At 46.7% G+C, this 72,089-nt stretch overlaps 1 protein-coding gene across 1 annotated transcript; it reads left to right on the top strand.

Annotated features, from left to right (window-relative positions):
* Positions 1-17,829: 17,829 nt before the first annotated feature.
* On the top strand, positions 17,830-50,688 carry LOC137563853 (uncharacterized). Its single transcript, XM_068276907.1, has 4 exons — positions 17,830-17,863; positions 47,518-47,904; positions 49,057-49,516; positions 50,598-50,688. Exons 1-4 carry the CDS (start codon positions 17,830-17,832, stop codon positions 50,686-50,688), a joined length of 972 nt encoding a protein of 323 aa, XP_068133008.1.
* The last annotated feature ends 21,401 nt before the right edge of the window (positions 50,689-72,089 follow it).

Genomic DNA, 72,089 nt, shown 5'->3' with positions numbered 1-72,089 from the left:
CTTGCAAATCTGCAGAAGCACTAGGGCTAGTATGTAGCAGCATAAATGGAAACAAAAGTCCATGCAGCAGGGGCTTGATGGCCACAAGCAGGTTAACAGATGTAGGCAGTATTGATGTTAGCAGATCCTTGCAAGAAAGCACATCATTGCTGAAAGCAGGTCAAACAGCCAGTAGATGAAAAATCAGCAGCAGCAATGGCCATGAAGCATAATAGCACTGTATGTCAGCCGAGCATATAAATAAATGGTGTGTGATTGCCCAGTGGGCTCTTACTCATCCGGGCAGGTTCCGGCAACTAGCAGCGGTGTAGGCTGGGAGGAGGTGATGTCCTAGAGGAGCATGGGGACTCAGGTGCCAGGGGGATCCACCGCCATAGAGGACGGCGTCCTCGATCGATTTCGCCGGCTACTACCGGCTTCTTCAGGAGGCGTGTCCGAAAAAGCCGTGACACGCTTCCTATGTAGTCGCCGCCGCCCAATCCGGCCATACCACACTGCCACCCGCGCCCCCGCCCCCCGGCCAATGCGAGCAGGGGGGCGGGGCGGGCAGACGCGACGGGCGAGCCAACCAATGGTGCGCCCGGCGCGTCCGCCAAGCCCCGCCCCCCCGCACGCACGCAGGCCCGGGGACAGGGGCGAGGGAGACCAGGAAGCCGGATCGGGCGGCGGGGACGCACAGGAAGCGCGCACAGAACGTCAATAATCAAATAATTACAAAATTCAAATATTCTATCATTGCATTATAACTAGCCTTTTATCTAAAACAGATTCATATTCATATAGGGCAGCAGCCAATACAATATCATGACATAAGATAATGTGTCCCATGGATGAAATAGGCACTCTAGAAAATATCCATGTGGTGCCAATCATATGGGACAAGTATATCACCAAATGGGTGAAGTTACCAAACATAAAGACTAATTGAAAACTAATTGTAAAGGCCACGAGAGTACCCCAATGGGACAGATGGTCCCCCCCCCTTTTTTTTTTTTTTTAAAAAGCAGCAGACAGCAGAACAGGAATGCAACAGCAGCACCCCCGAGACCCACAAGCAAACGAGACTAGATGGGCAAAAATGGGGCATAACTGATGTTCTCATTTAGGCCGGGATACCTGGTTGCATCTAACTCAAATATCCATCTGGCTTCTTTTTGTAACAAGAGACGGTCCATATTCCCTCCTCTAGGTGAACCGTGGATCCTATCCAGTCCAATAAACCGCAGAGATGAATATCTGCCGTTATGGGTTTCTTTGAAGTGCCTTGCCACCGGGGTGAGACCGGCCGCTCCCGAACTCTTAATACTAGTAATGTGCTGCGACATCCTAGAACGAAATTCGTTCCTAGTTTTTCCCACATAAAATGCCCCACAGGGGCAGATCAGTAGATAAACAACAAGAACAGTGCCACAATTGACATAGTGTGAGAGCGACCAATCCCTACCATCCGGCAGCAACACACTCCTTCCAACCTGAATAAAACGGCACATGGTGCAACCACCACAAGTGTACGTGCCTGTAAGTTTGCAATGCTTGGTGCTGGATTGGGGATCCACAAAGTGGCTCTTCACCACTAGATCACGAAGAGAGGGTGCTCTACGGAAGGACAGAAGGGGAGTATCCGATACAATGGTGCTCAATTTGGCATCGTTCGTCAGGATATGCCAATGTTTCTTCAGAATGTGGGAAATCTCTCTATGTTGGGCTGAAAATTTAGTACAGAATCTCGGTCTCTGTTTCTCGCTCCCGGCGGGGCACCGTCTCCCAGCCAGGAGCGATGACCTCGAACTAGCATCTGCCCGTTTGTATGCTTTAATCAGATTTTTATCACTGTACCCCCTTTCTCGAAATCTCGACCTCAGGCGAGATGCCTCCTCATGAAAAGTTTCCTCATCGGAACAGTTCCGGCGAATACGTAAGTATTGGCCAGTGGGAATACCCTTAATGGTATGTGCAGGGTGAAAACTTTCAGCCCTTAATAAAGAATTTGTCGCTGTCTCTTTTCTATATAGACATGTTGAGATATGGCCATCGCCGGAGATCGAGATCAAGAGATCTAGGAAAGGGACATGTGTTGGACTCATCTGCATGGTGAATTTAAGATTCCGAGTATTGTTGTTAATAATGTTAACAAATCGAGTGAGGAGATCGGGGTCCCCTGTCCAGAAGACGAGGATGTCGTCAATGTACCTGTGCCACGCCACAATGTGGCACAGGTACATCGAGAGACCCTCATCCGCGAACAGCTCCCTTTCCCACGCCCCCAGGTACAGGTTAGCATACGACGGAGCGCATGTCGTGCCCATCGCTGCCCCCTGCACCTGGAGGTAGTGGGATCCCTCAAAAAGAAAAATGTTGTTCGTTAAGATGAACTCGAGTAAAGTCAACAAAAACATGTTGTGAGCTGTGTGTTGAATACCCAGCTCTCCCAGAAACATACTCACTGCATCTACCCCTAATTGATGGGGGATGCTGGAATAGAGGGCCTCCACATCCAGAGCCACCAGTAAAGTGCCAGGGGGCAGCTGCAGGCCCTCAAGGGCTCGCAATAAAAACGATGAATCGCGTACATAAGATGGTAAAGATTGTACGTGTGACTGAAGATGTCTGTCAACGTACATGCTGGCACGTTCCGTCAGGGAGCCCCTGCCCGACACTATCGGTCGGCCTGGGGGTTTGCTCAAGTTCTTGTGAACTTTTGGTAATGCGTAAAAAGTTGGCAGAATGGGATCCAAAACCTTCAGAAAAATGGCCGTTTCATGATCAATAACTGTCCGAGTCAAGGCATCCTCAATGATGTCAAACAATGCCCCCTGACACTTCGTGGCTCTGGACGGGGAGACCCTCAAATAACATTCCCGTTTGTTCAAAATCTGTAGACACATATCCCTATAGGATCCCGCCTTCATCAGCACCACGTTACCCCCCTTATCGGATGGTTTGATCACCCACTCTTTATTCATAGTTAATTTAGAAAGTGTGTCCCGTTCAATAACACTTAGGTTGTCAACATCCGACTTATGCCCCCCCAGTCTCGAAATCTCCCTCTCCACCACTTCAATGAAGGTCTTCAAATTTGGACATAAAGTAAAGGGTGGAAATTTCTTAGATTTATTCCTGAGACCAACCTGGTCCAGGTGCGGGACATGGTAGGATGCATAACATCCCATCCGGTCTGTCGCCGCATCCTGGGTCAATGGACCTTGCAAGTCCATCAGATCCTGGAGAGCAGCTAAGTCCTCATCTGACCACGGCTTCTCCACATCGCATGTGGGTATTCGTTGTGGTTTATCCCCATATAAAGCCTGCAACAGAATCCTTCTACCAAAGAGGTGTAAATCTACAATGGTCTCAAAAATGTCCATATTGTATGTAGGGCAAAATCCTAGACCCTTAGACAGTAGCATATAATACTCATCAGGAATACTTTCTCCTGTAAGATTAATAATTTCAAACTTTCTGTTAACTAAAGCCCTATCGTTCTCACTAGGGCTCTTCATTTCCCCACCCCCTGTCCATTGGCTAAAAAAGCCGAGGCAGCTGATGAGGAGGGCAAGGCTGCATCGGAGTCTTCCTGACATGATGAACTGGAATCCTGTTGGACCAATTCCTTATTTTTTGTAACTTTCTTGCTTCCTGTCTTTGATACACCGTTTTTGATTTGTTTGTGTCTAAGATTATATTGACGGGGATTATCGTTACCGGATATGGAGCTGCCTGAAGCCGCTCCACTACCGCCCCTAGTGGAGTCTGACTCCTCTGTACCAGAGGGTTGTTGTATAGGATCTTCTTTGGGAGGTTTGGGCTTAATGGGAAACCTTTTCCTGGGATTGCTCCACCTGTAGGCGGAACCTGTTTTGTATGCTGTTCTGTCCTGCAATACTTTTTTATCTCTATATATCACTAGATTTTTGTTAAACTGAGTGATGTGCCTATCTAGTTCCTCACTGCGTATCTTGTAGAGAGGATCCTCAGAGAATGAACTGATGGATTCAGTCACCCTCTGGATTTCCTCTTCCAACGTACTTAGATCCTCCGTATCCAATTCATTCATTAGAGTCAGGCAAATTTTTGCACAGCATTCGAAATTCTTTTCCCACCGTTTTTTGAAATCTTCACTAAGGTTTCTGCGATGAGGAAAGATCTGAAACCGTAGCCAGAGAGGAGAGAACTGCTCATCCAGGTAAATTTTGTTATACTTGATGTTCCACCAAATCCTGGATTTTCTTTCATATAGTCTGTTCAATCTCCTGAATCCACCATTAATTAATTGTTGTGCGTCTCTAGTTCCCTGCGTCTGCGTACATTCCCGCTCCACCCGCGCTAAAAGGTTGTCCCACCGGAGCATCTCGTGGCCTACCTGCTGCAAAAAACACCTTTCGTATCACCCCGGGCCCTGAGGGTCCACTTAACCTCTGTAAAATAGGTATTAATCTCCAAGGGTGTACTCAGGTGTAAACAATTTTGTGGTCACTCAGGACATCCCCCTCCTAATACACATAGGAAGCATACTTGTGAGATATAATGCGGAAGGGGTATGGCCTGATTGAATACAAACACCTCAAATATTTGTAAAAATACAAAACTTTATTATTCATTTACAAAAAACTATGCAGAAATAACATAAAACCATGTATAGCGGAAGGAAAACCCCCAGCTCCCAAAGCACCCACACCCCAAAACCCGCTATACCCAGAGCCCTCTACTCTGATGAAATCCAGCCAATGGACTTAGTGCACATATATAATAATTCAAAGCTGCGCAGCTTAATGACAAAAAATCAAAAAATCAAAAAATCTCCAGAGCATAAGCACAAAACTCAAAAATCAAGAATCAAAAATTAGGATGCAATAAAGGAGTTCAGACTGGTCACCTAATGGATATCAACATTCCGGTGTAGAGAGAGGTCAAAGCAAGGAGCAGGTATCCTCAACTCCCAGCACACCATGCCGACAAGTCAATTCTGACAGCTTGTTAGTTGTTGCACACACACCAAGAGCAAATATATTGCAGCATTAGTTGAAAGCAAAAAGTCCATATAGCAATGGCTCATTAGCAGACAGCAGATAAATGAAAACAGCGTTATTGCCAGCAGTTCCTTGCAAATCTGCAGAAGCACTAGGGCTAGTATGTAGCAGCATAAATGGAAACAAAAGTCCATGCAGCAGGGGCTTGATGGCCACAAGCAGGTTAACAGATGTAGGCAGTATTGATGTTAGCAGATCCTTGCAAGAAAGCACATCATTGCTGAAAGCAGGTCAAACAGCCAGTAGATGAAAAATCAGCAGCAGCAATGGCCATGAAGCATAATAGCACTGTATGTCAGCCGAGCATATAAATAAATGGTGTGTGATTGCCCAGTGGGCTCTTACTCATCCGGGCAGGTTCCGGCAACTAGCAGCGGTGTAGGCTGGGAGGAGGTGATGTCCTAGAGGAGCATGGGGACTCAGGTGCCAGGGGGATCCACCGCCATAGAGGACGGCGTCCTCGATCGATTTCGCCGGCTACTACCGGCTTCTTCAGGAGGCGTGTCCGAAAAAGCCGTGACACGCTTCCTATGTAGTCGCCGCCGCCCAATCCGGCCATACCACACTGCCACCCGCGCCCCCGCCCCCCGGCCAATGCGAGCAGGGGGGCGGGGCGGGCAGACGCGACGGGCGAGCCAACCAATGGTGCGCCCGGCGCGTCCGCCAAGCCCCGCCCCCCCGCACGCACGCAGGCCCGGGGACAGGGGCGAGGGAGACCAGGAAGCCGGATCGGGCGGCGGGGACGCACAGGAAGCGCGCACAGAACGTCAATAATCAAATAATTACAAAATTCAAATATTCTATCATTGCATTGTTTTAAACAAACTGAGGCAGAATCGGTTATACGCCAAACTCGAGAAATGTATTTTTGAGGTCACGTCGGTGGCTTTTTTGGGGTATATAATCTCCACCTCAGGTCTGTCTATGGACCCTGCCAAGGTTTCCGCAGTCCTGGAATGGCCACAGCCGGTAGGGTTAAAATCATTGCAACGGTTCTTGGGGTTTGCGAATTATTATAGAAGGTTTATAAAGGGGTACTCCACAGTTGTCGCCCCTCTCACTAGCCTTACTAAAAAAGGGGCAGACACCACTCATTGGTCTCCCGCGGCCTTACAGGCTTTTTCTAAGTTAAAGGGGTTGTTCTGCTCAGCCCCCATACTCAGACATGTGGACACTTCGTTTCCGTTTATTGTTGAGGTAGACGCCTCGGAGATCGGGGTGGGGGCTGTGCTGTCCCAGCGTTCTGGTCTTCAGGGTAGACTACACCCGTGTGCCTATTTTTCTCGAAGGTTCTCTCCGGCAGAGAGAAACTACGACATAGGCAACAGGGAGCTCCTAGCCATCAAATTGGCCTTTGAAGAGTGGCGTCATTGGCTAGAGGGAGCTGAGCACACGATCACGGTTTATACCGACCACAAAAACCTAGAATACATCGAGGGGGCTAAAAGGTTAAGCCCGAGACAGGCTCGGTGGTCGCTATTTTTCTCGAGATTTACATTTTTGATCACGTATACGCCAGGTAGTAAGAATACCAAGGCGGACGCACTTTCTAGGTGTTTTGAGCCAGAGACAGCACAGCCCTCTGTTCCCGAGACCATTGTCCCACGAAGTATGGTGTTAGCCGCCACCGAGACTTGGGAGGACTGGAAAGAGACTTTGAGTCCTTTTCAGCAGGATATCCCAGAAGGGAAACCGGACGGGGTATTATTTGTTCCGTTACCACTCCGTTTCCAGATCTTGGAGATGGTTCATTCCCATAAGAACGCGGGGCATCCGGGAGCGTCTAGAACGCAAGATCTCGTGGCCAGATGTGTATGGTGGCCTTCGCTGGCCGCCGACTGTAAGGAGTTTGTCAGGGAATGTGCGGTGTGCGCGAAAAGCAAGCCCTCCCGCCTGGCACCTGTAGGTACTTTACAGCCTTTGCCCACCCCGAGTGAACCATGGACCCATTTGTCCATGGATTTCGTGGGAGAGCTTCCGAGATCTGAGGGCATGTCAGTTATTTGGGTGGTGGTCGACCGTTTTAGTAAGATGGCCCACTTCGTGCCTCTGAAAGGACTTCCCTCGGCCCAGGAACTGGCCGATTTATTTATCATCCATGTCTTCAGACTGCATGGCATTCCAGAAAACATAGTATCCGATCGGGGAGTCCAGTTCGTTTCGAAATTTTGGAAGGCATTTTGTCACCAAATGGGCATGAAATTGTCATTTTCCTCGGGGTACCACCCGCAGACAAACGGCCAGACGGAGAGGGTTAACCAATCCTTAGAGCAATTTTTGAGGTGCTATGTTGCCGAGACACAGAGCGATTGGGTTAAATATATACCTTATGCAGAATTTGCCCACAATAACTTGAAGAGCTCTTCCTCAGGTTTCTGTCCATTTCAGATTGTGACAGGTAAACTGCCTAAATTCTCTCCTTTGCCAGTTGCATCCACTCCGTTCCCAGCTTTGGAGGCCTGGCAAAGATCATTTAAAGACATGTGGCGGACCATCAAGAATAATCTCGTTAAAGCTTTTCAGAGTCAGAAAGGTCAGGCTGATAAGAGACGCTCGGTAGAGTGGAAATTTCAACCAGGAGATTTGGTTTGGGTTTCAACCCGTCACCTGACCCTGAAACAACCCTCTGACAAACTTGGTCCCAGGTTCGTGGGTCCATTCCCAGTTACTAGGAAGATCAACGATGTCACGTATACCGTTGATCTTCCCGCCAGCATGCGTGGAGTGAGGTCTTTCCACGTATCACTTCTCAAACCCGCAGCCCAGGTGGGTCCCACTCCTCCTCCTCCTGTCTTAATCGATGCCCAACCCGAGTATGAGGTGGAGAAGATCATAGACTCACGTACTGTACAGAACTCGGTACAGTATCTCGTGCATTGGAAGGGGTACGGCATTGAGGAGAGGCAATGGGTACCTGGGAACCGCATGCATGCGGATGAGCTAGTAAGGGAATTTCACGCTTTACATCCAGAGAAGCCCAGAAGGAGCTGTCCGGAGTCCACTCCTCGGGGGGGGGGGGTACTGTGAGGAATCGCGGAAGAGCCGCCGCCATGAGCCAGCGGCGGGCGGCTCTTTCCGCAGCACACGGAGAGGCAGCCGCCTCTTCACATCATGAGGCGGCTGCCTCCATGCAGCAGGTGGGGCAACGCGGCGAAACCGCCGCGTTGGACGCGGCGGTTCGCGCACATGTCCCCGCAGCGGAGACACCGCTGAGCGGAGCTGCGGTGGCTGGGACTCGTAGTCCCACAGGGTTTAGAGTGACGCGCGCGCGCGCACTCAAACAGGCCTTATGACACCCGGGAGAGAGTCAGCTGATCAGGCAGGTCAGCTGACTCTTACTCCGCTCCTCATTGGTCCAGCAATCTGGGAGGTGCTGGGGGAGGCATAGGGGCATATATACTGCCGGCTGTTCACTCTTGCTTTGTCTGGCGTTGCGATCACATATGTGGGAGCACCCAGATCCATAGTCAGATCCTTAAGTGTGCCGGGACCGGCTGGAGCCGTAATCCTACACTTAGCTAGATATTGATAGCTAAAGTACTAGTTTGATTGTGATTATCTGTTATGACAATTTGCCTGCTCGACTACTCTCTTGAACTCTGACCTTGTACCTCGATATTTCTGATACTCTGTTGCCGAACCTCGGCTCGTTCCTAGACTCTGTTTCTGCCTCCTGATTTTGTACCCCGATATATCTGATACCCCGTTGCCGAACCCTGCCTGTACCTTGACTCCGCCTTTGCCTACTGTATTGTACTTTATCTGTCCGTGTGTGTACGACCTGGCTTGTCCGACCTCGAGAACCGACCTCACTCTTGGAGGCGGTTCCTTGTTCTGTTAGTGACCCTTCCGCCTGAGGGTTACTTCCAGAAGATCCTTCCTGCTGGCAGCCTGACTCCTCCCGTCTTGGAGAGCTCACGGTTGCGGAGGGAATCTGTACAGTACGTCTTGCTGTACTGAGGCCTAGTCCTCTAAGTGTTACTGTTACACCTAACACTACACTCTACTCAGGTGAACGGAGGTTAGCTAGTATATTGGATTATCGGTGATACTGCAGATCACATATAATCTGGTATACGTCTGTATTCCCCGTGACGCTGCAGGTCACCGGTAATCAGACCTCTCTGTGCTTCACCGATCGTTACAGCTACCTACAGTAAAATATGGTGGTGGTTCCATCATGCTGTGGGGCTGTGTGGCCAGTGCAGGGACTGGGAATTTTGTCAAAGTTGAGACACGTATGGATTCCACTCAGTATCAGCAGATTCTGGAGATCAATGTCCAGGAATCAGTGACAAAGCTGAAGCTGCGCCGGGCTGGATCTTTCAACAAGACAATGACCCTAATAACGGCACAAAACCCACTAAGGCATTCATGCAGAGGAACAAGTACACCATTCTGGAATGGCCATCTCATTCCCCAGACCTGAATATAATTGAAAATCTGTGGTGTGAGTTAAAGAGAGCTGTCCATGCTCAGAAGCTATCAAACCTGAATGAACTAGAGATGTTTTGTAAAGAGGAATAGTCCAAAATACCTTCAACCAGAATCCAGACTGTCATTGGAACCTACAGGAAGCATTTAGAGGCTGTAATTTCTGCAAAAGGAGGATCTTCTAAATATTGATTTCATTTCTTTTTTGTGGTGCCCAAATGTATGCACCTGCCTAATTTTGTTTAGACAATTTTTGCACACTTTATGTAAACCCAATAAACTTCATTTCACTTCTCAAACATCACTGTGTGTGTCTCCTATATAATATATTTAACTGACATTTTTTATCAAAACAACCAACGATTTATATAGGAAAATCATGACGATTAACAAGGTTGCCCAAACTTTCACATCATACTGTATTTCCTGAGCGGGGCTATTCACTTCCAGTAGTATGTACAGCCGTGCGCGTTTTGCAGTCTACAGCAAAATGAGCACAATCGCAGCAAGTTTATTCACATTAATGGAGAAGGTATGTAGCACGTTTCAGCTTTGGCAAAACCGGGCACCATTGTTACAGTAAATAATGAACATCCTGTGTGCTTTATTTCAATCATCATTGCGGGTAACACTGCACCAGTTGGTGCTGGCTGAGCGCCCCACAACACAGATGTAACTTACAGATTGCTGTGAGCACATTCATGGGAACAGTATATAGCACATTTTAACAGTATTTCCCCTGATTGTTTCAGGGAGGATTACGGCCCTTGCCGACTAGCTGCGTTGCAATGTGTATCTGCAGCGCATCCACTGTGTTTGTAATTTGAAAAAACATATTCCCATATTCCCATTTTACTTGAATTAAAATCATGGCAAAGTGCTGCTATATTGAAAAATAGCGGTAAAATTAAGCGCGGCATTTTAGTCAATGGAAAATGCATTTCTCAGAACACTAATGCAGCAGAAACACAGCGCATCTAGTGAGCAAGGGCCATTAGAAGGGCATTTTTAAAGCAATAATCCAATATGTTTATTGCATAGTTAACAAACAGAAACACAAGATGTATTTCTGAAGTCTCAAAATGTAAAGCCGTGTACAGATGCTCAATTTCTCTTACACTAAATGGTAGGAGAATAATTGTTAGGTTTACAGCTTTCTAAAGAAGGGCTGTACAGACAATCAGCTTGGCTACAGACAAGCAGACTGTTCTGTGCTATGGAGGGGAAGGGGGGGGGGGGGAGGGTAGGGATTCGGGAGATACATGAGTTTTTAAAAGGTAGTGAAGCAGGAGGCACCAAACAATAGCGCATTGCTTTTTTTATTTATTTAACTGACACTAGATTTTTGGCAAAGTCAAGTTGAAGTTATATTCTGTAACAACAAAAATCTACTATCTGTAAAGGTGCCCATTAACATTACAATTTTTCCTTCAGATTTGATCTTTTGATGTGATTTTTATGATTGAATTGTATAGAACACTGCACCGTGTGTGACACAAGTCAACGTGAAACGACGATTTGGTCGAAAAAATATCGATCCAAAAGTTGGATTTTATGTTTGAATCAGAATGTAAATCCTTCTTAAAGAGACACTGAAGCGAGAATAATTCTCGCTTCAGAGCTCATAGTTAATCCCGCGGCTAAACGGGGGTCCCTTCACCCCCAACCCCCCCGCAAAATCAACAACCAAATTGGTTGTAGATTTTGCTGCTGCTGGAGGCAGGGCTAACGGCTGCAGCCCTGCCTTACACAGCGGCGCATCGCCGCCTCTGTACCGCCTTTCTCAGTGAAGGAAGACTGAGAGGGGCGGGGGAGAGGCGGAGATACGCGCTGGCAGACGCGCGTTTGGCAGTGTCAGGAACCGGCCCGCGGCACGCCTGCGTATACGGTTTCCGACTGCGGGTTTGACCAGATTAAGCGGGGAACAGCCTTATTTAAGCTACAACCAAGGCTGGAACCCCTCAAACACTTCCCACTGCCACCACTAGCGTTGCTAGACACGTTCACTCAGCTATCGAGTGCTCAATACGCAATCTGCGTTTTCGTATTTGGGTCAGCTTTGCGCTTAGGCCAAATACGGGAACGCCACGCACCCACACACACACACAGTTGCAATCTTACACTGTCGTGAAGCAAAGACCCACTAACAGTCGTTCCGAACGATACTGTTAGCCACTCTGCTGTCGCTACTTGCACTGGCGTTGTTCGTACGTTGGGTCAGCTGCGCGCTTAGGCCAACGTATGACAAACGCCCCCACACACAATGCAATTACAATTTCATACGGTAGTGTTGCTCAAGCGTACAATTAGGCATGAACTTATACACGGTTACACTTCAGTCTCTTCTAGGCTATGAGTGCTAGTTTAGTACGGCAGAAGTCAAACTTATTAAATAATAATTTAATATTCTAGAAAAACATAGAACAATGCAGAACTTAATATATACAAAAAGATTACAAAAAACAAAGTAAAAATAGTTACAAGATAAAAGTTACAAAGATAACACACAAAGCGATTTTGCTTACCAAAATAAACGGGAAATAAACGTACCAGCGTATCGATCTGGTGTTGTTGCGGGGGGTTCGCACTTCTGGTCAGGAACCAGGTTAGTTCTAGCCGTGTGAGCTACCTCCAAGAACTACAAGTTGTGGCTATCCTAGCTGCGGTTTTATACTATGAAATACGCCTGGAGGCTGTAAGCCTGTGTGGACGGGGGGGGGGGGGGGGGGAAGCTAGATTTAATTACATCCTCAGTCATAATTGGATCTCCAGAGATCTAACATCCACCTGCGAAAAATGTACAATAGCCCACATACATGAAAAGATTTCCCTAGTCCACGTTACAGGTGACAACCCCATTGTTGACAGTACTTCCTAGCTGATCAAAGATAAGGAGGTTGCACCTCCACCAATAATTCAATTTCCACAGGTAGCAAATGGTATCAAAAGGACTTCAACACACTTCACTTCTGCCATTGTCTTATTACCCCAAGCATTATTCACTGAAGTCCTCTTTAGATGCAAATGTAGGTCTTTGAAGTTCCCTGACTATGTCCTGATTGGTGTAATGGGACAATAGGGCTTCTAATTAGCTCCCTGCTCTCCCAGGAACTGAGGGTAATTGTATTCCACACTGTCACACAGACAAGTACAGCTTCCCCCAAAGCCAGATGATGACCCATACATACGCATCTGAATTACAGTACATAGCAGTCAGACAGGCAAATTAAAATATTATCCTTACATCATAAGCACCTCAGTATATTCCTGACATGCCCCCTCTTCCAAATGGCGCCGGCAGATGATTCTAACGAATCGTCCTGCCAAAGCCGACACTGACGGCCGGGCCTGGAGGGGTAATTCCTTAGCTCCAAGCTACAGGACTGGAAAGCTAGGTCAGGTTGCTGCAATGTGTCATTGCCCCTGACAACCTGACGTAACCAACCAGGGGAATGTGAGTCAGTGACAACCGTGAATTGGCGACCATAGAGACAGTGCTGCAGCTGGGGAAGGGTTCCAACCGTCGCTACACGCACTTCCTCTACAGTGGCAGGAGCTATCTCTCGGTCCCTTTGGGGAATGATTATCTGCCGGTCTGCCTCCTCCACTTCGGACAGCTCAGAGGGAATAACTTCCCAGGACCCTCTCAGCCCGCCCCTCCCAGCTGGTGACCTGCTGGCTAGCCCCCTGAGCTCTTCCAGGCTGCTGTCAAATCTAACAGCCCCAGAGAGCTCAGTGCTGCCTGTCACACATTCCAGGAAGGCTGCAGACGGAGAGGCTCCTGGGCCCTCCAGGCCAGGTTCCGGATTGGATGTGGCTGACCCAGCGACATTTGCCACTTCGGTGGACAGTCCCTGTGCTGTAGACTCGCTAGCGCTGCGGGTTACCACGGCAGCTGAGGGAGCGCCCACATTACACACATCGTAAATCACATCGCCTTTGGTCTTGAAACCATCTGAAGGGGGAGGATCTGGCCTGGTGCCATCTGCCCCTTCAGTGGACAGTCCACCTGCTGCAGCCCAGCGAGCGCCGCTGGTTACTCCTGCAGCTGACGGAGTGTCCACATGACACACAGCATTATGTAGCACAACACAGGTGACATCAGCATAATCAGCCCTACGTATATGGTCATTTGGGCCCTCACATAAAACATCAACATTATCTGCAACATTATACACAGTGGTACTCAGCACTTCACCAGTAGCATCAACAGTTCCTGCATCGATCGCATCGATAGTCCGGGCGTCATAAATGACATTATCAATTTCTGCATTCTTTGTATCAACATGTCCCACTCCAGGCCTAGGCACTGGAGACTCACTAGGGCTGGCTCCTAGCATACAGTCCGTAGCCCCTGGGGCCTCGCCAGCACTCCCCACTTGCACAGCATTATCCAACAGTGCCTTGCAAGAGTCCTGAACTTCTGCTGGGGATGCAGGCCCCACAGGGTTTGGGGTAGGCTCATACCGGGCCACTAACCGTCCCAGGTCAGTACCCAGCAAAACGTTGGTGGGGATTTTGTCAGTTACTCCAACTTCTTTCAGTCCGCTGCCGGCCCCCCAATCCAGGTGGACCAAGGCGGTGGGTATTGCTGGGGTGACACCCCCAATTCCTCTGACAGCAATCATTTTCCCAGGTATGTACTGCTCCGGGTTCACAAGCTGGGGATGTATGAGAGTCACTTCTGCTCCAGTGTCTCTCAGCCCAGTGGCAACTGTACCCCCAACCGTGACAAGCTGCAGATTCTCTGCATAGCCAGTGGCATTCCTGGTAGCAAACAAAGCCGTTGGGACTTCGCTGGGGTTTGAGGCCTCACTGGATTTTGGGGCCTCCCTCTTCCTCTCTGGGCAAGTCGTGCTGATATGACCCACCCTGTCACATACAAAGCATTTCCGAGTGTCAGTGGTTGGTTGCCTGAATCCAGGAGACAGCGGTGCTTGCCTCCTCTGGGTGCTGGGTGAAACAGGTTTAGCCATCTGTTCTCCTCTCCAGCTGGGCGTAGTAGTCCTCCGGGACTCAGGTGCTCTATGGGCGGTGTAGGCATCGGCCATTTCCGCAGCCTCATCCACTGTCTTTGGTTCTCGATCCAGCACAAACAGCCGGACCTCAACAGGACAGGTGTGTAGGAACTGGTCTTTTATCATCAGCTCCTGCAGGGCATCCAAGGTTTTAACTGACAGTCCTTTTAGCCACTGCAGGAAGGCAGTGCGCAGGTTGCAGGCATGATCCAGGTAGCTGTCATTAGGACCTCGCTGCACTGTCCTGAAACGTTTTCGATACACCTCTGGCGTGAGGTGGTATCGTGCAATGATGGCTTTCTTAATTGCCTCAAAGTCTGTTTCTTCCTCCTGGGGGAGACTCACAAACGCCTCCAGGGCCTTGCCTCTCAGCCCTGGTGTGAGGTATCTTGCCCACTGCTCACGGGGCACCCCATACTGCCGACAAGTCCTTTCAAACCCCTGTAGGAAAGTGTCTATGTCAGAGTCCTTGTCCATAGCGGGGAACTTATCCAGGGGGATTCTGTGGACTCGCTCACCTTCGCGTTCTGCGGGTCCAGCAGACCGGTTCTGCTGCTGAAGTTTAGCCAGCTCCAGCTGGTGTTGCCGTTCAGCTCTTTCCCTCTCGGCCTGGTGTCGCTGTGCAGCTTGTTCCCTCTCGGCCTGGAGTCTGTCCCTCTCGGCCTGGCGTCTTTCACTCTCGGCCTGGCGTCGCCGTTCAGCTCTTCCCTCCTCTGCCTGTCGGTGCAGTAGGATCAGCTTTAGGCGCAGTTCAGGTTCAGCCGAGTTCAGTAGCTGTAGATCAGCTTCCAGAGATGTCATCTCAGTGTTCGGTGGATCATCCAGGACATCGTCTCCACTCGCATCCTGTAGCGGGAGCGATTCCTCCTCTGGCGTGTCGTGAGCTGCATCCACTGACGTTGAAGCACGGGCTTGCTCTGCCTCATCATACTCCTCGAGCGCACGAACTAACTGCTCCTTAGTCTGGCCGCTCACCGTCTTGATGCCTTTGTGCTCACACAGGTTGAGTAGTATCTCTTTGTTTTGCCTTGCATAGCTGGATGCTTTCTGAGCCATCGTGTTGCACAAAATAAAAAGAAAAAAGGGGGGAGGGAAAGCAAACACCAAGTGTGTATCTTTGAACAAAAAAAAACGTATATAGATTCTGCACTGAGTAGACTTCTGTAGGCTAGTTGCTTCTAGCAAGCTTCCAGCCTTTAGTACTCAGAATAGCGAGCTAAACTGCGTACTAATGTACTAAACGATCCCACCACTGCCAGCCAATTATGTCAGGAACCGGCCCGCGGCACGCCTGCGTATACGGTTCCCGACTGCGGGTTTGACCAGATTAAGCGGGGAACAGCCTTATTTAAGCTACAACCAAGGCTGGAACCCCTCAAACACTTCCCACTGCCACCACTAGCGTTGCTAGACACGTTCACTCAGCTATCGAGTGCTCAATACGCAATCTGCGTTTTCGTATTTGGGTCAGCTTTGCGCTTAGGCCAAATACGGGAACGCCACGCACCCACACACACACACACAGTTGCAATCTTACACTGTCGTGAAGCAAAGACCCACTAACAGTCGTTCCGAACGATACTGTTAGCCACTCTGCTGTCGCTACTTGCACTGGCGTTGTTCGTACGTTGGGTCAGCTGCGCGCTTAGGCCAACGTATGACAAACGCCCCCACACACAATGCAATTACAATTTCATACGGTAGTGTTGCTCAAGCGTACAATTAGGCATGAACTTATACACGGTTACACTTCAGTCTCTTCTAGGCTATGAGTGCTAGTTTAGTACGGCAGAAGTCAAACTTATTAAATAATAATTTAATATTCTAGAAAAACATAGAACAATGCAGAACTTAATATATACAAAAAGATTACAAAAAACAAAGTAAAAATAGTTACAAGATAAAAGTTACAAAGATAACACACAAAGCGATTTTGCTTACCAAAATAAACGGGAAATAAACGTACCAGCGTATCGATCTGGTGTTGTTGCGGGGGGTTCGCACTTCTGGTCAGGAACCAGGTTAGTTCTAGCCGTGTGAGCTACCTCCAAGAACTACAAGTTGTGGCTATCCTAGCTGCGGTTTTATACTATGAAATACGCCTGGAGGCTGTAAGCCTGTGTGGACGGGGGGGGGGGGGGGAAGCTAGATTTAATTACATCCTCAGTCATAATTGGATCTCCAGAGATCTAACATCCACCTGCGAAAAATGTACAATAGCCCACATACATGAAAAGATTTCCCTAGTCCACGTTACAGGTGACAACCCCATTGTTGACAGTACTTCCTAGCTGATCAAAGATAAGGAGGTTGCACCTCCACCAATAATTCAATTTCCACAGGTAGCAAATGGTATCAAAAGGACTTCAACACACTTCACTTCTGCCATTGTCTTATTACCCCAAGCATTATTCACTGAAGTCCTCTTTAGATGCAAATGTAGGTCTTTGAAGTTCCCTGACTATGTCCTGATTGGTATAATGGGACAATAGGGCTTCTAATTAGCTCCCTGCTCTCCCAGGAACTGAGGGTAATTGTATTCCACACTGTCACACAGACAAGTACAGCTTCCCCCAAAGCCAGATGATGACCCATACATACGCATCTGAAGTACAGTACATAGCAGTCAGACAGGCAAATTAAAATATTATCCTTACATCATAAGCACCTCAGTATATTCCTGACAGGCAGGGCTGCGGCGGTTAGCCCTGCCCCAATGCGGAAGCGCTCCCCCGCTGCACGGAGGGGGATTTGGGGGTGAAGGGACCCCCGTTAAGCCGCGGGATAGCGGCGTTTTAGCAGGGGCACACATGCCCCTGCTAACTATGAGCTCTGAAGCGAGATTTATTCTCGCTTCAGACTCTCCTTAAAGGATTCTGTTAAAAACAACTGTTCAAAACAATAATTGCCTTCTGATCAGTTTTGATTGTTTTAAACGCGTCAATAAATTAAATCTAAAGGAAAAATTGTACCATTAATGGGCGCCCTTATGCTGGCCAATAATGATTAACTAGCAGAGGGCACTGTAACGAGGAAGTACGTCAGAGGAAGACGTTGTAACTAGGGAGGACGTCGGGGGAGGACGCCGTAACTAGGGAGGACGTCGGGGGAGGACGCCGAAACTAGGAAGGATGGCGGTGGCAGCACGTTTATATCGCAAGGCTGCGGTCTATACGAAGACTGCAGCGAAGAGGTGCGCGGGCAGCTGGGGCTCTGAAAACCTTCACAATGAATGCCAAGATGTCATGGGATGAATAGAGAAGAAGACTGCAGCTGAAGAGGAGCGCAGCTGCTGGGACTCTGAACACCGGCATTCAGAATGACAGGCGCCCTCTGATGAAGAAAGCCAGATGGAGGAGGAGAGGATCGTGGCGACAGGATCAGGTGAGATGTTTCAATAGGGTTTAGCTAGTGTAGTGTATTTGGTGGTGGCAGAAGGGGTTGGTTGGTGTAGTGTAGTCTAGTGTGGTGTAGTAGTTACAGCAGCAGGTGTTAGTTAGTGAAGTGTAGTGTAGTGGGGGCAGCAGGGGTAAGTGAAGTGTAGTGTGGTGTAGATGGGCAGTGTAGCTTAGATAGTGACAGTTTAGGGAGAAAAAGTCCATAAGACACCCCTCCACCATAGACGCACCTAGGATTATTTATTTTTTTCTCAGATTTTTGCCCCCTAAACCTAGGTGCGTCTTACATGCCGGAGCGTCTTATATTCCGAAAAATACGGTAATACCGGTGGACAGCCACAGCACACTGGTCACTTTTGCTTGTCTATAGCACTGACTACACTTGCTCTCGATTGCTCGATAGCTGCTCAATTGTGTTCTTTCTTCTTTGTTGCCTAACATCGGGACAAAAGATCAGGATGTTCCTGATTGTAGGATATTTCCTACTTTTTCTGCATCTCTCATCAGGTATGTCTATTCCATCAGGATTTAGGCCCCGTTCACACTGCACGCGTTTCCAGCTGCGTTTTGGAAACGCGTGCAGGTGGCCGACACGCACGACATCAGACATTGCATAGAGTGCAATGTCTGATGTTCACACTGCATGCGTTCCGGACCTGTGCGGTCCGGGAACGCATGCTGCACGCATTTTTTGTAAAAACGCATGGCTGTCCCATTCACTTTTCAGTGATGGGATCAGCCACGCAACGCATACGAACGCGGATGGCGTGCGTTCGTACGCGTTGCGGTCCGCATGCGTTGCGGTCTGCGTTCTGCAGTCTGAACGGGGCCTAAGGCTGTGCTGCACTGTGTGGTTATTAGTGGTAGCAGGAGCTCATGCAGACATTGGGGGTGACAGCACACATACATGTCCAATCCATCTGATTTCTTATGGGAGCCAAACAAACTGGGAGTAGTGTTGGGCGAACATCTAGATGTTCGGGTTCGGGCCGAACAGGCCGAACATGGCCGCGATGTTCGGGTGTTCGACCCGAACTCCGAACATAATGGAAGTCAATGGGGACCCGAACTTTTGTGGTTTGTAAAGCCTCCTTGCATGCTACATACCCCAAATTTACAGGGTATGTGCACCTTGGGAGTGGGTACAAGAGGAAAAAAAAATTAGCAAAAAGAGCTTATAGTTTTTGAGAAAATCGATTTTAAAGTTTCAAAGGGAAAACTGTCTTTTAAATGCGGGAAATGTCTGTTTTCTTTGCACAGGTAACATGTTTTTTGTCGGCATGCAGTCATAAATGTAATACATATAAGAGGTTCCAGGAAAAGGGACCGGTAACGCTAACCCAGCAGCAGCACACGTGATGGAACAGGAGGAGGGTGGCGCAGGAGGAGAAGAAGGCCACGCTTTGTGAGACACAACAACCCCGGCCTTGCATGAGGGCAAGAAGCGTGCGGATAGCAGGCTTTGTACCGCCATGCAGTCATAAATGTAATAAAGATAAGTGGTTCAATAAACAGGGACCACGCGGCAACGCTAACCCAGCAGCAGCAGACGTGATGGAACAGGAGCAGGCGCAGGAGGAGAAGGCCACGCTTTGTGAGACACAACAACCCAGGCCTTGCATGAGGGCAAGAAGCGTGCGGATAGCATGCTTTGTACCGCCATGCAGTCATAAATGTAATAAAGATAAGTGGTTCAATAAACAGGGACCACGCGGCAACGCTAACCCAGCAGCAGCAGACGTGATGGAACAGGAGGAGGCGCAGGAGGAGAAGGCCACGCTTTGTGAGACACAACAACCCAGGCCTTGCATGAGGGCAAGAAGCGTGCGGATAGCATGCTTTGTACCGCCATGCAGTCATAAATGTAATAAAGATAAGTGGTTCAATAAACAGGGACCACGCGGCAACGCTAACCCAGCAGCAGCAGACGTGATGGAACAGGAGCAGGCGCAGGAGGAGAAGGCCACGCTTTGTGAGACACAACAACCCAGGCCTTGCATGAGGGCAAGAAGCGTGCGGATAGCATGCTTTGTACCGCCATGCAGTCATAAATGTAATAAAGATAAGTGGTTCAATAAACAGGGACCACGCGGCAACGCTAACCCAGCAGCAGCAGACGTGATGGAACAGGAGGAGGCGCAGGAGGAGAAGGCCACGCTTTGTGAGACACAACAACCCAGGCCTTGCATGAGGGCAAGAAGCGTGCGGATAGCATGCTTTGTACCGCCATGCAGTCATAAATGTAATAAAGATAAGTGGTTCAATAAACAGGGACCACGCGGCAACGCTAACCCAGCAGCAGCAGACGTGATGGAACAGGAGCAGGCGCAGGAGGAGAAGGCCACGCTTTGTGAGACACAACAACCCAGGCCTTGCATGAGGGCAAGAAGCGTGCGGATAGCATGCTTTGTACCGCCATGCAGTCATAAATGTAATAAAGATAAGTGGTTCAATAAACAGGGACCACGCGGCAACGCTAACCCAGCAGCAGCAGACGTGATGGAACAGGAGCAGGCGCAGGAGGAGAAGGCCACGCTTTGTGAGACACAACAACCCAGGCCTTGCATGTGGACAAAAAGCGTGCGGATATAGCAGCAATGCTTTTTGCCGCCATGCAGTCATAAATGTAATACAGATGAGAGGTTCAATAAACAGGGCCCGGAAACGCAACACCATCCCAGATGTTCATTGGTCATGTTACTTGGTTGGGGTCCTGGAGTGTTGCGTAGTCATTTCCAATCCAGGATTGATTCATTTTAATTTGAGTCAGACGGTCTGCATTTTCTGTAGAGAGGCGGATACGCCGATCTGTGACGATGCCTCCGGCAGCACTGAAACAGCGTTCCGACATAACGCTGGCTGCCGGGCAAGCCAGCACCTCTATTGCGTACATTGCCAGTTCGTGCCAGGTGTCTAGCTTCGATACCCAATAGTTGAAGGGTGCAGATGGATGGTTCGACACAGCTACGCCATCTGACATGTAGTCCTTGACCATCTTCTCCAGGCGATCGGTGTTGGAGGTGGATCTGCACGCTTGCTGTTCAGTGGGCTGCGGCTGCATGGGTGTCAGAAAATTTTCCCACTCCAAGGACACTGCCGATACCATTCCCTTTTGGGTACTAGCTGCGGCTTGCGTTGTTTGCTGCCCTCCTGGTCGTCCTGGGTTTGCGGAAGTCAGTCTGTCTGCGTACAACTGGCTAGAGGAGGGGGAGGATGTCAATCTCCTCTCTAAAGTCTCCACAAGGGCCTGCTGGTATTCTTCCATTTTGACCTGTCTGACTCTTTCTTCAAGCAGTTTTGGAACATTGTGTTTGTACCGTGGATCCAGAAGGGTATAAACCCAGTAATTGGTGTTGTCCAGAATGCGCACAATGCGTGGGTCACGTTCAATGCAGTCTAGCATGAATTGAGCCATGTGTGCCAGAGTCCTACCAGAATCCTCATCATCCTCTTGTGAGCGTTGTGATAGTTGTTGTGATGCATCATAGTCGTCACCTTCCTCCTGGTCTGCTTCTGCTGACCATTCGCGTTGAATTGTGGAAGTCCAACGTGCACCGCTCTGGCCCTCGTCAGTGGTGGCATGAAATTCCTGCTCCAACTCCAGCTGTTCCTCCTCCTCTTCTTCGTCATAGCTGCTGGGGCCAGCGTTCCCTGAGGCGGATGGCCTGATGTTGGTACCATCACGCTGATCGTTTTCTCCTTCAGATTCCCCCAGTTGCATCATGACAGCTGTTTCCTTGATTTTTAACATCGACCTCTTCAGTAAACACAGCAGTGGTATGGTAATGCTGACTGAAGAGTTGTCACTGCTCACAAGCAACGTGGATTGCTCAAAATTTTGGAGGACTTGGCAGAGGTCCAACATGTTGGCCCAATCGGATCCACAGAAGCTTGGCAGCTGGCCGGATGCGCCTCGGTACTGCGCCGTCATGTACTGGACCACTGCACTCTTCTGCTCGCAAAAGCGGGCTAGCATGTGCAGCGTAGAATTCCAGCGCGTAGCGACATCACACAGCAAGCGATGGTGGGGGAGATTGAAGCGCTCCTGCATCTTGGCGAGTGCCCCCGAAGCAGTACTGGAATTTCTACAATGTTTGGACACTCGACGCACCTTCAACAGCAGATCGGGCACGCCTGGGTATGTCCTCAGGAACCGCTGAACTACTAGGTTCATCACGTGCGCCAGGCAAGGGATGTGTGTCAGCTTAGCCAACCTTAAAGCGCGAATGAGATTACTCCCATTATCACACACAACCATGCCCGGTTTCAGGTCCAGCGGTGCCAGCCACAAATCCGTCTGTTCCTTTATTCCCCTCCAAATTTCCTCCCCTGTGTGCTGCTTATCCCCAAGGCAGATTAGCTTCAGCAACGCTTGCTGACGCATGCCAACAGCTGTGCTGCACTGCTTCCACGATCCTACTGCTGCTGGGTTAGCGTTTCCGGATGAGGTACAGCTTTGAGATGCGTTGGAGGAGAAGGAGTCAGAGAGGTAGGTGCTGCTGTTATCCAGTGGGAGGGACGGCGGTGCAGCTGTTTGTGGCGTGGGCAACACCCGTGCCGTAGCAGGTGAGGAATCGCTGCCAGGCTCCACAAGGTTCACCCAGTGCGCGGTAAGGGAGATGTATCGACCCTGGCCGAACGCACTCGTCCAGGTGTCAGTGGTGAGGTGAACCTTGCAGGCAACGGCATTCTTCAAGCTTCGGGTTATTTTGCTGACCACGTGCTCATGCAACTCAGGCACTGCAGAGCGCGCAAAGTGGTAGCGGCTGGGAACCACGTAACGTGGGATGGCCACTGACATCATGCCCTTGAAGCTGTTTGTCTCCACCAATCGATATGGCAGCATTTCGCAGGCCAGAAGCTTGGCTATGCTGGCTGTTACTGCCACGGCCCGGGGGTCATTTGCTGGCAATTTCCTCTTGCGCTCAAACATCTCCGACACAGACAACTGAACCGTAGCGCTGCACACGGAAGGGCTGTTGGTTGTTGTGTTTGATGAACACTGGGAGACCTCAAGAGCACTACTCCGGAAAGTGACAGTGTCAGCGTCGTCTGATGTTTGTGAATGTTGTGAACCACGCAATGGCTGGGCTACTGCTGCTGCTGAGGCGGGTCTGGTGGTGAGTCTGGTGAACCCAAGGGAGGCAGTGTTGTTTCTGGTACCCTGTCCTGACGCGTTTGCCCAAAGAGTGGGATGTTTGGATAGCATGTGACGGCTCATGCTGGTGGTGGAGAGGTTGTTAATATTTTTCCCCCTGCTCAGGCGGGTCTTGCACACCTTGCAAATCGCCATGGTAACATCCTCAGTGCAGTCTTCAAAGAAAGCCCAGACTTTGGAGCACCTGCCTCCTTGCTGGCGATTTCTGTTTGCTCCTCTTTTGCCTCTCACTTGAACTTCCACGCTTGTGGTGCCTGAAATTGCGCGCCGCCTACCTTGTGGCACAAGGCGAACTCGTGCAGCAGTGTGTTCTTCAACAGACTCATCTGTGCTGCTGCTACGACGGCGATGTTCTCGTTCACAAACAAAATCTGGGTCTCTGTCCACATTGTCCATACCCTCCTCTTCCATCTCCTCAAACTCGTCATATGTCATTGTGGGCCACCGCCGTGGAGTAGAGCTCCCCACAACAACCTCTGCGCAGCACACTCCAACGTCGTCTTCCAGATCTTGTCGGCCGACCTCCTGCAATTGCAACCCCTCCTGCCCAAATTGCTCTGGGATTTGGGTTTCCGAGTCCTCTTCGGACTCGCCTTGTATTTCAGTGCGCGGTGCATTTCCCACAGTTAACGGTTGTGAATCCAGGCACAACATTTCTGGCTGTTCCTCCATTGACCTTTGAAAGGTGGAAGTTTGTTGGGCTGGGAATAGCTCCTGCGAATACCCCATTGTGTCCTGAGGTAATTCATCGGACTGGTTATCTGGCAGTTGTGTGCGTGGTGTCGCTGCCGGTTGTGTCAGCTTTGTGCCCACTGGCTCCTTGTAACTGGCTGAGGACTCGGACCTCGTGCGTGATGTGCTGGTGCTGCTTAACCCACTGCTGGACGCTTGAGAGGTCATCCAAGTAATTATCTGGTCCTGTTCTTTTGGATTTGTGAGGGTTGTTGTCCTGGACAACATGGGCGGTATTGAGTGGGTTTTCTTGGGTGCTCCCCTGTGGCCTGTACGTGAACCGTCAGGGGAAACACCTCTTCCCTTGCCCCTCCCTCTTTCACCGGATTTCTTCCTCATTTCACTTATCCTTACAGTACACGCTGACTGGCAGCAGTACAGTGGCAGTACAGAAATGCTATACAGTACCACTATTCCCAGCAGCGACACAGAGCACAATGCTATACAGTGACGGGTGAGCGGTGTACCACTATTCCCAGCAGCGACACAGAGCACAATGCTATACAGTGACGGGTGAGCGGTGTACCACTATTCCCAGCAGCGACACAGAGCACAATGCTATACAGTGGCGAACGAGCGGTGTACCACTATTCCCAGCAGACACAGAACAGTACACAGAATGCTATATAGTGTGGCTGAACGAGCGGTGTACCACTATTCCCAGCAGACACAGAACAGTACACAGAATGCTATATAGTGTGGCTGAACGAGCGGTGTACTACTGTTCCCAGCAGACACAGAACAGTACACAGAATGCTATATAGTGTGGCTGAACGAGCGGTGTACTACTGTTCCCAGCAGACACAGAACAGTACACAGAATGCTATATAGTGTGGCTGAACGAGCGGTGTACCACTATTCCCAGCAGACACAGAACAGTACACAGAATGCTATATAGTGTGGCTGAACGAGCGGTGTACTACTGTTCCCAGCAGACACAGAACAGTACACAGAATGCTATATAGTGTGGCTGAACGAGCGGTGTACTACTGTTCCCAGCAGACACAGAACAGTACACAGAATGCTATATAGTGTGGCTGAACGAGCGGTGTACTACTGTTCCCAGCAGACACAGAACAGTACACAGAATGCTATATAGTGTGGCTGAACGAGCGGTGTACTACTGTTCCCAGCAGACACAGAACAGTACACAGAATGCTATATAGTGTGGCTGAACGAGCGGTGTACCACTATTCCCAGCAGACACAGAACAGTACACAGAATGCTATATAGTGTGGCTGAACGAGCGGTGTACTACTGTTCCCAGCAGACACAGAACAGTACACAGAATGCTATATAGTGTGGCTGAACGAGCGGTGTACTACTGTTCCCAGCAGACACAGAACAGTACACAGAATGCTATATAGTGTGGCTGAACGAGCGGTGTACTACTGTTCCCAGCAGACACAGAACAGTACACAGAATGCTATATAGTGTGGCTGAACGAGCGGTGTACCACTGTTCCCAGCAGACACAGAACAGTACACAGAATGCTATATAGTGTGGCTGAACGAGCGGTGTACCACTGTTCCCAGCAGACACAGAACAGTACACAGAATGCTATATAGTGTGGCTGAACGAGCGGTGTACTACTGTTCCCAGCAGTGACACACAATGACTGGGGGGGACCCTGGCTAGCGTGGCTGGAGCGCGAACTACCCTGCCTGCCTACCCAAAGCTAAACCCACAGACAAATGGCGGAGATATGACGTGGTTCGGGTATTTATTTACCCGAACCACGTGACAGTTCGGCCAATCAGAGCGCGTTCGGGTCCGAACCACGTGACCCGTTCGGCCAATCACAGCGCTAGCCGAACGTTCGGGGAACGTTCGGCCATGCGCTCTTAGTTCGGCCATATGGCCGAACGGTTTGGCCGAGCACCGTCAGGTGTTCGGCCGAACTCGAACATCACCCGAACAGGGTGATGTTCTGCAGAACCCGAACAGTGGCGAACACTGTTCGCCCAACACTAACTGGGAGCTAAGTTTATGTTTACTGGCTGGCTGAGGGTGGATACATTCTTGTGCTTAAAAGTGGATGGAACTGCAAATTTAATATCTTTTTACTTATTGCTAGGTACAAGAGTAAGTAGTGTAACATTGTTCTCCCAACACTTGAAAAAAATAGATCCATTTGTACATTACCTGTGTGTATGTCTAGCGCCTGTATAACGGAAGTTACCGAGTTACAGGAAACTTTATTCCTTGTTATCGCTGAAATTGCTTTGACTGACAGCAGCAATAGGCCAGTAAAAATCTGCGCAGTATGGGTTAGTTTCCAAATGATGCGTCAGCTGTTGCCATGGCATCATGTCTCTATGAGGTAGGAAGCAGGGAGGAGTAAGCTATATACAGGGCCTCTCCATTTACACAGGCAATAAACAAATGTGTCTATTTAAAAAAAAAATGTTGGGAGAACAATGTATACTAACTAGTCTACATTGCCGCAATTGCCTGCCTAGCATGCCCGTGCACGCTCCCACACATGTTCCCACACGCGTTCTCGTTGCTGCCCGTTAGTACACTGATCGGTCAATCAGAGGCTGGTGGTCATTGATAAATTGAAAGTGGAAACTCACACGCTACACTTCTTGTGTACGTTCACAGTACACAGGAATAAAATGGGAGGGACATCTAGTGGCCAAATTGTAAAATTGTTACCTACATACATAGTGCATAAAATTAAATAAAAAAAATATTAAATAAAAATACATAAAGTCCCCCATTAATTAACTCCTTACCTCCCCTCACAAAAGTTACCAAAATAAACACTTATAAAAAGTGACATTTAAAAAAATAATAATACAAAAATAGTTACCTAAGGGACACAACTGTTTTAATATGTATATCACAAGGGTATGTTACAGTTACTTTAGCAAACAAGGGCTTGTAATTAGTGGCGGACCCAAAACTGCAAAATACACCTTTATTTCTAAATAAAATATTGTCGCCATACATTGTACTAGGAACATTTTTTAAATGTAATAATAACCAGAACAAATGGGCAAATAAAATGGAAAAGGTGCCAGGTGGTAAGGGAGAGCTGAGTGGGGACAGGAAGTCTGTAGGCATCGGTGGGCTCTGCGGCAGAGCAGGTAAGATAAACAGCACGCCTTCCAGCTGCACTATACTCTGCACGCGGCACCTATACTGGGGGGAACTATTCCAGGCTATCTATACTGGAGGGAACTATTCCAGGCTACCTATACTGGGGGGAACTATTCCAGGCTATCTATACTGGGGGGAACTATTCCAGGCTGCCTATACTGGGGGGAACTATTCCAGGCTACCTATACTGCGGAAAACTATTTCAGGCTACCTATACTGCGGAAAATTATTCCAGGCTACCTATCGTTTTGTACCCTTCCTGCATCAACCTTCAGCTTTCCGGCGTCCATGCACCAGCCTCTAGCATGTCACCTGACCTGATGTGGGTTCAGGTGACATGCCGGAGCTCCACACAGAGGAAACCACAAAGCCGCTAGGAGCTACAAGACACTTAGCACAATGCACTTACTCCTTTCCTTTATTTTGGGTCCGGGGGTGTCGTTTAATATCCAGCACAGGGTGTCAAATGCCCTAGGTGCACCAATGATATTGCTTTGAAGGGTTTGCAGGGCATTGTAGGATGGAAAATACTTACCGAGCTTCCAGGCATTGTCTTGTACCCTTCCTGCATCAACCTTCAGCTTTTTGGCGTCCATGCACCGTCTCCTAGCATGTCACCTGACCCGATGCGGGTCAGGTGACATGCCGGAGCTCCACACAAAGGACACCACAAATCCGCTAAGAGCTACAAGAAGGGTATAAGATGGCGCCTGAAGGCTAGATAAGCATTTTCTGCTTTACGGGGGAATGTTTGTGCTTTTTCAGCAGGTTTCTTAAGCAAGCGGCACCCACACATACCCAGCATCAGCATCTATCTAAGTCAATGGAAATGCATTTTTTGGAAATCTAACGCAGCAAAAAGACAGTGCATCTAGTGAGCAAGGGCCCTTAGAAGGGCATTTTTAAAGCAAGAATCCAATATGTTTATTGCATAGTTAAAAAACAGAAACACGAGATGCATTTCTGAAGTCTCAAAATGTAAAGCCATGTACAGATGCTAAATTTCTCTTACACTAAAAGGTAGAAGAATAATTGTTAGGTTTACAGCTTTCTAAAGAAGGGCTGTACAGACATGCAGCTTGGCTACAGACAAGCAGACTGTTCAGACTGTTCTGTGCTATGGAGGGGAAGGGGGGTGATTCGGGAGATGCATGACTTTTAAGTGGTAGTGAACAGGGTCGCCGCCAGCATACAGGCGAGCAATGCCCCCCCTCGTGGCCTGACACAAAGGGGTCCTCGCTCTGCTGCTGGCGTGCGCAGCGGCGGGTGGGGGGGGGAGCAGGCGGAGCAAAGTTTCAACTTACCTGCCTCAATCCTGCACGCAGCCTCTATCTTCCTCCTGTCCCGCCGCACGGCATATGTCGCTATGGTAACAGCGCCCCATGTGATGACGTAACCGCATGTCATCACAGTGGGAGCTCTTACCGATGCGACATACGCTGGGAGAGGAAGAAGATAGAGGCTGTGTGCAGGATCAAGTAAGCCAGGTGAGTTGAAACATCGCTCTGCCCGCTCCTCTCGCCCTATACTGGAGACACCTAACCTATGCTGGGGGCATGCATCTACCTAACCTATACTGAGGGGTACCTACCTATCTAACCTATACTGTGTGAACCTACCTATCTAACCTATACTGGAGGCACCTATCTAACCTATACTGCGTGCACCTACCTATCTAACCTATAAGGAGGAGTACCTACCTATCTAACCTATACTGGGGCATCTACCTATCTAACCTATACTGCATGCACCTACCTATCTAACCTATACGGAGGAGTACCTACCTATCTAAACTATACTGCGTTCACCTACTTATCTAATCTACACTGGGGCATCTACCTATCTATCTAACCTATACTATCTATACCCATTTTTTCACATGCCGCTTCTTTCATTGATGGAGGCCTAAAGTTATGGACTGCTTGGGGCCACCAAAACCTTAGCTGCGCCCCTGGTAGTGAAGCAGGAGGAACCAAACAATAGCACTTGTAGCTCATTGTTTTTTTAATTATCTAACTAACACTAGATATTTGGCAAGGACAATTAGGGCCCGTTTCCACTATCGCGAATCTGCATGCGTTTTCTGCACGCAGATTCGCACAGCCAATACAACTTAAGTAGCCTGTTTCCACTTGTCAGGAAAGCAGTGTTTTTCTATGTATGAAAAATCTGCACAGCAGAGCCATCAGTATTCGCACACGGTGTGCGATTCGCATACAATGTAATTTATAGGAAATTCGCACGCATTTTTGCTATGCAAATTTTGCATGCAAATTTGCGTACGCTTTCGCCTAAAATCAATGTAAAAGCACACAGGCACTGACATGGTTAAATTCACATACTTACAAAAAACGCCAAAACGTATGCAAATTGACGTTAAAATTTGCATCCCCATGCAAATTCGTTTTCGCATTTCCCGCAACGAATTTGCACCGCACAAGTGGAAACGGGCCCTTAGAAGTTATATTCTGTAACAACAAAAATCTAGTATCTGTAAAGGTGCCCATTAACGGTACAATTTTTCCTTCAGATTCAATTTTTTGACATGATTTTTAAGATCAAATTGTATAGAAAACTGTGCAGTGCGTAGTGAAAGTCGATGTAAAATGATTCTTTGGTCGATTGGAAGCTAAAAATGATCGATATGGTGGCCTCTAATGATCCAATCTTTTTTATCCAATGTTACCACATCTATGTAGTAGGAAGGTAAATTGAGTGTATACATTGAATGGATCATTTAAGCAGTCATTTATATTACATAGAAATGGTAAGATTGGATGAAAAAGATTGCATCTTAAGTGGCCACCATTAGTGTCTTTAGGACGCCAATTTGTATATTTAGGATTAAACTGCAAAGGAAGTGATATTAGAGGGGTGTGTACCCATATCAACCAATCAGCTTTTAGCACTGGGCCATACTATGATGTCATAGTGAGCTGGTACTATAATACCAGTGGACAGCCACAGCACACTGGTCACTTTTGCTTGTCTATAGCACTGACTACACTTGCTCTCGATTGCTCGATAGCTGCTCGATTGTGTTCTTTTTTCTTTGTTGCCTAACATCGCGACAAAGGATCAGGATGTTCCTGATTGTAGGATACTTCCTACTTTTTCTGCATCTCTCATCAGGTATGTCTATTCCATCAGGATTAAGGCTGTGCTGTACTGTGTGGTTATGAGGGGTAGCAGGAAGACATGCAGACATTGGGGGTCACAGCACACATACATATGTCCAGTGTAGCTTATTTCTTATTAGGGATGATCACAGATATGCAAATTCTTCCAAGTTGATGCAAATTTGTATGTAATTGTATGCAGATTAAAAATGGACCAATAACTTTAAACCCAGGTTTAAATTGATTGGTCCTTTTTCAAGCTGCATATATTTGCATAAAAATGTTCATAATTTCAGAAGTATTCGCATCTCATTCAACATCCCTATTTCTTATGGGAGCCACACAAACTGGGATCTCAGTTTATGTTCACTGGCTGGCTGAGAGTGGACACATTCTGGTGCTTAAAAGTGGATGGAACTGCAAATTGAATACTCTTTTACCTATAGGTACAAGAGTAGGTAGTGTAACATTGTTCTCCCAACATTTGAAAAAAATAGATACATTTGTACATTACATGTGTCTATGTCTAGCGCCTGTATAACGTAAGGTACCGAGTTACAGGAGGCTTTATTCTCCGATATTGCTGAAATCGCGTTGACTGACAGCGGCAACAGGCCAGTGGAAAGCTGCGCAGTTTGGGTCAGTTTCCAAATGATGCGTCAGCCGTTGCCATGGCAACGTGTCTCTATAAAGTAGGCAGTGGGGAGGAGTAAGCTGTAAGGCAGGGGTGACCACACTTTTTTGGCTTGCGAGCTACTTTAAAATTCGCCAAGGCCAGGAGATCTACCGATGTTTCAAATACTAAGCTTACCCCCACCCCCTCCCCATATACGTAGTTAGGTATAGGTGCCTTCAGTATAGGTTAGCTAGGTGTATGTGCCTTCAATATAGGTTAGCTAGGTACAGTATATGTGCCTTCAGTATAGGTTAGCTAGGTATATGTGCCTTCAGTATAGGTTAGCTAGGTATATGTACCTTCAGTATAGGTTAGCTAGGTATATGTGCCTTCAGTATAGGTTAGCTAGGTATATGTGGCTTCAGTATAGGTTAGCTGGGTATATGTGCCTTCAGTATAGGTTAGCTAGGTATATGTGCCTTCAGTATAGGTTAGTTAGGTATATGTGCTTTCAGTGTAGGTTAGCTAGGTATATGTACCTTCAGTATACGTTCACTTTCCTAGTTATCGCCTACCTCCCTCCAGCTCCAGCGGTGGCGTCTGTGGCTTGTCCTGGTCTCCACTCCCTCAGCCGCGGCTGCCTTGAGGGTAGATGTGCAATCCGGCGGCTGAGGGAGCCTCTGGCGGGCAAAGGGGCGGTGGGCAGCGTGCGTAAATGTGTTGTGCCCGGCGCCGCCCCCAGCCATGACGTTGCGGCTGCACCGCCTCTCCCCCCCCTGCTTCTCTATTGGTCAACGGCCGGCAACAAAATTTGATGGAATGAGGCCGCGATCTACCGAGCAGGCAGTCGCGATCTACCGGTAGATGGCAATCAAACTATTGGGCAGCCCTGCTGTAAGGAGAAGATAGCTGCCTGTTAGGATCTGTACCTACTGCTGCATCTTTAAAATCGCATGCGACCAACTATTCCAGGCTACCTATACTGGGGGCACCTATACCTGGCATGACCCACGTGGCACACTTAGCACGATGCACTTACTCCTTTCCTTTATTTTGGGTGCGGGGGTGTCATTTAATATCCAGCACAGGGTGTCAAATGCCCTAGGTGCACCACTGATATTGCTTTGAAGGGTTTGCAGGGCATTGTAGGATGGAAAATACTTACCGAGCTTCCAGGCATTGTCTTGTACCCTTCCTGCATCAACCTTCAGCTTTTTGGCGTCCATGCACCGTCTCCTAGCATGTCACCTGACCCGATGCGGGTCAGGTGACATGCCGGAGCTCCACACAAAGGACACCACAAATCCGCTAAGAGCTATAAGAGGGGTATAAGATGGAGCCTGAAGGCTTGATAAGCATTTTCTGCTTTACGAGGGAAGGTTTGTGCTTTTTCAGCAGGTTTCTGAGGGCTCGTTTCCACTGTAGCGGTGCGGAATCGCCTGGATTCCACCGCTGAATAAATCGCATGCGGCTGCGTTTCCCCATGCGGGTTTACCCGCGATTTCGCATGCGATTTCGCATGGCAAGGAGCCAGGCGAATTTAACCGTGTCACTGCCTGTGTAAAATTCCATTGCCTTTCATGCGAAATCGCATGCGAAATCGCGGGGAAATCCGCATGACAAAGCCGCATGCGATTTCCCTATTGAATGCATTAAAAACAACAGGAGTGGAGGAGCACCCATGCAAAAGGATATGGGGTGTGCCGTAGCTTTAAGACCACTGTACCAATGATCCAAAGATGCAGATCCAGACGAAGCAGGCACCACCTTCAGTAAATAATTAGCTCTTTATTGAAAAAGTCATAAAAAATGACAAGTCATCGATAAAAAATGGCTTTAGCGGCTGACAGCCCGCTGTTTCAAGCTCAGTAGCTCTTTTTCAAAGCCAGAAGCCATACAAACAAGTAGAGGAACAACTCCTCCTTAAATAGGAACTATACAAGTAATTAGCCAATCAATTTAAAATCTGGCTGGCCAATGAGAGCACTCAGAAGGGCTGTGGACCTGATGGGGAACTGAAAAGAATGACATCACCAAAAACACACCTCCCAGTCTTGCCAACGCCTAGCGCATGCGTATACAACCGTCCGCATGCGGAAAAACGTATGCGTTATACGCGGAAAATCATCCAGACGGCAAAATCATACGTACGTATAAGAAAAACCGCATGCGTAAAATTGTACGCGTCTGACGCGTAAAAAACGTACGCGTTTAACGCTGAAAATTTCACTAACATGCGTCAATATAGCCGCAAAGAAGATAGTAAGTGAAATTTAAAGATATAGCAGCGGTATACAAAAGTGCCTGGGGACCACCAAAAACGTCATCACAAACATCAAAACGGTCACCACAACCAAGTGTGACAATATGCAATGACAACAACAGCATGTCCCCAGAGCAAACAACAACCGCCTATACTTACAAAGAGGCAAGATACCACACATCGCTATGCGTTCAGCAAGACACATGGGAGTTTTCCTTAAAAAGAAAAAATTAGAAACAACACTAGAAAAAATGAGAGGAACACAGCCGTCCCAAGATTATCACACAGGCCAACCAGTAGGAAAAACAGTAAGCAGAGAAAGACAATCACAAAGGATAACTCATATACAAAAACTGAGATCATATTCTCGATTTAGCCCACCCAACCCCATAACATTAAGTTTTCGAATCCACCATGCTTCCCTACGTGCCAATTCAGCCTTTCTATTCAATCTACCCCGCCAATCATAAGGTACACTATCTATAACCTGCACCTTCATCTGTGCCACACCATGTCGAGCTGTTGAAAAATGAGACGACACAGCCTGTGTCGTATCATGATTCCGGATTGCTGATTTATGCGATGCCATTCTGTCTCGTAAGGGTTGAGTGGTCATTCCGACATATCCAAGGCCGCACGGACATTTAATTAGATAAACTACATAAGTGGAGTCGCAAGAATAGCGACCTCTAACAGTATATTGTGTGCCCTTGCATGGATGAGTGAATGTACCACCTTTTGCTATGTGGCTGCACAAATGGCAGCTTAAACAGGGAAAAGTACCAATTCTTGAACCAGTGGATAATGGATTAGCAATCATGGAAGAACTCAATGAATTACAGCTACGTTGTCTAAATACTTTATCACGAATGGTGGGGGCCTTTTTGAACGAAAGCAAAGGAGGATAGCGGAACTCCGGTATCCGGGGGAAGGCTCCTTGCAAAAGGTGCCAATGTTTTCTAACAATACTGCCCATTTGTTGACTACAGGCTGAATAAGTTGACACAAAGGGCATACGAAATTGTTTCTGAGTTTTTTTAGAACGACATGAGTTAGGGGACAGAGTATGTTCTGGGTAACCTCTTGCTCTAAATTTGGTTTTAATTAGCTCTTTATGGGTTTCTAAAGAATCTTGATCAGAAACTATTCTCTCTACTCGTGTAATTTGTCCCTGAGGGATTGCATTCTTTACCGAAGGTGGGTGGAAACTTTGATGGTGAAGAAGGGAATTTCTGTCAGTGGGTTTAGTATAAAGGGTGGTAGTCAGTCTACCCGACTGCATAATCACCCTTGTGTCCAGAAATATTGCCTCGTCTAAACTGCCATTTACAGTCAATCTAAAACTCCCATGTGTCTTGCTGAACGCATAGCGATGTGTGGTATCTTGCCTCTTTGTAAGTATAGGCGGTTGTTGTTTGCTCTGGGGACACCCTTTTGTTGTCATTGCATATTGTCACACTTGGTTGTGGTGACCGTTTTGATGTTTGTGATGACGTTTTTGGTGGTCCCCAGGCACTTTTGTATACCGCTGCTATATCTTTAAATTTCACTTACTATCTTCTTTGCGGCTATATTGACGCATGTTAGTGAAATTTTCAGCGTTAAACGCGTACGGTTTTTACGCGTCAGACGCGTACAATTTTACGCATGCGGTTTTTCTTATACGTACGTATGATTTTGCCGTCTGGATGATTTTCCGCGTATAACGCGTACGTTTTTCCGCATGCGGACGGTTGTATACGCATGCGCTAGGCGTTGGCAAGACTGGGAGGTGTGTTTTTGGTGATGTCATTCTTTTCAGTTCCCCATCAGGTCCACGGCCCTCCTGAGTGCTCTCATTGGCCAGCCAGATTTTAAATTGATTGGCTAATTACTTGTATAGTTCCTATTTAAGGAGGAGTTGTTCCTCTACTTGTTTGTATGGCTTCTGGCTTTGAAAAAGAGCTACTGAGCTTGAAACAGCGGGCTGTCAGCCGCTAAAGCCATTTTTTATCGATGACTTGTCATTTTTTATGACTTTTTCAATAAAGAGCTAATTATTTACTGAAGGTGGTGCCTGCTTCGTCTGGATCTGCCTATTGAATGCATTAGCGGCGATTCGCCTGCATTCCTGCCGCACACGAAATCTGACGACCCTGTCGTGCAGATTTTTCCTGCACCGAAAAACGCCGCCACCGCCGCACAAGTGGAAACAGCCCCATCCACTAACATTGAGTATGCGAATCCGCATGCAGTGCCCGCATGCGGATTCGCTATAGTGGAAACGAGCCCTGAAGCAAGCCGCACGCACACATACCCAGCATCAGCATCCATCTAAGTCAATGGAAATGCATTTTTTGGGAAATCTAACGCAACAAAAAGACAGTGCATCTAGTGAGCAAGGGCCCTTAGAAGGGCATTTTTAAAGCAAGAATCCAATATGTTTATTGCATAGTTAAAAAACAGAAACACGAGATGCATTTCTGAAGTCTCAAAATGTAAAGCCATGTACAGATGCTCAATTTCTCTTACACTAAATGGTAGGAGAATAATTGTTAGGTTTACAGCTTTCTAAAGAAGGGCTGTACAGACATGCAGCTTGGCTACAGACAAGCAGACTGTTCAGACTGTTCTGTGCTATGGAGGGGAAGGGGGGTGATTCGGGAGATGCATAACTTTTAAGTGGTAGTGAACAGGGTCACCGCCAGCATACAGGCGAGCAATGCCCCCGTTTGGGGCCTCACACAAAGGGGTCCTCGCTCTGCTGCTGGCGTGCGCAGCGGTGGGGGGGAGCGAACAGAGCAAAGTTTTAACTCACCTGCCTCGACCCTGCAAGCAGCCTCTTTCTTTCTCCTGTCCCAGCGCACGGTATCTGTTGCTATGGTAACAGCGCCCCCTGTGATGATGTAACCGCATGTCATCACAGGGTGAGCTGTTACCAATGCTGGGACAGGAAGAAGATAGAGGATGTGTGCAGGATCGAGGAAGCCAGGTGAGTTGAAACTTCGCTCTGCCCACTCCCCCTGCCCTATACTGGAGACACCTAACCTATGCTGGGGGCATGCATCTACCTAACCTATACTGAGGGGTACCTACCTATCTAACCTATACTGCGTGCACCTACCTATCTAACCTATACTGTGTGCACCTACTTATCTAACCTACACGGAGGAGTACCTACCTATCTAACCTATACTGCGTGCACCTACCTATCTAATCTATACTGGGGCATCTATCTATCTAACCAATACTGAGGGGTGCCTACCTACCTATCTAACCTATACTGGGGGCACCTACCTATCTAGCCTATACTGCCGGCACCTACCTATCTAACCGATACTGCGGGCGCCTACATATCTAACCTATATTGGGGGCAACTATACGGGCTACCTATACTAGGGGCACCTATACCTGTGTCCACGGGGGGGGGGGGGGGGCGTTTTACGCCCTGGCTCTGGGTGCAATTTAGCCTAGAAACTGCTAGTATTGGCTCCTCCCACATCATGTTTTGGCCATGCCATTTTTTTCGCATACCGCTTCTTTCATTGATGGAGGCCTAAAGTTATGGACTGCTTGGGGCCACCAAAACCTTAGCTGCGCCCCTGGAAGTGAAGCAGGAGGCACCAAACAACAGCACTTGAAGCTCATTGTTTTTTTAAATTATCTAACACTAGATTTTTGGCAAGGACGATTAGGGCCCGTTTCCACTATCGCGAATCTGCATGCGTTTTCTGCACGCAGATTTGCACAGCCAATACAACTTAATTAGCCTGTTTCCACTTGTCAGGAAAACAGAGAATTTTTCTGTGTAGGAAAAATCTGCACAGCAGAGCCATCAGAATTTGCACACGGTGTGCGATTCGCATACAATATAATTTATAGGAAATTCGCACGCATTTTTGCTATGCGTATTCTCCATGGGAATTTGCGTACGTTTTCGCCTAAAATCAATGTAAAAGCACACAGGCACTAACATGGTTAAATTCGCATACTTACAAAGAAACGCCAAAACGTACGCAAATTCTTGTTGAAATTTGCATCCGCATGCAAATTTGTTTTCACGTTTCCCGCAACGAATTTGCACCGCACAAGTGGAAACGAGCCCTTAGAAGTTATATTCTGTAACAACAAAAATCTAGTATCTGTAAAGGTGCCCATTAACGGTACAATTTTTCCTTCAGATTCAATTTTTCAACGTGATTTTTATGATAAAATTGTATAGAAAACTGTGCAGTGTGTAGTGAAAGTCGATGTAAAATGATTCTTTGGTCGATTGGAAGCTGAAAAATGATCGATATGGTGGCCTCTAATGATCCAATCTTTTTTATCCAATTTTACCACATCTATGTAGTAGGAAGGTAAATTGAGTGTATACATTGAATGGATCATTTAGGCAGTCATTTATATTACATAGAAATGATAAGATTGGATGAAAAAGATTGCGTTTTAAGTGGCCACCATTAAGCTACATACACACGAGGCACGGATGTCTGCAGTTACATGGAGACAAGCAACAGTTGAAAGTCTCCAGCAACGACAGTTGTATACAAGCAATGATTGTATACACGCGGCAACAACCTGTCTGCAACATAGCGGAAACTTTATATTACATAGAAATGGTAAGATTGGATGAAAAAGATTGCATCTTAAATGGCCACTATTAGTGTCTTTAGGACGCCAATTTGTATATTTAGGATTTAACTACAATGGAAGTGATACTAGAGGGGTGTGTACCCATATCAACCAATCAGCTTTTAGCACTCTTACATGGGCCATATTATGATGTCATAGTGATGTCATAGTGAGCTGGTACTATAATACTGGTGGACAGCCACAGCACACTGGTCACTTTTGCTTGTCTATAGCACTGACTACACTTGCTCTCGATTGCTCGATAGCTGCTCGATTGTTTCTCTGGTATTCTTTTTTCTTTGTTGCCTAACATCGCGACAAAGGATCAGGATGTTCCTGATTGTAGGATACTTCCTACTTTTTCTGCATCTCTCATCAGGTATGTCTATTCCATCAGGATTAAGGTTGTGCTGCACTGTGTGGTTATGAGGGGTAGCAGGAGGACATGCAGACATTGGGGCTCACAGCACACATACATATGTCTAGTCTAGCTTATTTATTATTGGGGATGATCACAGATATGCAAATTCTTTCTTTTGCATTTTAAGTGGCCACCATTAAGCTACATACACACGAGGCACAGGTGTCTGCAGTTGCATGGAGACAAGCAACAGTTGAAAGTCTCCAGGAACGACAGTTGTATACAAGCAACGATTGTATACACGCGGCAACAACCTGTCTGCAACATAGCGGAAACTTTATATTACATAGAAACGGTAAGATTGGATGAAAAAGATTGCATTTTAAGTGGCCACCATTAAGCTACATACACCTGAGGCACGGATGTTGTATACACGAGGCAACAACCTGTCTGCAACATAGCGGAAACTGTTGCTCAGCAACTTCTGTCGCAGGTTCAATGAACTGTCGGACTCACAAGAGTTGCTAGAGACTAGCATACACACGACCGCACCGACTTGATGGCCCATACTCACGGGCTGCAAAAGTGGCCTGGCGCCAGCACACGTGAGCGCCAGGTCCCTCCGCGTACACACGCGGAAGAGGGACCAGCGGTGTGACGGAAGCTGTCGCCGACGTTCCTCCTCCCCCCGCCGGAAGCTCCGTATACCTCAATGGAGGTTGCTGTCGCTAGTCCGCGTACTCACGCGGACTAGCTACAGTTGCGGCGGAGTTGCGGCGGCGACTGTCGCCAGGCGATTAAAACTTTCAATCGCCTGGCGACATCAGCGACGGTCGACAGTTCGGGGTGCGCGCCCGTGCGACGGCGCATACTCACGGGCGACCTGTCACCGCAACACGCGCGCGCCGCGTGTTGCAGCGACAATTGTAGCCCGTGAGTATGGGCCATTAGACTAGGGGCGGTTGCTGCAACAGCTGTTGCCGGGGATTGAACAAGTCAATCGCCTGGAGACAGCTCTGATTAGCAACAGTTGCTTGCACGCGCCTCATACACATGGAGGACCTGTTGCTGCAACATGCGCGTGCCACGTGGCTGCGGCGACTTCCATAATTTCGGAAGTATCTGCATCTTATTGATCATCCCTATTTCTTATGGGAGCCACACAAACTGGAATCTAAGGGCTGGGGCACACTGAGCAGCAGTGGCTGAATGGAGTAATGGTTAAGGGCTCTGCCTCTGACACAGGAGACCAGGGTTCGAATCTCGGCTCTGCCTGTTCAGTAAGCCAGCACCTATTCAGTAGGAGACCTTGGGCCAGTCTGCCTAACACTGCTACAGCATATAGAGCACGCCCTAGTGGCTGCAGCTCTGGCGCTTTGAGTCCGCCAGGAGAAAAGCGCGATATAAGTGTTCTGTGTTTGTTTGTTTTTGAGCGTTTCTGCAGCCGCTTGCGGGCTGTGGATACGCTTAGTCAATGTATCTCAATGGGGTGGTTCACACCAGAGCGGGAGGCGTTTTGCAGAAACGCATACTCCCGGGTGAGGCATTTTTTGGATTGCAAAGGCGTTTCTGCCTCCAATGTAAAGTATAGGAAAAACGCAAACCGCTCTGAAAAACGGCAGTTCAGAGAGGTTTTGCAGGTAAATGGTTTACTGACCATGGTATTACTGTGCTCAATTGGCCTGCCAACTCTCTTGACCTGAACCCCATAGAGAATCTGTGGGATATTGTAAAGAGAAAGCTGAGAGACGCAAGACCCAACACTCTATATGAACGCAAGACCCAACACTCTGGATGAGCTTAAGGCCGCTATTGAAGCATCATGGGCCTCCATAACACCTGAGCAGTGCCACAGGCTGATTGCCTCCATGCCACGCCGCATTGAAGCAGTCATTTCTGCAAAAGGATTCCCGACCAAGTATTGAGTGCATAACTGAACATAATTATTTGAAGGTTGACTTCTTCTTTTTTTTAAACACTTTTCTTTTATTGGTCGGATGAAATATGTTAATTTTTTGAGATAGGAATTTGGGGGTTTTATGAGCTGTATGCCAAAATCATCAATATTGAAACAATAAAAGGCTTGAACTACTTCAGTTGTGTGTAATGGATCCAAAATATATGAAAGTCTAATGTTTATCAGTACATTACAGAAAATAATGAATTTTATCACAATATGCTAATTTTTTTAGAAGGACCTGTAGATTAGCTAGGTATATGTGCCTTCAGAATAGGTTAGCTAGGTATATGTGCCTTCAGAATAGGTTAGCTAGGTATATGTGCCTTCAGAATAGGTTAGCTAGGTATATGTGCCTTCAGTATAGGTTAGCTAAGTGTATGTGCTTTCAGTATAGGTTAGCTAGGTGTATGTGCCTTCAGTATAGGTTAGCTAGGTATATGTGCCTTAAAGGGGAACTGAAGAGAGAGGTATATGGAGGCTGTCATGTTTATTTCCTTTTAGACAATACCAGTTGCCTGGCAGCCCTGCTGATCATCTGCCTCTAATACTATTGGCCATAGCCCCTGAACAAGCATGCAGCAGATCAGGTGTTTCAGTGGTTCAGACTTATAAGTCTGATCTGACAAGACTAGCTGCATGCTTGTTTCTGCTTTTAATCAGATACTACTGCAGAGAAATAGACCAGCAGGGCTGCCAGGCAACTGGTATTGATTAAAAGGAAATAAACATGACAGCCTCCATATACCTCTCTCTTCAGTTCCCCTTTAAGTATAGGTTAGCTAGGTATATGTGCCTTCAGTATAGGTTAGCTAGGTGTATGTGCCTTCAGTATAGGTTAGCTAGGTATATGTGCCTTCAGTATAGGTTAGCTAGGTATATGTGCCTTCAGTATAGGTTAGCTAGGTATATGCGCTTTCAGTGTAGGTTAGCTAGGTATATGTGCCTTCAGTGTGTGTTAGCTAGGTATACTGTATGTGCCTTCATTATAGGTTCACTTTCCTAGTTATCGCTTACCTCCCTTCAGTGGTGGCGTCTGTGGTTAGTCCTGGTCTCCACTCCCTCAGCCGCGGCTGCCTTGAGGGTAAATGGCGGCTGAGGGAGCGCGCTGGCGGGCAAAGGGGCGGTGGGCAGCGTGCGTGAATGTGTTGTGCCCGGCGCCGCCCCTAGCCATGACGTTGCGGCTGCACTGCCTATCTCCTCCCCTGCTTCCCTATTGGTCAACGGCCGGCAAGAAAATTTGATGGAATGAGGCCGCGATCTACCGAGCAGGCGGTCACGATCTACCGGTAGATCGCAATCAAACTATTGGGCAGCCCTGCTGTAAGGAGAAGATAGCTGCCTGTTAGGATCTGTACCTACTGCTGCATCTTTAAAATCGCATGCGACCAACTATTCCAGGCTACCTATACTGGGGGCACCTATACCTGGCATGACTCACGTGGCACACTTAGCATGATGCACTTACTCCTTTCCTTTATTTTGGTGCCCTAGGTGCACCACTGATATTGCTTTGAAGGGTTTGCAGGGCATTGTAGGATGGAAAATACTTACCGAGCTTCCAGGCATTGTCTTGTACCCTTCCTGCATCAACCTTCAGCTTTTTGGCGTCCATGCACCGTCTCCTAGCATGTCACCTGATCCGATGCGGGTCAGGTGACATGCCAGAGCTCCACTCAGAGGACACCACAAATCCGCTAGGAGCTACAAGAAGGGTAAAAGATGGCGCCTGAAGGCTTGATAAGCATTTTCTGCTTTACAGGGGAATGTTTGTGCTTTTTGAGCAGGTTTCTTAAGCAAGCGGCACCCACACATACCCAGCATCAGCATCCATCTAAGTCAATGGAAATGCATTTTTTGGAAATCTAACGCAGCAAAAAGACAGTGCATCTAGTGAGCAAGGGCCCTTAGAAGGGCATTTTTAGGCTGCTTTTACAGTGGGACGTTACAGGTGCACGTTAGATCAGCCTGTAACGCAGCCCAACTCACAGTAATGAAAAATCAATGGGCTGTTCACAGTGCCCACGTTGCGTTACAGTTTAACGCTGCATGTTCAATGAAAGTGCAGCATGCTGTGCGTTATACGCGGTTTTAGCCGCGTTAGACTGTTTGCACATGCTCAGTAATGTTTGTTTTTGTGTTTTTTACAGCGCAGGAGAGGAGGAGGGGAGAGTCCGCTATTGTGCCTAGCCACATGGCTAATTAATATGCACTGCACTGTGCTGACGTAACGTGTTTTCTTCCTGGAGCGGCCGTTTTGTGCGTCGGTTGGCTGGCGGGACCAGGTGATGCGGAGTGTTCCGATCACGTGGTCTCCACAGTCTTGACGCATGCGCCATTTTCGTTCTATCAGTATCGAACGAAAACGGCGCACGAAGAGACACATAACTCGTCTTTATGTAGCATCCAACTTTAGCACCACCATGCGTTGCATTAGGGAAACGTTATGCGACCTTAACGTCCCCTGCAACGCAACGTCCCTGTGTGAAAAAGCCCTTAAAGTAAGAATCTAATATGTTTATTGCATAGTTAAATTACAGAAACACGAGATGCATTACTGAAGTCTCAAAATGTAAAGCCATGTACAGATGCTCAATTTCTCTTACACTAAAAGGTAGAAGAATAATTGTTAGGTTTACAGCTTTCTAAAGAAGGGCTGTACAGACATGCAGCTTGGCTACAGACAAGCAGACTGCTCTATGCTATGGAGGGGAAGGGGGGTGATTTGGGAGATGCATAACTTTTAAGTGGTAGTGAACAGGGTCGCTCGCCGCCAGCATACAGGGGGGCCTCGCTCTGCTGCTGGCGTGCGCAGTCGATCCTGCACGCAGCCTCTATCTTCCTCCTGTCCCAATGCGCGGTATCTGTCCCTATGGTAACAGCGCCCCCTGTGATGACGTAACCGCATGTCATCACAGGGTGAGCTCTTAGCAATGTGACAGACGCCGGGACAGGAAGAAGATAGAGGCTGTGTGCAGGATCGAGGAAGCCAGGTGAGTTGAAACTTCGCTCTGCCCGCTCCCCCCGCCCTATACTGGAGACACCTAACCTATGCTGGGGGCATGCATCTACCTAACCTATACTGAGGGGTACCTATCTATCTAACCTATACTGCGTGCACCTACCTATCTAACCTATACTGGAGGCACCTATCTAACCTATACTGCGTGCACCCACTTATCTAACCTATACGGAGGAGTACCTACCTATCTAACCTATACTGGGGCATCTACCTATCTAACCTATACTGTGTCCACCTACCTATCTAACCTATACTGGAGGCACCTATCTAACCTATACGGAGGAGTACCTACCTATCTAACCTATACTGGAGGCACCTATCTAACCTATACTGCGTGCACCCACTTATCTAACCTATACGGAGGAGTACCTACCTATCTAACCTATACTGGGGCATCTACCTATCTAACTTATACTGCATGCACCTACCTATCTAATCTATACTGGAGGCACCTATCTAACCTATACTGGGGGCACCTACCTATCTAATCTATACTGGGGGCATCTACCTATCTAACCTATACTGAGGGGTACCTACCTATCTAACCTATACTGGGGGCACCTACCTATCTAGCCTATACTGCCAGCACCTACCTATCTAACCGATACTGCGGGCACCTACATATCTAACCTATACTGGGGGCACCTATACCTGTCTCCACGTCAGGGAAGGGGGGCTGGGGCGCGTTTTACGCCCTCGCCCTGGGTGCAATTTAGCCTATAAACTGCTAGTATTGGCCCCTCCCACATCATGTTTTGGCCATGCCCATTTTTTGCTGCCCATTTTTTTTCACATGCCGCTTCTTTCATGGATGGAGGCCTAAATTATGGACTGCTTGGGGCCACCAAAACCTTAGCTGCGCCCCTGGTAGTGAAGCAGGAGCCACCAAACAACAGCACTTGTAGCTCATTGTTTTTTTAAATAATCTAACTAACACTAGATTTTTGGCAAGGACAATTAGGGCCGTTTCCACTATCGCAAATCTACATGCGTTTTCTGCACGCAGATTCGCACAGCCAATACAACTTAAGTAGCCTGTTTCCACTTGTCAGGAAAACAGAGAATATTTCTGTGCAGGAAAAGTCCGCACAGCAGAGCCATGATTCGCATACAATGTAATTAATAGGAAAGTCACATGCATTTTCGCTATGCGAATCTTCCTTGCTAATTCGCGTACGTTTTTGCCTAAAATCAATGTAAAAGCACACAGGCACTGACATGGTTAAGTTTGCATACTTACAAAAAAACCACGAAAGCGTACGCAGTAAAATTCGCATCCGTATGCAAATTCGTTTTTGTGTTTTCCGCAACAAATTCGCACCGCACAAGTGGAAATGGGCTCTTAGAAGTTATATTCTATAACAACAAAAATCTAGTATCTGTAAAGGTGCTCATTACCGATACAATTTTTCCTTCAGATTCAATTTTTCTATGTGATTTTTATGATAAAATTGCATAGAAAACTGTGCAGTGCGTAGTGAAAGTCGATGTAAAATTATTCTTTGGTCGATTGGAAACTGAAAAATTATCGATCCAAAAGACGGATTTTATGATGGAATTAGAATGTAAAACCTTCTTAAATCGTTCTGTTAATAGAAAAAATTGATTATTGCTTTCCAATTAGTTTTGATCGTTCAAATTGCGTCAAAAGATCGAATTTGAAGGAAAATTGTACCGTTAATGGGCACCCTTATGGTGACCACTAATTATCCAATCTTTTTTATCCAATTTTACCACATCTATGTAGTAGGAAGGTAAATTGAGTGTATACATTGAATGGATCATTTAGACAGTCATTTATATTACATAGAAACGGTAAGATTGAATGAAAAAGATTGCATTTTAAGTGGCCACCATTAAGCTACATACACACGAGGCACGGATGTCTGCAGTTGCATGGAGACAAGCAACAGTTGAAAGTCTCCAGCAACGACAGTTGTATACAAGCAATGATTGTATACACTCGGCAACAACCTGTCTGCAACATAGCGGAAACTATATTACATAGAAATGGTAAGATTGGATGAAAAAGATTGCATCTTAAATGGCCACTATTAGTGTCTTTAGGACGCCAATTTGTATATTTAGGATTAAACTACAATGGAAGTGATACTAGAGGGGTGTGTACCCATATCAACCAATCAGCTTTTAGCACTGGGCCATATTATGATGTCATAGTGATGTCATAGTGAGCTGGTACTATAATACCGGTGGACAGCCACAGCACACTGGTCACTTTTGCTTGTCTATAGCACTGACCACACTTGCTCTCGATTGCTCGATAGCTGCTCGGTTGTGTTCTTTCTTTTTTGTTGCCTAACATCGCGACAAAGGATCAGGATGTTCCTGATTGTAGGATACTTCCTACTTTTTCTGCATCTCTCATCAGGTATGTCTATTCCATCAGGATTAAGGCTGTGCTGCACTGTGTGGTTATGAGGGGTAGCAGGAGGACATGCAGACATTGGGGCTTACAGCACACATACATATGTCCAGTCTAGCTTATTTATTATTGGGGATGATCACAGATATGCAAATTCTTCCGAGTTGATGCAAATTGTTATGCAAATGTATGCAGTTTAAAAATGGACCAATCAATTTAATCCCAGGTTTAAATTGATTGGTCCTTTTTCAAGCTGCATACATTTATTTGCATAAAAATGTGCATAATTTCAGAACTATCTGCATCTTATTGATCATCCCTATTTCTTATGGGAGCCACAAAAACTGGGATCTCAGTTTATGTTCACTGGCTGGCTGAGAGTGGACACATTCTGGTGCTTAAAAGTGGATGGAATTGCAAATTGAATACTTTTTTACCTATAGGTACAAGAGTAGGTAGTGTAACATTGTTCTCCCAACATTTGAAAAAAAAATAGATACATTTGTACATTACGCCTGTATAACGTAAGGTACCGAGTTACAGGAGGCTTTATTCTCCGATATTGCTGAAATCCCTTTGACTGACAGCGGCAACAGGCCAGTGGAAAGCTGCGCAGCTTGAGTCAGTTTCCAAATGATGCATCAGCCGTTGCCATGGCAACGTGTCTATAAAGTAGGCAGTGGGGAGGAGTAAGCTGTAAGGCAGGGGTGACCACACTTTTTTGGCTTGCGAGCTACTTCAAAATTCGCCAAGGCCAGGAGATCTACCAATGTTTCAAATACTAAGCTTACCCCCTCCCACCCTCATATACAGTAGGTAGTTAGGTATAACTGCCTTTAGTATAGGTTAGCTAGGTATATGAGCCTTCAGTATAGGTTAGCTAGGTATATGAGCCTTAAAGAAAACCTGAACTGAAAATTAAAAGTCAAAATAAGCATACACAAGTCATACTTACCTTCCATGTAGTCTACTCCTCAGTGTCTTTGTCCTGTTCCGCGTCCTGTTTGTTCACTGTGATCAAGGGAATTTTCCGTCCTCCATTTTGAAAATAGCCATTACCCATAACAGCTTTCTGGTCAGCACACAGTTAAACTGTAACATCGCCCACTTGAGCCATAGGGAAACATGGACATTACCTGGTACATCAGTTTTCCTCTCAGCTATAACTGACAGCAACTGATATTTTACTGACAGCAACTGATATATTTCAGTTCTGACAAAATGTTGTCAGAACTGAAAGGGATTATTGTCAGAAGAAAATGGTGAGCTTCTGAGAGGAACTGATGGCAAGGTAACTATGCAATGTTCATTTGAAGTTACCTCATGTGTTTGTTTTAAATATTTTTATTCAGTACAGGTTCTCTTTAAGTATAGGCTAGCTAGGTATATGTGCCTTCAGTATAGGTTAGTTAGGTATATGTGCCTTCAGTATAGGTTAGCTAGGTATATGTGCCTTCAGTATAGGTTAGCTAGGTATATGTGCCTTCAGTATAGGTTAGCTAGGTATAGGTTCACTTACCTAGTTATCACTTACCTCCCTCCAGCTCCAGCGGTGGTGTCTGCAGCTTGTCCTTGTCTCCACCCCCTCAGCTGCGGCAGTCTTGAGGGCAGATGTGCAGCACGGTGGCGTAGTGGTTAGCTCTCTCGCCTTGCAGCGCTGGGTCCCTGGTTCGAATCCCAGCCAGGGCACTATCTGCAAAGAGTTTGTACGTTCTCTCCGTGTCTGTGTGGGTTTCCCCCGGGCACTCCGGTTTCCTCCCACATTCCAAAAACATACGGATAAGTTAATTGGCTCCCCCTAAAATTGGCCCTAGACTACAGTATTTACACTACATAATATATACATATGGCAATGGTAGGGATTAGATTGTGAGCTCCTTTGAGGGACAGATAGTGACAAGATATATATATACACTGTACAGCGCTGCGTAATATGTCAGCGCTATATAAATACTAAATAATAATAATAATAATAATGTGCAATCCGGTGGCTGAGGGAGCACTCCGGCGGGCAGCGTGCGTGGATGTGTTGTGCCCGGCGCCACCCTCAGCCATGATGTTGCGCCCGCACTGCCTCTCTCTTCCCCTGCTTCCCTATTGGCCAGCAGCCGGCAACAAAATATGATGGGACGCGGTCATGAGTCCGCGATCTACTGAGCAGGCGGTTGCGATTTACCAGTAGATCGTGATCAACCTATTGGGCAGCCCTGACTTAAATTGGAACAATGAGCCTGTTTGACTGTGATTATATTTTATTGCTCTAATTGTTTTCAAATATGCTAAAATCTATTTTTTTCTTTCATTCTTTAGCTGTGGAAATCACCTCTGTGAAAGTACTAGCTGGTGAGCTGTATGCCCGCGCGGGATCGCGGCTGGTCATCCCGTGCACCTTCTCTGTGGATCGTACACACGCCCATAAGATCAGTCTGGAATGGAGACAGATTCCAGAAGGAGGTGGAGCTTACATTTCCACTGCTTTCCTGTTTGACAACAATGTGGATTTAATGGAGCAACACCACAACCTAAGGACGGAGTTCTTTATCTCCCACTTTCACCAAGGGAACTGTTCTCTGGTCATAGATCCACTTCAAAGCAATGATGAAGGTATCTATGAGCCTCACATTGCCATTGATGGTGTCCAGTATGAGCCAGTTCCAAGCACTGCTGTCTTTGTCTGGGACAACAGTAAGGAACCAGGTAAGTTGAACTTATTCCTGTATGTATTGTATGTATGAAACTTGTTATTGTTGTACTATGAACTGAGGGGGGAGGGGGATATTATAAATGCAGTGAAGTTCCAGTTGTAAAAGAAGTGACAGTTGCCTTCAGTAACCAATCAGATCTTGTTTTCAGGTTCTGAATTTCCAAGTACATGCAACTAGTAAATATCATAAAAAATTACATTCGGAAATTTTACTAAATCGTACCTATCTCAGAAATGGTAAACCAATAGTAAAGATTTCACCTTCCCTTAAAACAAACAAGATCCTTATCAGATCTTCGTTTTATAGCTGTATTACACAGACATACTTGTGTTTGCTCTGATGTTTCTCAAATCACTGCTCTGAAGCACTGCATGCTTCATTGTTAATGCTGCTTAGCATGGCTCTCAGCTGCCACAAAGAAGGGAGGGATTGCTTATGTCATGCATACATAGATCCATTTACATGTGTTTACCTGCATGTGGAATTGCATTAGAATTGTAAGTAAATGTAACTCAATGGGCTCGTTCACATCTGAATGTGATTTTCACTTGGAAAAAAAAGGTGAACTTGCTGCATAATCTCGCACACGGTGTGGGTTCTCATTCAGATCAAAAACTTGTGTGAACGCTGATAAAAAGTGAAAAATTGTGTGCAATGAAATGTACATGTTTTCTACACTAACAAGTGTGAACCTAGCCTTAGGACCTAAAAGGATGCAAAACATTTTACTTCCGGCTTAGTGCAATCTTATGAATCAATGATACAGACAGAGGAAAATTATTGGTATATTTTATACCCAGTCTTATTGTGTTGCTATGGTTTCCATTCAGTTTCCTGATAAATATTACAGCAGCTACAGACTAAAGTTATAAGATCATTTCATGCCATACATGTACAAATTACATGAGTAGTGATGATATTGTACTAAATCACACTTGTGATTTAGTACAATATCAACTTATCTTTGCTAACTTCTAAAAAATGCTAGTTGCCTGGCTGTCATGTCATTTGCCTGGATTACAACCTACTGTACTTAGCCATTGGGAAGGTTAGTGGTGTACTTATTATTGTCAAGTCAGAAGATCTCTCAATAACGTGCATAACACTAACAATTCTTTGTTTTTTTGTCTTGTGTTTTTGTTAGGACTCCCTCCTGTGGACACCGACTATCAGAACTCTATGGAAGACCTTGAGGACGAGGTCAACATTAAGACCTCTACTTACCTGCCTGATTCTACTCCTGTAAGCACTGAATACATCCCTCCAGCGACTGTGGTGGAAAAAGAGCATCAGTCTGCTGAAAAGAAAGCAGATGATGCCACCACTCCTGTGCCTGATTCCACTCCTGTGACCACTGAATACACCCCTCCAGCGACTGTGGAGGAAGTACAGAATCAGTCTGCTGAAAATAAAGCAGATGATGTCACCAGTGATAAAGTCACCACAGCCACAACATTGGCTGAGGAGAAGCCAGCTGGATTAAAGAAGATAAAAAGTGTTTTCAAAAAAGTTGCACAAGAACTGCAGAGGATGAGACATAACCCTCACATTGTCATCGCTGGCGGAATCATCGGTTTCCTGCTCTTCTATGCATGCGTTTGGGGGTAAGTTGCTGTAAAGTTTCCATTAGGAATGGTTCACACGGGTCTGAAGTGGCACCGCATTTAGCCGATGATAAATGCTTCTCTGCAAATGAGCAAATATGAGCAGAGAAGTGTTTGGCATCGGTTCCTGTCGTTTGTTAAAGAATCACGTTTTGACTCCCACAGGGTGAAAAGGAAACGCCATGCTTACTTTGCCAATCCTGAATGCCACTTGTAGTGTCCAGGATGAAATGAGATGATGGGAGACGAAAGGATCAAGTGCACATTTGTGTGAACAATTATCGGCCGGTACTAACGTTTTAAAAGTGATTTGAATGCAAAACGCTTGAGAGTCAAAAGCCATGGCCACCACGACTGCCATGTTTAATGACGGTGTGAACTGGGCCTAATGCCTTTTTAATGTAAAGTATTAGTGTATATGTGTCAGTAATTATCATATCATAATAATAAATCCATAGCTTTTCACTGCAATTCCCTTTGTTAGTTTACTCTGAATTTATTGCAGCCCCCAGTCCAGAGAAATTAAAGATCCCCAGTGAAATATCACTTATCGGGCTTGATTCAGTAAACCGTGATAACTATTACGCACGTAATGTATGCGCGCAAAATCACGTCCGTTTTTGTGTACGAAAACGCAAACTTTCGTGAGACAATGGGAGCAATTTTGCACGGAAATTCAAGTTTGCGCGCGAAAAACTTTACGCGCATTATAATGCGCGTAAACCGCTAGCGCAACCGTGATAATAGTTATTACGGTTTACTGAATCAAGCCCATCATGTGCAAGGATAAAAAATGCTGCTAGGCATAGTAATCCCCCCTTCCTTTCATGTGGCCCCCCTAGTGATAACAGAGATTGCTACAGCTCCCAACTGTCAACAATTGAAGGAATCTGAGCAGCCAATTAGTAGAATCTGTCTGGGGGTTCTGCATTTATGATTTATCTGGAAGTATAGTTAGATAGAAAATAGTTTCCCATGTACAGCAACCATATGTAGAATAACCTAAACTATTTAGAATGTTTTAAGTTGATCAAGGAATTGTATGAACTGTAATATATAACTTTTCTAACTTTGTTTGCAGATGTTTATATGGCATGGAGAAGCTGGATTACAGAATGCATACTAAGGAACCTCTAGAGAATCAAAGGAAAGCATTCAGGAGAAAGGAATAGGGGTCCTCAAATGGATAAAAAGTCATCTTCCTTCTTGTAGACGTGTTAGCTGCTTGGAGAGAGCGGTTGACAGACTACGAGCTATGGAAGAGGGCTATGGACCTCTAGCTTTAGAATCACACTCAGAATCAGACTCAGAATCAGAGACGTAACCTCAACGCCTGATCACTGCAAGAATCCTCAAGGCTTCCATTTGTAAATAAAATTTTGTAAACTATCCCTGAAGTTGTTTTACCGCCGTGTTTCAGGGGCAAACCCAGGATTTTCAAGAGGGGGGGGGGGGGGGGGTTCCTGAAAGGTCTCTTTTGGCAAGCTGTGCACTACAGCGCATGCGTTTTCCTACAAAATACACATGATGCACAGCATTTCCCCACAAAATACACACAATGGGCAGTGTTTCCCTACAAAATACACACGATGGAGTAGTATTTTGCCGAAATATATATAACCTGCCACCAAAACCCTAAATTAAAGTAACCCTGTGGTGGAGTGTTGGTAGGCATTGAGGATCTGCACGCAAGGCGGACATCTGAACCATAAAAGTGACTGGTGGGGGAGGGGCATGTGGGGATATGCATGAAAGATGAACTTGCAGCCCAGTATCTAAATCCTAAAAGTGAACCTGTAGTGTGTGTGTGTGTGTGTGTGTCTCCCCACTCCCACACACTACAGGGTCACTTTTAGGGCTATATAAATGCATAATAATATGGTAGGACATTACACTATGACTATGGTAGGATTAGACTGAGCTCCTCTGAGGACAGTCAGTGACATGACTATGTACTCTGTAATGTGCTGCAGAATATGTCAGTGCTATATAAATACATAATAATAATATGGTAGGACATTAGGCTATGACTATGGTAGGATTAGATTGTGAGCTCCTCTGAGGACAGTCAGTGACATGACTATGTATTCTGTAATGTGCTGCAGAAGATGTCAGTGCTATATAAAATACATAATAATATGGTAGGACATTAGATTATGACTATGGTAGGATTAGAGTGTGAGCTCTTTTGAGGACAGTCAGTGAATTGAATATGTACTCTGTAATGTGCTGCAGAAGATGTCAGTGCTATATAAATACATAATAGCAATAATAATATGGTAGGACATTAGACTATGACTATGGTAGGATTAGATTGTGAGCTCCTCTGAAGACAGTCAGTGACATGACTATGTACTCTGTAATGTGCTGCAGGAGATGTCAGTGCTATATAAATACATAATAATAATAATATGGTAGGACATTAGACTGACTATGGTAGGATTAGATTGTGAGCTCCTCTGAGGATAGTCAGTGACATGACTATGTATTCTGTAATGTGCTGCAGGAGATGTCAGTGCTATATAAATACATAATAATAATAATAATATGGAAGGACATTTGACTAGGACTATGGTAGGCTTAGAGTGTGAGCTCCTCTGAGGACAGTCAGTGACATGACTATGTACTCTGTAATGTGCTGCAGAAGATGTCAGTGCTATATAAATGCATAATAATAATAATAATATGGTAGGACATTAGACTATGGTTATGGTGGGATTAGATTGTGAGCTCCTCTGAGGACAGTCAGTGACTTGAATATGTACACTGTAAAGTGCTGCTGAAGATGCCAGTGCTATATAAATACATAATATTAATATGGTAGGATACCATATATGACTATGGCAGGGACACGACTATGTACTCTGTGAAGTGCTGCTGAAAATGTCAATGCTATATAAATACATATTAATTATATGGTTTCATATTAGACTAGTAACACAGTTATGTACACTGCAAAGTGCTAGGGACATGTGCTTGTTTAGATGCATTTACAATGAGCCATTGCTGATTACTTTTTTCAAGGTGGGGTGGGGGGGGGGGGGGGGCAAAGGGAGGAGGATTGAGGAGGGTATAAGAGAGATAAAAAGAAATGGACAGAGTAGAGGAAGACCGTAAAGGTAGCCATACATCAGGCAATCTGTCGATCGACCATCCAATTAGATTATTATACTCAGATAAAAATCAAGAGCGTGTTCGATCGACGGACGATGTGTCCAATTTCTGTCCCAAATTGGTTGCATCTATCGGTCGGACATGCTGCATGACGTAGGGCTGACATACTGCAGTATACTTTACTTGGCGGTGTCCGCCGCTGGCTCCGGGTTTTGTCCTCAGACACACAACCCGCGTTGTTGCTGGCATATTTGTGACATTACACGCGCCCACATATATGCCGGCAACCACGTGGGGCGTGTGTTTTGGAGGCAGACAGAGCCATCGGCAGAAAACCACAAGTAAAGTATACAGCATGGGGCCCAGAGGGGGGGCACATTTTACCTCAAGGGGGGGACAACGGTGAGGTGGCGGATGCGGCGTCACGAGGACAATTCCTAAGAGATTTCATACTGAAATCGATCAGAATTTTTGCCTGTGGTGTGTGGGCAGATAACAGATCTTTCTCCGATCAGAGAGAGATCTGTCTCTTGTCTTGGCCGCTCTGCCCATACATTGGCACCTCAATAACAATAATAGGGACTGTGTGAAAGTAAAGAGATATGAGAATTGGGAGAGAGATAGATGTGGAAAAGAGAAAAGGGGGGCATAAGAGAGAGGGGAAGATAAAGTTGAAGAGACACAAGAGAGCTTGAGGGGGAGATGAATAATGGCAGGGCGATTTCTAACCAGGCTCCAGTCTTCACCTCTCTGTTTGGCTGGGACATGCAGAGGAAGCTAATTAAGACATGAAAGAGAGGGAGGGGGGTCAGGGGGACACAGGCAGAGATAACAGATTAAAGTCAGACTGCAAATAAACAGTTAATGATCCAGCTTACACAGCGAGCTCTGCTCGGCTGTCACCTCTCCCTGCTAGAGAGGCTCCCAGCTGCAGCACAGCACTCCCCGACCATCTCTAACCCTTCTGCTCTGCAGATCCATTGCTGGAGGAGCGAGTGGCTGTCTCTCAGAGAAATCCAAACTTGTCGCTCTGCAGCCAGACGGGGGAGGGGCGTCACACGAAGAGCAGGAATTAGAACAGAGCTGTGCTGTGCTCTGGCTGGTCATACTTCATGGGCCCCTTTACAAAATGATCTTGCTGCACAGCCGTTTGTCTGCCCTGGGAGGCGATGCCCCATGGCTGCATACACGGCAGCCCCACTTCCGGTCTAAGTACAGGGGGGAGGTTCCAGACACCCGGAACAACCCCTTCGGTGCGCCAGTGGTGTTTGTAGTAAAGATCCTATTAATTGCTTGTAAATAATTAGAACATGAATTAGATAAGCCAACCCTCCATGGCTATTCTGTTTATATATGAAAGGAGAAGAACAGACATGGGGATGCATTTGACATTTACAAATAAACATTCTTAACTTCTAAAAAAAATAATTCACCACCACCAGTCTTTGACATTTAAACAGAACAAAAGTTTGCCTTCTTAAAACAGAAGGTATTTGCGATAATTCAGGTTGGAGTGAGCATATGATATCTCCCACGATGCATCACTGCTAAATATGCAAATCATCATTTGTTGTCCCTGAAAGTTAACCACACCTCCAGAACCACTGACATGCAATGATGTGTCAGCGTTTTAATTTTACAGAGCCACAATAATCCAACATGCATACAGACTGTTTCAGATTGGTTGAACCTCATCAGTGCATGGCATGGCTTAATGTGGCTCTATAGAGTAGGACTTGAAACACCCTGACATGTGCCATCGCAGGAGGGCCCGGAGGCTTTGGGGGCCCATCCTCCTCCCTCTCTCTAACCGCAAGTGCAGTCAATTCACAAAAAAAACTCTCCAGTTAGCTCACAAAAACCATGTGCAGGAGCATGTGTGTTTTTTTTCCTGCTTTTAGACACTCTCTGCTGCCGTTTGCCAGGTTCCAATCACGTGACCAAAGGGGCCCCATGCTATCATTTTTGTAAGTCTAGTTACGCCCCTGCACCCAGAGTTATAGACAACCCAGTAAGCTCATGGTGAATCAGAACTCCTTCTAAAAAGGACCAAAAAGCCCTCTTACTTAACCACTTGCCGACCGCCCACAGCCGATGGGCGGCGGCAAAGTGGACGCCGAAAGGACCGCAATACGCCCATGGGCGTTGCGTCCTTTCGACATGCCTGAGGAGCGATCGCGTGACTAGTGACGACAACCCGCCGGCCGTTCGGAAGCGCCGGTGGGTTGTTAACCCCACGATCGCCGCATACAAAGTGTATAATACACTTTGTAATGTATACAAAGTGTATTATACAGGCTGCCTCCTGCCCTAGTGGTCCCAGTGTCCGAGGGACCACAAGGGCAGGCTGCAGCCACCCTAGTCTGCACCAAACACACTGATCCTGCCCCCCCTTCCCTCTGATCGCCCACAGCACCCCTCAGACCCCCCCCTGCCCAGACCACTGTTTTCACCCAATCACTCCCTTAATCACCCATCAATCACTCCCTGTCACTATCTGTCAACGCTATTTTTTTAGTTTGGGTCCTAACTGCACCCTGCGGGCTCCTGATCACCCACCCCCCCCACCCTCAGATTCTCCCCCAGACCCCCCCCCCCCCCCCCCCCCGTGTACTGTATGCACTGATCACCTGTCAATAACTCATCAATCACCCCCTGGCACTGCCACCCATCAATCAGCCCCTATCACCACCTGTCACTGTTACCCATCAGATTAGACCCTAATCTGCCCCTTGCGGGCATCCAATCAACCGCCCACACGCTCAGATTGCCCTCAGACCCCCCCTTATCAATTCGCCAGTGCATTATTTACATCTGTTCTTCCCTGTAATAACCCACTGATTACCTGTCAATCACCTATCAATCACCCATCAATCACCCCCTGTCACTGCCACCCATCAATCAGCCCCTAACCTGCCCCTTGCGGGTAATCTGATCACCCACCCACACCATCAGATCGCCCGCAGACCCGACGTCAGATCACCTCCCAAGTGCATTGTTTACATCTGTTCTCTCCTCTAAACACCCACTAATTACCCATCAATCACCCCCCTCTCCCCACCTGTCACTGCTACCCATCAGATCAGACCCCTATCTGCCCCTAGGGCACCCAATCACCTGCCCACACCCTCAGACCCCAGCCCTGATCACCTCTCGCCAGTGCATTGCTTGCATCTATTCCCCCCTCTAATCACACCTTGAGACACCCATCAACAACAACAACAACAACAAATAACATTTGTAAAGCGCTTTTCTCCCGTGGGACTCAAAGCGCATAAGCATGGCTCCGACCATCGTGGTACAGGGGAAGAATTTTATAAATCTGGAAATGCCAGGCTAAACAGGTGGCTTTTCAGTCTGGATTTGAATAGCTCCAGGGATGGTGCTGTCTTTACTGGGTGTGGTAGGGAGTTCCAAAGAGTAGGGGCAGCATGACAGAAGGCTCTGTCTCCAGATTTTTTGAGGTGCCCTCTGGGAGTGACCAAGTTTATAGAACTTGCTGATCTGAGGTTGTGAGAGGTGTGGTGCAGCTTCAGCAAGTCCTTCATGTATCCAGGGCCCAGATTGTGCAGGGATTTGAATGTCAGCAGTCCAATCTTGAAGAGTATTCTCCATTCTACTGGTAGCCAGTGCAGTGAGTGAAGGATCGGTGTAATGTGACAGTGGCGAGGCTGGTTTGTTAGCAATCTGGCAGCAGCATTCTGCACTAATTGCAGGCGACGCAGGTCCTTTTTGGGGAGACCAACATAAAGGGCATTGCAGTAGTCCAGCCGTGATGTGATGAAGGCGTGAACTAGGGTTGGAAGATCCTCTGGGGGAATCAGATGTTTAATCTTTGCAATGTTCTTCAGATGAAAGAAGGAAGATTTAACTACAGATGAAATTTGGTTTCTGAAACTCAATTCCCCATCGATTAGTACGCCAAGGCTGCGCACAAGGTTGGAGCTGTTTATGTCTGAATTCCCAATCCTGATTGGTGTTGCTTTAGGATAGAGCTGTTTTGATGGCGAGCACTGGCTTTGGACAAACAGGACCTCAGTTTTGTCAGCATTCAGTTTCAACCAGTTATCATTCATCCATGCCTGAAGCTCAGCTAAGCAAGAGTTTATTTTTGGGGTAGGGTCTGTTCCACCAGGTTTGAAGGACAGGTATAGCTGTGTGTCATCGGCGTAGCAGTGGTACGTCAGGCCATGTCGTTGGATAAGTGTACCGAGTGGCAACATGTAGATTGCAAACAGCAGAGGGGATAGGATTGATCCTTGTGGCACTCCGAATTGTAGAGGTGCAGGTTTGGACATTATAGGTCCTAGGGATACTCTCTGTGTTCTGTCAGTCAGGAATGATCTGAACCACTGGAGGACTGATCCACTGATGCCACAGTACTCCTGCAGTCTGTTAAGCAGGATTTCATGGTCAACTGTATCAAAAGCAGCTGAGAGATCCAACAGGATTAGGATGGAGCATTCCCCTCTGTCCCTTGCCATGAGCAGATCGTTGCAGACTTGGATGAGGGCTGTTTCACAGCTGTGGTGTTTCTTAAAGCCAGATTGTAGAGGGTCCAGGATGTTGTTTACTGACAGCCTGGTTTCAAGTTTCAATCACCTCCTGTCACCACCTGTCACCGCCTAGCACACTTCCCCATCAGATCAGGCCCTAATTTGCCCCGTGTGGGCTCCTGATCACTCGGCCAAACCCTCAGATCCCCCTCAGACCCCCTTCCGATCATCTCCCCTGTGCATTAATTGCATCTATTTTACCCTCTAATCACCCCCTGAGACACCCATCAATCACCTCCTGTAACCCCCCTAGCACTCCTATCCATCAGATCAGGCCCAATACAACCTGTCATTTTCAGGCATTTGGTTTCCAGATTACTCCTCACGGTTTTGGGCCCCTAAAATGCCAGGGCAGTATAAGAACCCCACAAATGACCCTATTTTAGAAAAAAAAGACACCCCAAGGTATTCCGTTAGGTGTATGACGAGTTCATAGAAGATTTTATTTTTTGTCAAAAGTTAGCAGGATAGTGGTGAGTATAGCTGCCTTTCCAACAGTTGACCTTGGTTTGATTCCTGGCCAATGTGTGTGAGCTTGCTGTTGACATCCTACAAATCCCTGGAGGACAAGATCAATGGAGGAGGAGGAGAGTTTTTAACTTTGTAATCAGTTTCGGATCTGGATATCTGCAATTATCCGTGGATATCCGGGTTATGCGTCCAAATATCCACAGATAGCTATCCGGATTTCTAAAAAAATCCGGAATCCGTATCGAACAGTGTAAAAGAATTCGGATATCGGGGTTACCCGGATATCCGGAATCTGGATGAGCATCCCTGATGTTGATGTCGGACATGCGGACATTCTTTAGTCCAATGCCTCGCCTTAGCCCTTCCGGATCCACCCTCCACCAACAATCAACCAGCAGGTAGTCGACTACCTGGCCTTAACTGGGGATGTAGACACTTTTTAATACCCGCCCGGATCCGGGTACCCAGATATCTGAATCCGATTCGGGTACCCGGATCCGACCTTGCGGAAATCCGAGGGAATTCGGGTATCTGACCAAATTACCCGCAGGTACCCGACCTATTCGGGTATCTGGATAGAAAAAACGGAAGTGCCCTTTACATAGCTTTAAAAAGGGGTTTTAGGGTAAATGATGCATGTAGCATCATGTTTTTTTTTAAAGGGAAACACTAATTTATTATTTGGTGGACATAAAATGAAAAAAAAAAAAAAAAAAAAGCTGTCAATTAACATCAGGACCAGGTTCCAGACAGCAGTCGTGCAGCCCACATTGTGTCCAAAGTCCAATCGCACAACTGGGACATGACAGTTTTTAGCCCAGACACCTCCAAAAAATGACACCGCAATTGTGTTTTGTGTTGAATATAGGTGGTATTATCAGCAGCAGTGGCCTGTGGCACCGTGGCGGTGGGAGCCAGCACCAGCTTGCTTCAGCCTCTTGAACTCCTCATGCTCAACAACATGTGTTTTGGCCAGATGGGTGATGAAGCTGGAGGTGCCATACTTGTAGGGGTCACAACCTCTGCTCATCTGCAGTTTGCACACATTGCATATGGCAAACTTGCTGTCCAATGAGGACAGAGTGAAAAACTGGCAGATTGGGGAGAGGAAGATTCCCCTGCGGCCTGAATGGGATGCTGCTGCTTTTCTCCCTGCGGCGGTTGGGGGTTGAGTGGTGCGGCTGGTGGTAGCGGCAGAAGGATGTGGTGGGTCCTGCATTCCACGGCCACTGTCTGCAATGCTGATCCTCCGTGCCAAACCCACCGATGCATCCTTCCCCTCAGAGTCAGAGCTGACATCCCCATCCTGTGGATGGTAGTCACGGTCCTTCATCCCATCATCAACATCATACCCCCCCTCCTCAAAAGCCAGAACATCCTCCTCAAACTCCTTGCGGCTAACAGCCGTGAGTTCAATCGTGGCACCTGGAGCAAAAAGCTTGCTGACTGAGGGTAGGCTGCTTGCTGGGGTCGACACTGACTGTACAGTGGCGTAGCTAAGGAGCAGTGGGCCCCCATGCAAGTTTTACAGTGGGGCCCCTCAAGCACTCTATACATAACAATTGATACGGTGCACCAAAACCTGCCAATGGCAACTACAGTGTCAGAGGTGCAAGAAGGGGATGGGGAACAGTTTGTTAATGATTACCATTGTTCAAAGCATCTATAGAAGTGATTATTATGAGCACAGGACCAATAGAGAGCTAATACTATAGTTGAGGGAGGGCCCTTTGGGGCCCCTCTGGCCCAAGGGCCCCGATGCGGTCGCTACCTCTGCAACCTTTATTGCTACGCCTCTGCTGACACGGCAGACCTTCTGAGGGTGGCCGTAATGTTGCTCCCTGACCTCTTGCCCTTGCTGCCCCTCCCCTGGCTGCCGGTGCCAGCAAACATAGTACAACTTATACGTGATGATGTCACCAGATGATGTGGGGTACTTTTACTTTAATGAAATCGGGGTTGGACTTTAAATCAGCACGGAGTGACAGACCGCAGAGTAGAGGACAGACAGTGCACACTATCTGTCTAACTGTCACACTGACAATGTTCAGCACAGCAGCACTGCAGTAATCTGTAGTAAGTTAACACAGTACTACTCTCTCTAACAACTAACTGCAGTACTAACTAACTATATAATTCAATACAATAACACAGTAATCCTATTCCCTAACCTATACTGTCCTGCTTGCCTGCATAGCACACACAGACACAGACAGGACCTAACTGAGTGAATGAAATCAAACAATTACACTAGCTAGCTAAAAAAAACAATAGAACAATAGTGTAGTGAAGGTGTTTAGCACTCAAAGCTTTAGGTTTATCACTGTATACAGGCAGCACTTGCTAAGCCAACAGCACTGGAGCAAGTCTGTCAGTGACCAGCCATCCAGCCACACAAGCAAGGACGATCTGTCTCATCATGCCAGCCCTCTTTATTACACAGGGGGGCTAGCCAGGGTTCCCTTCTGTGATTGGGTGCCAGGGCTTAGGCTGGGAGGCCTCTGATTGGCTCAATGAGGTCAGGTGGGGCTGGCCAGAGTTCCCCTCTGTGATTGGTTGCTAGGGCTTCTGCTGGGAGCCCTCTGATTTGCTCAATGACATCATCTCCCTTGTTACAGTACCCAGATCCGGATATGCAGTCGGATATCCGTGGGTACCCGCGGGTATCCGGATTATGCGGCCAGATACCCGCATAGAGCTATCCAGATATTGGCCCAGGTATCAGGATCTGGATCCGACCCGGATAGCGTAAAAATGGTCGGGTACCCGGGTTTACTCGGGTACCCGGATCCGGATGAGCATCCCTGAGCGGAAATTGATTTTTATTGTTTTTTTTTCACAAAGTGTCATTTTCCACTAACTTGTGACAAAAAAACGGAAAATTGTATACTCACCTAACGGTAATTCTCCTTTCCATGTGCATCCATGGCAGCATACATATGGGTTAAGCCCCACCCCTACCAATTAACAGGACCTTAGCTATAAAAGAAAGTGACCCCTAGCGAGCAGCATTCTCATTGACTAGCCGAACCAGAGAACAGCAAAAAGTCAACAAAAGGAAAGGGAGGGAAATCCCTATGCTGCCATGGATGCACATGGAAAGGAAACTTACCGTTAGGTGAGTATACAATTTTCCGTTTTCCATATGCCTCCATGGCAGCATACATATGGGATTTAACTAGCAGAAAAAAGTAAGGGTGGGACAAGACTTGCTGACCAAAAATAGTTTCAATTAAGGCTTTAACAGATTCAGAAATAACTTTTTAAATTAAACTGAAGCGGAGGCTGCTGGATTGACTCTGAAATGGGCAATGAAAGTATGGACAGAGGACCAGTTGGCAGCCTGGTGAATCTTTTCCCGGATAGCGAAGGTGGCACAGGGGACAGCTGAGAAGAGTGCACTGTGATGCCACCCAGAGGGACAAGGTCAAAAACCCTGATGATAGGCTAGCCTTAATAAAAGGCTTTGTTGATTCATTTGAGCCATGAAGAGATCTTTTGAGTTTGATGTTAGCTGGCTCTTTCTCAGACCTGATGGAATTATGAAGAGCTGTTCTGATTTCCTGAAGTTTCCTTGTTACATTCACATAGGCTCTAAGTGTTCTTGCAACATCTAGAACATGCAGATCAGAGGAATTTGTATCCATAAAAGATGGCACTGTCCGATCCTGATTAAAGGGAAGCCCGGAAGTGAAGTGCTGTAGTGGTCTCAAAACTACTGAGTAGAATGTCAAGAATGAGCCCCTAGATCCTGGAGCTCGGAAACTCTTCTGTCCGAAGAGATAGCGACTAGAGGCATAGTTCTTAAGGTTAAGTCTCATCTCCTGCAGTCTTCCACTGGGTCAAAAAGAGGTTTTGCTAGGTAACTGAGAACCTGCGCAGTTCCCACTTTGGAAAAAGGTTGCAATTAGGATGCTTGTTTTTGGTGGCAGCCTTCATAAATTGCACTATTAAAGGGTGAGAGACCCAGCAGTGATCCGTCAAAGCAGAGATAGCAGAAACCTGCACTTTGAGAGTGCGAGCCAATTGTTTTTCTAGGCCAATCTGGAGGAAGCTAAGAATAAGTTGTGCTGGTGGAGCCACTGGATCAAAATTATTTACCAGTGCAATTGAGAAAAAATATTTTCCAGTTTGTGGTAGTTTTCCCTGCTTTTAGCAGTGTGTTTATCAATGATTCTGAGTTTACCAGGTATCTAAGCTTCCTCCCATAATCCTTAAGACATTAAATTAAGGGATTGAGGAGACAGATGATAAATTGAGTCCTGGGACAGGCGGTTTGGTCTGACTGGAAGAGGAATAGGAGGTTCCAACTTCAGGCTCCAAATTAGAGGGACTCATGGCTGGCATGGCCAAAATGGACCCACTTGCAGGAGTACCACTTGTTCTAGGAGGAGTCTCCTCAGAATTTTGAAGATAAGTGGAGTTGGAGGAAAAAAACAGAGACCATTCAGAAATTTCAGGTGTTGCCAGAGCACCCTGAGCACTTGAATGTGGGGGCGAATCTCCTCGAGCTGGCATTTAGTTGATGTAGGTTGCCATCAGGTCCACCTACCCAATGGTCACAGATCACTCTGGATATATTTTATTGAGTGTCCACAAGCTATTGCCTCAGTCCCCTTGATTGAGAAAATCTGCCGCAGAGTTCTGAGGCCCTATGAGATAAACTGCCATGATGCTGCAGAGATTGCTCTCTGCACTGGAGATAATATTGCTGACCTCTAACATGAGGAACAAACTCCTTGTGTCCCTCTGCTACCTGATATCAAAGACTGACGTCTCATCCCAGTGATGGCTGAAGGTCTGAAGCACCATATAAGCCACCCTGTGTTTGAGTATATTTGTAGGGATCGATCAGCTTTGTTGTGACTATTTTACCTAGGCTAATACGACCTGTAGACATGTCAAACCATGCTTGCATCTTTACGAGTTATGGGTGAACGATTGGTTAATAGTTGTTGAGCTTGTGTTTAGCCACCACCGCAGACCATCTCATCGTGGGAGTGAGAAGGATGGTCTGAGAGTAACTCTGGTGGTTTCATTGATGGAGAAACCCTAGTTGGTATGGGCAGATGTGCCAGTGAACCATTTGACCATCTGGATTGTAGATGATGAAGTGCCCAGGAGGTGTATACAACACCTTGATTAATGAATATAGTATGATAATCAGCACTCGCGAACTTTTGGCAGCAATTTTCTCATCTGGTTACTGCATTGGATATAGATTGGAATCTTGCTCCCGGAAAGATTAGGTCCTCAGAAGGAGTGAGGTGGCTTTCCTCCTTGTTTGTTAACCAGCCAAAGACAGACAGTGTTTGAAGAAGAATCTGTTGCTAACACCAGTAGAGCCTTGGGATCTGAGGCTAGCAACAAAAGATTGTCTAAATAGTGATAAAGTCCAAACTTTGCTTTCTCAACTGAGCCAGCAGACACACTAGTACCAAAAAAGGTTGTCATGGCTGTGATAATGTCGAGAAGGAGGATGGTTACTGGAGAAGGATGTTACCAACTGCATGGTGGAAAGAAGTTTGAAATAATGAATGTATCTGCCAAGTCTATTGAATATATTCAGTTCTGTAAGGGAATGGCTGGTCCATTCATTTGTTGTAACTCCATCTTGAATGTTTTCAGAAAGATGAAGATTTAGGAATTTCAGATCCAGTACTGAACGCAGATCACCTGACTTCTTTACAATGAAGAGAGGAGAGTAGACTTCCTGAAAGCGCTCCTCTTCTGGAACCAACATAACAGCCGTTTTCTGCAATGAGTCATGAATGTAAAAGAGCAGGTCTCTGTAAAGACAAAGTGACTGAGTGGTGGAGTGAACTTGCACATCCAAGAAAAACCGAACCACTCTGTATCTGTGGCCCACTCGTCCTTTATTGTTTTTGTCCAGATAATATGGAACTGCTGAAGTCTTGCAGCTACTATCTGGACTTCAGAATTGTCAATAGGACTCTGCGCTGACTGCTTTGTGATCTTATGGAGATTAGCATGTGAAGTTTGCCAATTCCTATGGTCTGGCCAGATCCAACTTGCTACTAAAAAAAATTTCTTCCATCAAACAAAACACATTTTGTTGGAAGCTGGGATCAGCAGACTAGATTTCTTTTTTTTTTTTTTTAACAGGCCAATTCACTGTCATGGCAAAAAGCCTGGCATATTAAGTGGACTGGACAAAATCTATAGCCGCTTCCCTAATAAACTTAGAGACAATATGAAAGTTCTCTAATCTGCCAGGATAGAATCAGAATCCTTGTCCAAGGATTGGACTGAAGATAGAGCCAGGGCTGGTTTACATGCCCCTCCAGTAGTGGTATACACCACCGTTAAATCTATATCAAGTTTATGGTCTAGGACATCTTAAAAAGTAATCAAGACTTTTAACCTTACATGGCATGCAAGACACATGAATGACATGTCCACCATGGAAGCGAACGCTAGGACTGGAGACATTCTTTGAAGAAAAAGGATGTTTGGAAAGTCTGCTTTTTCAGGAAGGACTTTCTCCTTACCTTTTCCCATTCATCTTTATTTGATCTCTTTCAAGACAGGAAAGGAGAATGATAATTATTTCAGACGTTTCTTAGCCTGGAGAAGGGTTTCCTCTTCCCAGTGAATGGCTTCACAGATGGTTTGGATAAAGGAGAAATAGAAACCAGATATCTGTATGCTCACTCTCATTGGATTCATGCTAAACCATAGATGATTGAGGATATTCAGTATCTTCATTGATTTGCTGGGACGATGCTTGGGGACCAAAGATCCTACATAGGAGTGCATTGATTCCTGGACAGCCTGCTTTATCATCTTGGATGTGTGCATCTGGTGGAACCAGAGCCGGATTTCTGGAAAGGCCACAAAGGCCACGGCCTAGGGCGATAAAATCAGATAAGATAAGAAGGGCGGCATGACTTGGAGAGAGAAGAGGTCATATGTCAAAATTAATTACCTCTTCTGGTCCCGCAGAGCAGCCAGACAGCGCCTTGCTCTGCACTAATAGCTGAATTCCAGAGTTCCCCAATTCCAGCAAGTCTCTCTCTCAATCAACATCTGCTGTCACCTCATCTGATGATCAATTCCTCTTATCATGATCATACAAGTTGATGTGAGAAATACCAGGGATTTACATTACAAAGCAGATAGAACTAAGTTCCGCTGAGTTTTAATGCAGGCATTCAAAGACATCAGTGAACCCTGCTAATTTCTTCACTTTCTCCTTTACAGTTTTGACACTGACCCCAGCAGCTGTTAATTACACTTTCTTATCTCTAGTCTACTTAAATTTATGGCTTTAGGTTTTTTTTTCTTCCTAGCCAGCAGTGGTCTCAGTTAACTCTTTCCTAACTCATTTTCTGTTCCTACCATCTATGAGAGGAATACAAATGCTGTTTGCTTTACTTTCATTGCTAAACTGTCACTGTCACCTGAGCTGTTACTACCTCTATGCTAGTCTGTATAGTTTGGCATCCTTCTCCTTTCCTGTAGCAGTAAAGCATTGTACCATTTTAGCCACAGCGAAAGCAGAGAGTTTTGAATGAGGATGATACCATTTATTGGCTTAAAAGAAAAAAGTAATCTTTCTGTGAATAAGCCTTATTAAGACTTTGTTCCTGTAAACTGTCAATATGTTAGAGCAAACCACCATATGTACTTTCAACATTCAAAAGAGATACATAGATTTTTCAAATATAAATAAATATCATTCAGATGCTTTAAAGTGGAGCTGAACTCTTGCACAGGACAGAAGGAAAACATAGAAAAATCTACCTTGTATTTTTTTAGAGAGCCTGTGTAATTCCCCCTCATCTGTGTCTAATCTGACGTTGTAATTTGATCTCTCCTGTGTCCCCTGACTGCCACAACATCTAAGCTAATTTGAAAGCACAGGATGTTAACAATATGTCTGCTTCCATGAAAGCAGGAAGTAGACACTACCGATTGCTTGCAGGATTTGTATCAGCTGTAACAAAGAAATGTTTTTTTAAAGGTTATTATGTTATTGTGTATCTTTTGAAGCAGAGAGGAAGTTTTGAGTTCAGGTCCGCTCTAATTACAACCAAACATCCAAAGTGGGTATTGACAGGATGTTTGCTACTTACCTGTTCTCTGTTTCTCTCCATTGAGCTGTCCTGTCACCTGTTTGTGGCTATGACTGCAGCCAGTCGCACAGAGGACAAAGAAGCAGCGCATGCTCTGGCCACTCACGCTCCCTGTCACTTGTTTGTGGCTCTGACTGCAGCCAGTCTCACAGAGGACAAAGAAGCAGCGCATGCTCTGGCCACTCACGCTCCCTGTCACCTGTTTGTGGCTCTGACTGCAGCCAGTCTCACAGAGGACAAAGAAGCAGCGCATGCTCTGGCCACTCACGCTCCCTGTTACCTGTTTGTGGCTATGACTGCAGCCAGTCGCACAGAGGACAAAGAAGCAGCGCATGCTCTGGCCACTCACGCTCCCTGTCACCTGTTTGTGGCTCTGACTGCAGCCAGTCTCACAGAGGACAAAGAAGCAGCGCATGCTCTGGCCACTCGCGCTCCCTGTCACCTGTATGTGGCTATGACTTCAGCCAGTCGCACAGAGGACAAAGAAGCAGCGCATGCTCTGGCCACTTGCGACTTGCGCACGTTTTCTGCTCCTGCCCAGATGTGCACAGCAACCAACGCCAGTATAGTGTTATGCATTCTTGACAAGTACATATATCAGCGTCATTTCTCAAGTATGCATTCCCAGAACACTATTGGCTGCTGTGCACTTTCGGGCAGGAGCACAAATTGCAGGAATTATCGAGCAGACAGAGCATCCTCTGATTCTAGGCTGAATGGGAGGCAGAGCAGCACAACTGAAATTAGCCCATTCAAACCAATGATCGATAGTCAGTGTTGGTCAGTTTTTTGGTAGTGGTGGTGGTGGCGGGGGGGGGGGGGGGGGGGGGGAGGGGTAGATGACAGCAGGCCTAGGGCACTGAAAAGTACAAATCCGGCCCTGGGTGGAACTCTGGCTCTTTTCCCATCTGGTGGAAACAGATCTACTTTACTGATTTCCCTGGCATGGTTCTGTCGCCACAAGCCCAGCAATCTGGGGGGCTATGGTGCCTTTAACTGGGACCTGATCCTCCAGTTCCAAGGCAGATTATTTACCTGCTCCTTGAGCAGGATCCTGAGTGATGATATAAAGATCTAAAGCAGGATGTCAAATGATGACATAAAGAACTAATGTCCTAGAACTGTGGTGGGAACTTGCCCTCCTTTGTTTTCTTCTTCCTGGGCTTGTATATAAAAAAGTACAGCCCATTTATGGAAGGTGTGCTCTACTTTTTTGTAGAAAAGCGGGGTCACTTACCTGTATGACTCTTACCTATTGACCTTAGAATTATCTGTTTCTGGCACAGTGTGATCCAGAATGCAGTCCAACGGACCGCAAGAGATGAAATAAGTAAGATAAGAGGTACATGAAACGTAGCAGAAAAATACGAAATCAGATAATACTTTCATGCAAGGAATGCTATGTCATTTATATTGCACATAGTACACAATACTGTACATATAACTGTTTATAATAAGAATGGCAGATTAGAAAATATAGTACATAGTGCTACCAAGATACTTGGAATAACTTACCTCCTCCTGCAGCTTGAGAAGCATTACATCAGAGGGACAGCAAATAATAGTGCCTTTACCTTTAAGCCAGACATAGAGGGAGGTAATGTTGCAGCCAGCACAGTCCTGTGTGTATCCAGCCTTGTGAGAGGAGAGGAGGAGAGCTCAGTTGTGAGGAGATCTCTGCTGTGTCCAGAGCAGGGATTGGAGAGCAGTCACTGCAAACACTTCCTGATCTGATGGCTGTGCTTCCAAGCTGGAATGCACTCTAAGCCATGTGCTTCAGAGCCTTTCACTGTGAGACAGGGGAAGCAGGGAGACGCTGCAGGACCTGGAAAGGTGAAGTATGCCTCACATGATGGAGCCTGAGCAGTCAGCAGACAGAGGAAGAGAAACAGGTGAGAGGGATCACACTGAACACTCAGCAGCACTGAATACCCAGCAGGAGAGGCTGAACTATGCCTCACATAATAAAGCCTGAGCAGTCAGCAGACAGAGGAAGATATACAGGTGAGAGGGATCATACTGAACACTCAGCAGCACTGAACACCCAGGAGGAGAGGCTGAACTATGCACCACTAACCTATGCAACTGAGACAGCAGACAGGAAGAAAAAAAAACAGGTGAGAAGGATCACATTGTGCTCTGAAATTGTATTTAAGTCATGCAGAGCAGCCATAAATGGGGGAAAAGATCATTTAGATCAAGCTCCCACCATCACCCCAGACAGGGGCGTCTCACCCACCAGGCAAGTATAGGCGGTTGCCTGGGGCGCCATGAGGTGGTGATGCGCCATGAGGTGGTGAGGCGCATTCCCCCGCCGCTGCTACTGTGACCATGTTTTTTTTTTTTTATATTATATTACCTCCCGACTCAGTCCCTGGTGCTCGGCACGCTACCATGTGCTCAGCAGTGCCTCCACCTCCACTTCTCCCCAGCCAATAGAGCAATCAATACTGCTTTTCTCTGCCAGGCTCCTTCTTTAAAGTCATGCCCCTTCTTCTCAGTAGCCACACAGGTAAAGTGTTTACCTCGTGTGGCCCAGCTTTTAACTCCGCCCCACGCCAGTCAAACCAGGAGCCAGCGGCCAGCCAGCTTATGCCCCCGACAGTCTGACCCCCCACCTGTGTCACTGGCTGCACACAGACACTGGAGCGAGACAGCCAGGGGACAGATGCAGTCAGAGGCGTCTCTGTCACCAGGCAACTATAAATTTTGGCCTGGAGCGCCGTGGGTGGGCGTGGGCGCTCTTTCGCCGCGCTGTGTGCGTGTGGTTTTTTTTCCCCACATTATCAGTTCAGCGCCGGGCCGGCTGTGACAGGCAGCTCAGCCTGTGCCCGGTGCCGCCTACTGGTCCGCCCCCTCCCTCTCCCTTCAGAGCGAGCAGCCGCATGTTAGTTAGTTTATACGTGCTGTGCCGCCGCCTAATAGTTCACCCCCTCTCCCTCTCTGTGCAGCGCAAACTACCACACGCTAGTTTGTTTATACGTGTGGCGCCGCCCCCCGCCTGTCACAAGTGCTTGAAGGCACCATGTGACGCACCAGGGACCAGTGCCACCGCCGACTGGCTACACTGCACACACACTATCTGCCGAGGCGACACCTCACAGTGAGTGCCCTCTGCTCTTGATAATTTTTTATATGCCGCCCTGGCTGGCCCTGAGTCCCAACCCCCCCCCCCCCCCCCCCCCCCCTCAGCCCGCCCATAACACTTGGCGCAGGCCACATACGATTATTTCCTGGTGAACGCTGGCCACATACAATTGTTTCCTGGTGAACGCTGGCCACATACGATTGTTTCCTGGTGGACGCTGGCCACATACGATTGTTTCCTGGTGAACACTGGCCACATACGATTATTTCCTGGTGAACGCTGGCCACATACGATTATTTCCTGGTGAACGCTGGCCACATACGATTATTTCCTGGTTAACGCTGGCCACATACGATTATTTCCTGGTGAACGCTGGCCACATACGATTATTTTCTGGTGAACGCTGGCCACATACGATTATTTCCTGGTTAACGCTGGCCACATACGAGTATTTCCTGGTGAACGCTGGCCACATACGATTATTTTCTGGTGAACGCTGGCCACATACGATTATTTCCTGGTGAACGCTGGCCACATACGATTATTTCCTGGTGAACGCAGGCCACATAATATTATTTCCTGGTGAACGCTGGCCACATACGACTATTTCCTGGTGAACGCTGGTCACATTACGATTATTTTATGGTGAATCATTGCTGCATTTAATTTTATGGTGAATCATTGCTGCATTATGGTTATTTTCTAGTGAAAGATTGCCGCATTACGATTTTAAGTGAATCATTGCTGCGTTACAATTATTTTACGGTAAAACGATTATTTTCATCAAGTGGCACCTCACAGGGGGGGGGGGGGGGGGCGCCACAGGTTTTCTCGCCTGGAGTGAAAAAATGGCTAGAGACGCCCCTGACCCCAGATATAAGGTCCCGGAGTAATTTGACATTTAGTCATGACAACAAGGCTGCGATCAGGAGAGGCTGAACCTGGCCGGAACACCGCAGGAATGTCGGCGAGGTAAGAGTAAAATAAAAATAAATAGCGATGAAACACTAAGGAACCTGTTCGGAGGTGAGGACAAAAATGAGAATGCTGCTCGCTAGGGGTCACTTTCTTTTATAGCTAAGGTCCTGTTAATTGGTAGGGGTGGGGCTTAACCCATATGTATGCTGCAATGGAGGCATATGGAAATAGAATCTTCTATGAACTCACTATACACCTAACGGAATACCTTGGAGTGTCTTCTTTCTAAAATGGGGTCACTTGTGGGGTTCCTATACTGCCCTGGCATTTTAGGGGCCCAAAACCGTGAGTAGTCTAGAAAACAAATGCCTCAAAATGACCTGTGAATAGGACGTTGGGCCCCTTAGCGCACCTAGACTGCAAAAAAGTGTCACACATGTGGTATCGCCATACTCAGGAGAAATAGTATAATGTGTTTTGGGGTGTATTTTTACACATACCCATGCTGGGTGGGAGAAATCTCTCTGTAAATGACAATTGTTTTTTTTTTTACACACAATTGTCCATTTACAGAGATATTTCTCCCACCCAGCATGGGTATGTGTAAAAATACACCCCAAAACACATTATACTACTTCTCCTGAGTACGGCGATACCACATGTGTGACACTTTTTTGCAGTCTAGGTGCGCTAAGGGGCCCAATGTCCTATTCACAGGTCATTCTGAGGCATTTGCTTTCCAGACTACTCCTCACGGTTTATGGCCCCTAAAATGCCAGGGCAGTGTAGGAACCCCACAAGCGACCCCATTTTAGAAAGAAGACACCCAAGGTATTCCGTTAGGAGTATGGTGAGTTCATAGAAGTTTTTATTTTTTTGTCACAAGTTAGTGGAAAATGACACTTTGTGGAAAAAAAAAATCAATTTCCGCTAACTTGTGACAAAAAATAAAATCTTCTATAAAATCATCACACTACTAACAGAATACCTATGTTACAGATCGTGCGGTCCCATCTGACTCAAATGCATCACTTGTGTCAGAGACACAAGAAGAGGTCACATTGCCCTGTGCATGTTATCTACCGACGTGTGAGTTCTTCTTACGTCTAGGTTTTTTGTAACTCCAGGCTCTTCTGCCCTTGGGATTACTCGTATGGTGCCACATAAACGCCCTATTCAAACTATAATCTAGTCGATCTCTAGTTCGCTTTTTTGTTTTATTGGAGATAATCTCTTGTTCAATCTTATCAAGTTAATTTTTGAGATCAGTCATGTATAATTTAATTTTCTCGATGGGGCCCATTTGACTCAGCTGACTTTTTAAATCACTGATTTTTTTTTATATATTGGATCAGTAGGGCCCTATCGTGCTGCAGTAACATGTCCACTATAATGTGGGAGCACTTGGCCAGACCACTCTCCCAAGATACCATGATGGGAATGTTTGAACCCGCAGACCTCTGGGATAAATCTCCTGTGAATTGTAATTCTCAAGACTGCTTACATTCCACCACACCTTTATGTAGTTAATATGCATATCCTTAAGTTCCAAACACAATTGTTTCAATTCCTCAGAATCTCCACTTCCTGCTATGACATTCTTATCTTTTGCAAAAATTGTATGCAAATTGATCTGCCAACATGCTTCCCATGCATCTAAAAGATCTAGATTCATAATCAGAACATCACAGGCTCTTGAAGAAATCAAAGGGATTTCATACTTACTCAAATGTACCACAAAAAAATAGAGCAACAACAAACAATCCATATCCATGAAAAAGGTTGGAATACAGTTTATACAAAAGCAAAGTAATCCATGGTCTAAATATAAAAAAATTGCACAAAGGTGTAATAAAATACAAAAGAATTTTATTCAAGGACGTATCCCCAAAAAATGTATTGAAAACAAGTACACTGCCAGTATGGTAAAGGGGGAGATATCCAAACATGTAAATGTTGGTACAACAATATAACCAGCTAAGTACAGGTAGGGGTATGTAAATAGGTATGCCCAAATGATCCTATCTCTAACAAACTGCAAACGCTAATCTCCCTGATCGGGTAAAAAAAAAATTCCACAATAATGACATATGCAATGCAGCAATTAGAGAAAAAAACAATGATGAATGAAAGCCACCTTACCTCACTAAAGCACTGTCCCCCTTTAGTCCAATAGGCAGTGCGGACCTCACATGTATCGCACACGCTGGTGCTTCTTCGGAGATTAAAAAAAGTCTAGCTGGGAAGCCTTAAATACTTCCAATTCCCCGCCGCCGCAAATACGACTCTGAGGGGGCGTGGCCACATCCTCTCTGCGTCGCTCCTTC

Source organism: Hyperolius riggenbachi, chromosome 1, assembly GCF_040937935.1.
Source record: "Hyperolius riggenbachi isolate aHypRig1 chromosome 1, aHypRig1.pri, whole genome shotgun sequence".
NCBI classification, from domain to species: Eukaryota; Metazoa; Chordata; class Amphibia; order Anura; family Hyperoliidae; genus Hyperolius; species Hyperolius riggenbachi.
This window is presented reverse-complemented; position numbering and strand designations above follow the sequence as displayed.

Excerpts from the sequence above, each read along its gene's own strand:
- LOC137563853 (XM_068276907.1), top strand. The coding sequence starts at position 17,830 with ATGGAGGAGGAGAGGATCGTGGCGACAGGATCAG. Across the intron at positions 17,864-47,517 it reads GATCGTGGCGACAGGATCAG|CTGTGGAAATCACCTCTGTG; the intron begins GTGAGATGTTTC and ends TTCATTCTTTAG. Across the intron at positions 49,517-50,597 it reads TTCTATGCATGCGTTTGGGG|ATGTTTATATGGCATGGAGA; the intron begins GTAAGTTGCTGT and ends CTTTGTTTGCAG.